Below are 72,089 nucleotides of genomic sequence, written 5' to 3' on the forward strand. Positions count from 1 at the left end.
TACAAGTACGTAGTGCTTTTGTTTTCAAAGTAATACATGTACGTGGTTATTTATAGAGAATATTAAAAAATAAAATAAAAAATTAAAAGATATAATGATTTGCTAAAAAAAATAGAGATAAAAATGATTGCAAATTCTATTAAAGATTGTTATTGTTATTTTTATTATTAATGAGGTTGGAATATTTTATGTCTTTATTTATTTTTGTAAAAATAAAAAAATTGAGAATAATTTTGTGTATCATCGTGAAAGAAAATGAGGTTTTAGTGAGATGGAAAGTGAGAGATGAGAAAAGAGGGGAAAAAAAAAGATAATTGTATGAATAGTGAAAAGTATTTTACAATAAAAATGTAACATTGACAACTACTTAATGAGGTTAAAAGACTAAAATGTAAAAATAAAAATTTAGATAAAATAAATGATTTGATTTTTTTATGAATGTTTTCAAGGGCAAATGTTTCATTAGAAATGAAAACTAAAAGTAATTAGGAGAGAAAATATCTCATATAAATTATTATTATTATTAAATTAAATATTTTAAAAATTTATCTTATGTTACTATTTGAACCAATTGATTAGCTCATATTTATGTTCATAATTCACTTGATTTTCAAGATATTGGACACACCATGGTTGATACACAACATTAGGTGTAATCAATTCCTTCAAAGTCATCTGACGATTATCCATATTTTTAATTTTATAATTTTCATAATTATGAGAATGAAAATCAAAAATAAAAGGATCAACAAAAGTAAGATTAACAATTATAGAACTAGTAACTACACTACTATTATCCCTAACTTTTAACCTATGAAGTATTCTTTTTATCTCTTGATCCAAATCATATGAAACTCCAGGATTAGATCTAGTCATACATTACGGAACACATACAAGGTATATAATAACTACACAACTACAGAATTGAAAAATCAACAAGAAGTCAAAGTCAATAGAAAAGTCAAATATACATCTGACAAGTCTTATAACATGCAAAATGCTACGAAATGAATTTTAAAAAATATTTTAACACCTGAACATCCTTTCATCTCATATTTCCTGTTTTTTTGTAATTTTTTTCATAATTTTTAAAAATGTCAAAAACACAAAATAATTGAAAAAGTGATCTAAACGAAGGAATTTGGCAAAAATGACCCACAATGCCCATATCACTTTGTGATATGACGCCTTGATGTATGAATTTTCTACACCTTCTGGCAAAATTTCAACCCAATCGGAGCTACTTCAACTAAATGACCAAAATACCCTTGTCAAAAGAATTTAGAAACTCCTAGAATATGAAGGGATTTGGCAATTCTAAGGCTAGCTTACCACCAAAAGAGGTAAGTTTGCTCATAATCACGCTTTACCTTAGAAGACCAAATTTCACCTTAATCTAACAAGAAATGAAAATTTTGGCTAGGGTCTAGAGACAAAAAATAGAAACAACTTTAATGTCTTCTACTCCTATGATTTTTACTACTCCTCTATTTTCCTTTGTTTCCATCCTTTGTTTTAGCAACCTACTTGTAATGTTAGAGACCAAAATAAGGGCAGAAAGAAAATAGAGATAAATATAAAGATGGATATATAAATAGAAGAAAAAAAATCAAATTATTAATACTCGACAGAAAGGTTAATAGATATAGAAACAATTAATAGGAGTGATAAAATCAAGACACAATGACTTGTGTCCCCGGCAACGATGCTATTTTGATAGCATTACTGAATCACTATAAAAATTACTAGATTTTCACTAAAGATTTATAATATAGAGAACAACTTAGGTCATTCTTCTCGAAGACACAAGCCAATAAGATCTAAAATTATCATGTAATTAGAAAGGGGATTTTTATGAACAACAAAGAGAATTTAGAATATTACAAATAGAAGAAAAAAATCAATCAAAAATTACATCGATTCAAGAGGTTGAAATTCCATCTTTAAGGGTATTAACGAAAGTCAAATTAGAAGAAGCAGAATGGGTCCAAACCCGTTTGGATCAATTAAATTTCATTGAGGAGAAAAGGTTGAATACAATTTGTCATGGGCAATTATACCAAAAAGATTGAAGAAGGCATTTGAAAAGAAAGTACACCCTAGGGAGTTTCGAGAAGGAGACTTAATGCTTAAGAAAATTCTACAAGTTCAGAAAGATCGTCTTAAACAACTTTTGTAGTTAAAAAGGTTTTCTCTGGGGGAGCCTTGATCCTCACAGATATGGATGGCAAAGATCTCCTACATCCTATAAATTCTGATACAGTGAAAAAAAAATATTATAAAAATAAATAAATAAATAAAAATGCTCGCTAGATTGAAAACCCGAAAAGGGAGATCTAGGCAAAAGTTAGAGCGACCCGCTAGGTTGAAAACTCGAAAGAGCAATCTAGGCAAAAAATAAGGGTACAAAAGAAAAATAAACGCTCGCTAGATTGAAAACCTAAAAAGGTGATCTAGGCAGAAGTTAGAGCGACTTGCTAGGTTGAAAACTCGAAAGAGCAATCTAGGCAAAAAAAAAAAAAAAAAAAAAAAAAGCTCGCTAGATTGAAAACCTGAAAGGGTGATCTAAGCAAATTCAGAGCGACATGCTAGGTTGAAAACTCGAAAAGGCAATCTAACATATAAGCATCATGCCAATTTTCAAGGTATCAATTGGGGCCAGACACGGCAGAGCAAAACAAACTGGGGCAAAAATACATTGAATTATCCTCTCAAACTTTTTCGCGAGCAATCAAGGTTATTGAAGCGTAGTACTAGTATTGTTCATCTGGAAAGTGTCACTCACATAACAACTACCTCCTATTGCTACCGTTGTATATATTTGTCATTCTTGTCATACAATGACTTCCTTTGTAAACACATTTTTACTCTCTTGAATAAGATTATCCTACCCCCTTGTTGCCAATTCTTTTTGTATTTTATGATAATATATTGAAAAGAAATGCATTTTACATCTAAAAAGAAAATTCAAGGCATTACAAATTATTTTTATGAGTTTTAAAAGCCATAATATGCTTGATAATTTCTTGATAAATGTTACAAAGCGCAACCAACAAGATAACGTTGTTTCAACTCATAAGTGCTTACAACAACTTAAGGGTAACCCAAGGGAATAACCAACTGTCATTCAAGTCAAAAGTGTTCAAAGGCCTCACTCATCAATGATCCTTGGCTGTGTGTCACGATGAGGAATTTCTGACCCTAAAAAAAAAAGCAAAAGCAAAAAGGAAAGGAAAGAGAAATAAAAGTTTAAGTCTTGAAAGTTGTGTCTCATAACATTTTACATCATATCACCATTGCATCACATTTCATTTTCATCTCTTGCTTCCTAGAACTTATGACGTAGAGCTTTTAGGCTAAGCACTTGCTTCACATATGACTTTCTATTTAAGTCCAGTACTTACCTGGCACAAGTTACATTTTCTTTTGTATAAGCCCAGTATCTACCTGGCGTGACCCATCGACCAACTTAGCACAAGCATTTGGTCGATCCAATATCAACATTAGATCGATCTTGCACCAGTATTCAGTCAATCTAGAATAAGCATTTAATCAATCCAGCACCAACATTTGATTCAATTGGCACCAACAATCAATCCATCTAGCACAAGCATTCAGCATTAGCATTTGGTCGATCCAACACAAGTATTCGACCACTCCAGCATAAGCATTCAGCTGATCAAGCACAAGCATTCGGTCGATCCAACATAAGCATTCGGTCGATCTAGCACAACCATTCGACCACTCCAGCACCAACATTCAGCATTAGCATTCAGTCGATCCAGCACAAGCATTCGACCACTCCAACATAAGCATTCGACCATTCAGCATTAGCATTCGATTGATCCAGCACAAGCATTTGACCACTCCAGTACAAGCATTCAACATTAGCATTCGGTCGATCCAGCACAATCATTCGACCACTCTAGTACAAGCATTCAACATTAGCATTTGGTCAATCCAGCACAAGCATTCGACCACCCCAATACAAGCATTCAACATTAGCATTCGATCGATCCAGCACAAGCAGTCGACTACTTTAATACAAGCATTCAACATTAGCATTCGGTCGATCTAGCACAAGCATTCGACCACTCCAGTACAAGCATTCAACATTAGCATTCAGTTGATCTAGCACTAGCACTTGACGATCCCAACACAAGGGCTATGTCTCGGGTAGCTGGATAAAATTAATTCACATCTTTATTCATTTCTTAACACAAATGATCTAAATTACCTTATTTAGATTATTTAATAATAAATAAATAAAGAGGGGCAACTGTGAATAACCAATTTTATCCGGACCCACAAAAGTAATGAAATGGACGTCTACTATGTAGAGGAGGAGCTCCCAAAGTATGGAGCCAATACCCTATGACAACAAGGAAGCTTGAAGCCCAAACAATTAGTTTTAGCAGCCCAGAACGGGCTGGTCCAAAACCGAAACGGGACGTTCCAACTTACTAAAAAAGACCTAAAATCCTAATTGTGAACAGGTCATTCCCAAACTGAAACGGACCGTTCAAAACCACCAAAAAGGTCTAAAACCCTAGTTTGGGACAGACGTTTCGAGTTTAGAACGGGTCCTTCCAGGTTCAAATTTAGCTCACAACTGAATGATCCAGAACGGGTCGTTCCAATTCTGGAATGGGCCCTTCTGGCCAGGTTTGACATCTATAAATAACAGACTCGAGCACAATTTTCGAGGATGGAAAAAATTGAAGAAAAAAAGGCGAAAAAAAATTCATCTAAGCTTCCTTACAGCTCGAAAATCCTTTCTCTTTCTTTCTCTTTGTAATTCTTGAGTTTTGTGAGGCATCTGTGTAGTGTGAAAGGTAGCCAAGAAGCACCTATTAGATCATCATATTTGAAGATTCAACACGATAAAAAGTTCAACAATTCATCCGCCTCACCTTTGGTATCATATTCTTTTCTTAACTTTTTTTTATTTTTTGAAAATAATTGTATGTACAAAGTGAATGTGATTTGTTGTCTTCAAGATCATTGTTTATAAAGTATTTAATATACAACAAATAACAACGTCAATTGAATAACATTTTTATCTTTGACGTTATTTGATTTTGAGGGTTTAATGATTAATCATTTGCTAACATAAATTCTTATACAAGTTTCCCTTTTTTTAAAAATAAATAAATAAATAAAAGAGGTTTATTTCACATATAAATTACCTTCTCGTATGTAACGATTTATGAAGTTAATTGAGTAGCGTTTCTACCTTTAATATCATATAAATCATATATTTTTAGGGGAAAATAAATATTTATGAATTTATATAATTTTGCGCAATTAATTATAGGTACTATTTTTACAAGCGTCGTAAGGTGCTAATACCTTCCTTACACGTAATTGACTTCCAAACCCAATTTTGATTTTAAAGATTATTTTTAATGAGTTTTCCAATGTTTTTCCCTTAAAATAAAATATTGGTGGCGACTCTATTGAAAAACAATGTTTTCGTCATCCCGTCGTGATCCCGGTTACGACAATGACCAACATGACTGATATGCAAACCTATACCATTACCAATATTGACAGAATCAGTTCTAGTGTAAGCACTCTTCATGGATAGATTGGATTCATCATGAGTAATATGATGAGATGCAACCGAGTCTACGTATTAGAGAGGATCAAGCACAGTTAAAGGAGTTGCAAGAGTAGTGGTCTCCAAAAGATCATATTCACTAGGTTGAAACTGAGTGTTATTGGCCTAAGGATTATTCTGATACTCTTGATTGTACCTATAATAATAGTTAAGAGCAATATGGCCAGTTTTACCATAAATCTGACATGTGGGTTTATTTTGATTCCAATTGTTTTGGCCAGTCTAATTCCAATTTGAGCGTCCATTGCCTCTACCAGTATTAAACCTGCCTCTATCGTTCCAATTACCACCTCTATTATGAAATCTTCTTCCACGAAATTCTCCTCGTGTATTGAAAGCAGATCTACCACGACCTTGATTGGAGTTCTGCCATTGATTTGGACTAGAAATAGTATTAGCATGAATAAGAGGGGTATTTGAACGCTTTCGCTTCTCAAATCTCTCTTCTTAAGCAAGTAGTAATGCCTCTATCTCATCAACAGTGTATGGATCAAGTCTAGACATGATGAAAGTAACAAACCCATCAAAATCATCTAGCAAACCATTCAGAATTGCATCAATATGATCTTCATCAGAAATGGGCGACCCAACCGCAACAAGAGAATCAACAATTTTCTTAATTTAAATTTCTAGGAGATATTCATTGATACCTTTATCTTTCTTGATCATTCAAAGCTACAATTTCAATTTCTTGATAACAGCTCGTGTGCGCGCAACATAATATACCTCTAATCTCTTCCAAATTTGATAAGAAAATTTCAATCCCACCATTTTTGTCAAGATTGGTGGGGACATCGATGCCAAGAGCCACACAACAAGCAATTGATCTTGTTGAACATAATTGGTGTATTCAAGATTCTCCGTCTTCGCTTCATGATTCTCCGTCTTTGCAGTTTCATTTTCTTTTGTAGCAAAACATGGTGGGATTGCATCTCCACGAACAAATTTCTCAAGTTTTAACCCTCGAATTGTCGCAAGAACCTATTGTTCCCAAATCAAGAAATTATCATCATCTAATTTGATAGCAATCGGAGTATTGAGCGTGTGTGGAACGAATTGAGATGCAAAAGCCATGATGTCACAGTGCTCTTGATACCATGTTAGAGTTCAGCCATAGAGGAGAGAAAACAGAGAGAAGTATTTTTATTTATTGATGCTCAATAGAATGTATTACAAGAGATGAATAAAGTGTCTTATATAAACACAATTACAATTGTTAAAAAGGAAAGCTAATAACTAATACAGTTGTACAGATTTTATGACTTTTTATTATTTCCCTTTACACTAATAGATGATAGATCGTGAGTTGCATGCATGAATTGTTGTATTGAATGAGAGAATTTGGAGTTGTTATGTTGTTTTTGTGTTACTGTGTTTGTTCTTTGATTCATGCAGGTTTTATGGACTTTCTTACTCAAAGCACCCATAGGGATCACTTAAGCGAGTAAGTGGATCGATTCAGGTAAGAGTCTTTAACTTGGGTCGCTTAGAATGAATTGTGGGTGCTCAAAGCAAATTTTGGTGGCTTAGAGCGAGAACTCACTCGCAAAGAGAGCTTAGCTCCCTTTCCATGGTGCTCTCTATTTAAGCTTGCTTCAAGCTAGCTGTTAGGCACTCAAAGCGAATTCTAGTCACTTCAAGCTAGATATTGGGAGCTCCGAGTGAATTTCATTCACTCTGAGCGAGCTGTTGGGGTGCTTCAAGTGAATTCCAGTTGCTCTAAGTAAGCTCTGGGGCATTTGAAGCACCTATTTCCTATTTGAACTTATAATTTTCTCAATGTATCTTATTGAGTTGGTTGTTTACATTATGTATGAAGAAGATTGAATTTAGTTTATTATATATTTATTTATGATGACATATGATGATGATTTAAGTTGTTTAATTTAAAAGTTTCCTATTGTTGGAAGTTGATTAAGTTGAAAGTTATATATTGGTTTAAGTTGCTAAAGTTGAAAGTTGTTTATAACCTTAAATTGCTTAAGTTGAAAGTTGCTTATTGTTGAAGTTGTATGATGATGAATTGTATAAACATGTCATGCTTGTTTACGTTGAGATACACAAAAACTAGAGGAGAATAAAGTTGTTTTAAAAATTAAAATATCTCATTGTGTGGATATAAGTTATGGTGCTCTAAGTGCCAAGAGTTGAAAACCTTCGGTGAGTAAGTTGACTCCTAAATGGACATTTATTTTTAAGTTTTCTTCTCAATGTTTTGTGTGGAATAGTATGAGGGCTATGTTGAACCATACAAATTATAAAATAACCAAATGTAAATCCGTACGGGGATCATGTCAAGTCATACATATGTAAAGTGGCCAACTGAGTAAGCTATGAAGTTGATGGGTAAAGTCCTTAATTGGTTGCTAGAAAGGTGCATAGTATTTGAAGGGTAGTTGGTAGGTCAATTTCATATAAGGCTTAAATTTTCATGTTAAGGTCATGGTAAGCTCACACTATAACATCCCATTTTTCATAAAATATAATATAAGTATTTTAATTAATAAAGGTTGTTTAATATTTGTTTTAATTATTTGATGTATTTTGGAATATAATATAAGGAGTTTTATTAAATGTTTTATTTAATTAATTAAAAGGAAAGGGTATTAGTAATTAAGATTAAGTGTTTTAACTATAGAAGGGTCAAAGGAAGGTTAAATTTTTAAGAGGAGATTTTTGATCAATTTTTATGCATTTTCTATTTTATGTATGCACTTTTCTTTTTATGCTTAGAGTTTAGAGATCAGGAGCAAGAAGGAAACCACCCCGAAGTCAATCATCCATCTTTTTCTATTCAATAAGGTAAAGGAGGAGTAAGAAACCTCGCTTTAGGTGTGGAGTTGCATGTTGAGTAGTGGGATACTACAAAAAAAAAGTCAATTTAGCCACCGAAATTAGCGACCGATTTTTTTCCGTCGCTAATAGTGACATAATTCGCGACCGAATCTGATTTGGTTGCAAATTTTATTTAGCGACCAATTTAGCGACTGAATTTTTAGTGGCAAATAATCTGTCGCTAAATCGGTCGCTAAAATTATAATTGTTGATTAAAATAGCGACGGAACGGTTTCGGTCGCTAAAAAAATAAAAATATTATTATTTATAATAATTTTAGCGACCAAAATAAAATCGGTCGCTAAAATTATTATAAATAATAATATTTTTATTTTTTTTAGTGACCAAATTAAAATCGGTCGCTAAAAAAATAAAATAAAAATATTATTTATACTAATTTTAGCGACCAAATTCAAATCGGTCGCTAAAAAAATAAAAGTATTATTATTTATAATAATTTTAGCTACCAAATTAAAATCGGTCGCTAAAAAAATAAAAAAAAATATTATTGTTTATAATAATTTTAGCGACCAAATAAAAATCGGTCGCTAAATGTAAATTTTTTAAAAAATTTAGAAATATATTTCTTTTAAATGAAAGCAAATATAAAAATATATAATATTATTTTTATAATGATAAAAATATTAATGATAAGAAATAAAAATTAATACCCTCCCAATAAAATTAATTAATTTTTTAAAATAATGCAAATTATATAATTTAAAATAGATAATTAATATATCATGATGTATTAAAAAAATGAGAAACATAATGCTATAAATGAAAATTAAATAATAATCTTTTTAATTGAATCTTTTTTAAAAAAAATAGACTAATTTAAATAATAATTTATCTAGAAAATTTATTTATTTTTCTCTTGAGAAATTTATTTCTCTTTTACCATGTGTTCCGGTATGCCTAAAAGTCCCATATCGCTTAGGATTCGATGCTAATGGTAGTTTATAAACACCCTTCCTCTTTAACCCATCGAGGCGCCTTTTCAAGGACAAAACCGTGACGGCCCAACGAGCGCCAAAGTGGACAATACCTCGGATGCGGTGACCTTAACGATGACAGCGGACTTACGGTAGGAACATTGACGCTAGAAGGAGGGCCCAGGCCACTCTTGCCCCTAAGCATCGACTGGGGGGCTTGTTCCGGTATGCCTAAAAGTCCCATATCGCTTAGGATTCGATGCTAAGGGTAGTTTATAAACACCCTTCCTCTTTAACCCATCGAGGCTCCTTTTCAAGGACAAAATCGTGACGGCCCAACGAGCGCCAAAGCGGACAATACCTCGGATGCGGTGACCCTAACGATGACAGCTGACTTACGGTAGGAACATTAGTGTACTAACCGTACTTCGCACCCGGGCTCTGAGCCTGGATTAGCAATACAAAACAACCCCGGGCACGCACTGCGCGACGTCAGCCCGGTATTTGAGCAAATCACACCCGAACCCGAGGATCTCGCCCCAGACCAGATCCGCCCTTCAACTATATCATATCATATTGCAATATATTATACTATAAAATATCTTATCTCAGGCCCAAGGCCCAAGGCAAACCTAAACCACCCTAAGGTACGTGCATTATATATATGAGACTATTATTCATGCAAACCCTAACTTTGGCATCGGAGTCTCTTTTGTAGGTACCTCCCCCATCTTGGAGCACCAATACATCAAGCAGAGGAGGCTCGCTGATCTTACTGGACGGATCACCCCTACGGTCAAATTCTGGTAAGAACATTTGGCGCCCACCGTGGGGCCAATCAAGACAACTCTTATTGGCCACCTGCATGGTTTCTACTAGAAGCCACATCAGACGAGCAGCAGATGATGCAAGCCACTCAACTACCATGGACAGCGACGCTGCAACCCTGAGGCGGCTGATCGACCAAGTCGAGCAGATGCGACAACAGCACGACGCCGACCTCCAGAACATGCGTGCCCAGCATGAGAATGACCTCGCAGCAATGCGAACCGCTAATGAAGCAGACCTCGCAGCGTTACGCGCCGAGAATGAGCGCATCCGTGCCCAGCTCCCTCGACATCACTCCAATCAACCTCCGCACGACAGTGACGATCATGAGGAGGAGACACATTCAGCCTCCCAATCCCGAGCGACGACTAAGGCATTGACTTCACGACCTGCCACGCACCAGTCTCATGCATCAACACACAGAACAGGGCAGGGTACCAGCAGGGCCCCCACCCACGTCTCCGAGGGCCAAGAACCCTTCCGCCGTCATCCCTTTGTGGATGGCATCATGGAGACCCCGCTACCCCGCGGGTGGAAGCCCCTCCACCTTGACCGCTACGACAGCACCACGGACCCCGACGAGCACATAGACTCGTACACAACTCAGGTAAACCTTTACACTAACAGCGACGCTATATTGTGTAGGGTTTTTCCGACCTCACTCAAGGGACCTGCGCTTCATTGGTACACCCAACTACCAGCCGGATCCATCGACAGCTTTGCCACCTTGGTGCGGCGATTCATGGCACAATACGCCACCAGCCGGCCTCACCACACAACCTCGGCCGCCTTGGCCAACCTCAAGCAGAACGACGATGAATCTCTGCGAGCTTTCATGGAGCGCTTCTCCAACATCTCGGTTCGGATCCAGAATCTAAACCTGGAGGTCGCCCTGCACGCCATGCTCATGGCACTGAAACCCGGATTGTTCGTCGACAGCCTATGCCGCGATGCCCCCCGCGACATGGATGAACTGCGTGCCTGCGCCGCCGGCTACATTCAGATGGAAGAGCACTCGGCCTTCCGCGACCAAGTTCGCGGGAAGGGCCCCGCAAAACCGGAACAGGGCCACAAAGATAAGGTAAAAGTCAATAATGACAGCCAATTCAAGAAGCCGGCCAAAGCCAACAGAAGCGGGAGGTATGACTTCTACACTCCCCTAAACGCCCCGAGAGTCCACATCCTGGAAGAAGCCAATAACAATAACCTACTAGCCCTTCCACCACCCGGCCACACCCCCAACAGCGCCGATAAGTCCAAACACTGCCGGTACCACAGGAACTACGGCCACACCACTAACGAGTGCCGCACGCTCCGGGACTGCATCGAAGAACTCATCCAGGCAGGCCACCTCGGCCACTACATCCAGCGACAGCCAGGTTCCCGAGGTGGCTCTGGAGGCCGGGGACGCGGGAGAGGCTGCGGGTCAGGAGCTCGCACAGACTTACCCACAGGGTCCCAGCAAAATGCTAATGGCGCGGTACAGGCCGAAATAAGTCAGGAGACAGACTCAGCCCCCTTGCGGGGAATAATCAACACAATCGCAGGCAACTTCGCTGGAGGAGGCGCCAGCAGCTCGGCCCGGAAAAGACACCTTCGAAGCATCAACTGCGCCCACTCCACCGCCTCGATCTCGCACAAGAGGTCGCCACCGATCTCCTTTTCCGATGAGGACTATGCGAGAATCAGCCCTAACCAAGATGACCCCATGGTCATCGTGGTAGAGATCGCCAACTAGGAAGTACAAAAGACACTCATCGACCAAGGGAGCTCGGGCGACGTCCTGTACTGGCCAACATTCCTCAAGCTTGACATCCCCCATTCTCTAATCCAGCCACACACAGAGCCCCTAGTTGGCTTTGCCGGCGAACGGGTCCACACCCGCGGATACGTGGACTTGCTGACAACCTTCGGAACACCTCCAAATACAAGGAGGATCATGGTTCGATACCTCCTCGTGGAGGCCAACACCTCCTACAACATCATCATCGGGAGGCCGACCCTAAACCACCTCGATGCGGTGGTATCCACATCGCACCTCACCATGAAGTTCCCAGGGAATGACGGAAAGATTATCTCCGTCAGAGCAAACCAAAAGACAGCTCGGCAATGCTACGCCGAAAGCCTGAGGATCTCCTCATCCGGCAAGGAAAGCAAGGGGAGTCCCTCCACCGCTCCCCATTAGATTTCGTTCCCCCATTAGTACAAACGAAATCGTGCACTCTTTTCCCGCCTCAGTCCCAAACTGAGAGGGTTTTTAATGAGGCACGCAGAATCATTTAATAACATTCTCCATTCTGCGCACCTATTGCTTTCTTAACTACTGCTTTCTTACCTACTGTAAAAATCGAAATTGAACCACCCTCATTCGCGTAAATTCGAGGTCAAGCACGAACCCCGGTATTCTCGTTGAAGGTCGAGTACGAACCTTAATCCAATCATTCGCGTAAATCCGAGGTCGAGCATGAACCCCGGTATTCTCGTTGAAGGTCAAGTACGAACCTTAATCCAATCATTCGCGCAAATTCGAGGTCGAGCACGAACCCCGGTATTCTCGTTGAAGGTCGAGTACGAACCTTAATCCAATCATTCGCGCAAATTCGAGGTCGAGCACGAACCCCGGTATTCTCGTTAAAGGTCGAGTACGAACCTTAACTCAATCATTCGCGTAAATCCGAGGTCGAGCACGAACCCCGGTATTCTCGTTGAAGGTCGAGTACGAACCTTAATCCAATCATTCGCGCAAATCCGAGGTCGAGCACGAACCCCAGTATTCTCGTTGAAGGTCGAGTACGAACCTTAATCCAATCATTCGCGTAAATCCGAGGTCGAGCACGAACCCCGGTATTCTCGTTGAAGGTCGACTACGAACCTTAATCCAATCATTCGCGCAAATCCGAGGTCGAGCACGAACCCCGGTACCCTCGTTAAAGGTCGAGTACGAACCTTAACTCAATCATTCGCGTAAATCTGAGGTCGTGTACGAACCCCGGTATTCTCATTCAAGGTCAAATATGAACCTTAAATCAAACACGTTAACCCGAGGTCGGACATGAACCCCGACACTCTCGTTAAGGACCAAGTACAAACCTCGACGCCTTCGTAAAAAGTCCAAACACGCAAATCCGAGGTCCAATACGAACCCCGGTATTCCCATTCAAGGACGAATGCGAACCTTAATCCAATCTCTCACAAACCCTAGTCAAATCAAACATGTAAAACCGGGGTCGAGTATGAACCTCAGTATTCTTACCTAAGGTCGAGTCCGAACCATAACCAAATCAGTTTACTTGAAGAACCCGAGGCCGAGGTCAACAACAAACCTCGACGCCTTCGTAAAAAGTCGAGTCCGCACTTTCACCCACCTTAGTTTGAGGTCGAGTACGAACCTCAATATCCCCACTTAAAGGATGGAGTCGAACCTCCGTTAACCAGTTCACCACAAAGTGAGGACAAATGCGAACCCCCAACACATAACCCGGAGCCGAGCACGAGCCTCAATATCCCCACCTAAAGGTCGAATTCGAACCTTCATTATATCGCTCACCTCACACCGAGGTCGAAGTACAAACCTCAAGCATGAAAATCCGAGGTTGGATATGGACCTCAAACATGTCACTCCGGGGTCGAATATGAACCCCAATATCATCACCTAAGGTCGAGTTCGAACCATAACTGAATCATCCACTCAAATCCAAGCCCAAGTTGCGATACGCCCCATTCCCAAGTCGAGCATAAACCAAAACCGAGGTCACGCACGGACCTCAGAACCTTCGTGAGCAGTCAAGTCCGTTTACACAAATACGAGGTCGAAGGCGAACCTCAAGCAAGTAAAGCAGAAATCAAGTGTGAACCCTGACGATCACGTCAAAGGTCGGATACGAACCTTAATGAAGTCGCCCCACTCAAATTTACAAAAGGAATATAAGCCATAAGTGCACCTAAGGCCAAGACTAGAGCCATCACCAACCCGCTTCACTTAAAGCCGAGGTCGATCTCTAACCCCGACCCGGCCAACGCAAGGCAAAGACACCACCATGCACAAAAAACACACAACAGACGCCAAGCGAAGGCCTAAAAACAAACAAACAAGTAAAACACAAGACAAGTCCAGAGCACACCAGATGCCTTAGAACACACAACTGTCGAAAAGTCAAACGTAGCCGCGAAGGAAGAAAAACACATACATATATAAATTCAAATTTACAACCAGTTCGGCACATGAAACAAAGAAAAAGGAAACAAAAATTACAAAGACAGCCTAGGCGGAGGCATTTTCACTAGAACTGTGGTTCACATCGTCCTCCTGAACTAGCCTCCCAAAGCGGACCACCTTCTCCACATGCATGGAAGAAAAGTCGAACCCGGGAGCAAGAAGCCGTGCCTGACGAGTAGCCTTCTGAAAGCCCCTTTTATGCTCCACCACGACAGAGCACTCCACCTCGACGAGCCGCCCTTCCGTGGCTGCCTTCCCCGCTGCCAGCTCTGCGAGCTCTACCCTCAGGGCAGCAATCTCGTCCTCCCGGCCGCCCAGAACGACCTCACTGCGGAGACGCTCCTCAGTCGTCGCCGCCAACTCCCCCTTGAGAGAGGTCACAACATCCTCCAGGGTCCGCACCTGGTCATGGGAGGACGTCACCTCATCCTCCAGAGAGCGGACCCGCACCCGGGAGAAAGCGGCGAGCTCCTGCAGCTCCCCCACCTGAGAAGCATAAGTCTCATTAGATCGCAACACAATCTCAAGAGACTTCTGCACCCGCGCAAGGTCACTACGCGTAGTCCGAAGCTCGGCCTCCCGCCGCTTCGCCTCATCAAGGGCCGCGCTAAGAGCCTTGTTATCCTCCCTCAGGATCTTATTCGCCTCTTTCCATGGCTGGAGTCGGCCTCTCACCTTAGCCAGCTCCTGCTGCTGTTTAGCTAGCTCCTGCTGCTGCTTGGCCAGGTCTTCTCGCTGCTGACCCCACTTGGGCTTCCAATGGCTCATTATGCCCATCACCCTCTACAGCATGACCTAGGCAGCATCGAAACTGTCCTAAGGACCGACCCTGTCAATCAATCCCCGGTCCTTGAAGCTCAGCGATTCTTGAGGGATGAACCTCTCCGCAGTCACCCCCGCGCTCCACAACGAATCCATGTCGGCGGAGGCACTCACGTGATCTAACCGCACCTTATCCATCCCCTTCCCAAAACGATGGGATAGGTATTGGGTTTGGGGAGGCCCATGCGACGAGCCCACCTGCGGCGCTGAATCCGCGGCAGAGGACGGGGCTCCCTGCTCAGTACCCAAAGAATCCACTTTAGGGACCCCCGGCCCCGCCTGCAAAAAACAAATCCCACGTCAAAAAATAAACAACGTGACATACGAAACCACAGAAACAAGAAGACAAAACTTACCTCAGCAGCATGGGCGACCAGCCCGGCAGCCTGCACCTCAGGCTTAGTGACATTTCTTGCCTGCAAAAAATCACCCAGGTCGGACAGCCAGACAACATAACAAAAAATAAAGGGAACGTTCGGGAAAGACGATACTCACCACCTTGGCAACTCGGGCAGCCTGCCCTGCAGCCCGAGACTCCACCTCGGCAATGCCAGCCCCGCCCTACAAGGGAATCCGTACCGTCTCAGCAAGCTAAAACGAAGCTAATACGGAAGATGCGGGTAAATAGACAGAATACTTACCTCGGCGTCCGGCGCAGCAGGCCCAACACTATGCGCCGCCTCCCCCATAACCACCGGTGTAGCCTCCGTAGCCGGAGGACTCTCGGTGAGATCCATCACATCCACAACCCTGGAAGTTGCCTCCTCGGCATCGCAAGGGGCGGAGGTCCCTCCGACTTCCTTCTCCCCCCTTTTCCTCTTCCGGTGGGTCTTCAGGGGGTGGCATCCTCCTCCGGAGGCTCGGGAACCTCGAGCTCAGCAACATTGTAGCGATGCTTAAGCTGACGCCACAAGTTTCTCCCCATAATGCCTGCAGAAAAGAAAGCAAAGCACATCAATAAGAAGCAACCACACAAGCCCCAATAACCTACCAGAACGCGTAATACTCACTCTCTAGGCCTCTCTCCCTGTAAGGCGAATTTGCAAGCGACAAAACAAGCTTGCAATCCAACAGATGAGGGAGCGCGACAAGATTTTTAATTGCAGCCGCCTCCGCGGCCGTCACCTTCAGATCCCCCAAACCGTGAAACCTAGACGGCTTGGGACACCAATAAAACGGAAACCTCGGCAAATCGCCGAAGTAGAACACCTCATCTTTCAAAGGGTCAACACCCACAAGGGCGACCCGGAAAAACTCGGACTTGAAATTTTTATACGATTGGGAGTAGGGAGTAAACAAACCCCCATCCCTACTCCCGCTCAAAGACAGAATACCGTAAGGCAGAGCGCCCATCTTCAACTGATAAAAATGAAGAAAGATGCGAAGGGACACCTCTATACCCAGAACTGTACACAGGACCTGAAAATCTCTCAAAAAACCCCAACTATTGGGATGTAACTGGAAAGGAGCCGAGTTGATAAAATTCAAAAAATCACACTCAAGCTGAGTGAAGGGAAGACAGATACCCAAATCCCTAAAAAAACATTGATACACATAGAAATGTGGGGGATCAGTAGACCTCCCCATGTACACGCCCTCATCGGCCTGACAGGGCTCCAGCCGAATCATATGGGAGATGGAAGAATCGCAAACCCTATGCGTTCTCCAAAACACATTTACTTCAAGGAAAGAGCGAAAAATGCTCTGAACCTCAGCCACCTCGCGTTTAATCCAGTCGTAACCAGGAACGCCTGGCTCCGGGCCTCTAGGCGGCGGCGGGTCTTTCTTCTCAACAGTGACCCTTCCGGCGGCCACCGCCTTGCCACGCGCCTTGCCCCCGACAGGCGCAGAAGATCTAGCACCACTTCCACCAGCCATAAAGAAAAAAGAGAGGAACACCCAGAAAGGTCCCGAGAAAAAGAGAGAAGAAACGAATAAAAAGGAAGTACTTGGTACTCCTCCTCAGAAAATAACCCTAACGAGAAAGGGGTCACCGGAAACAATGACGGAAGCACAAAGGAGAAGGGTGACGAAAGGAAGCAAGAAACCAAGAAAAACTCTCTCGTACTCGAGAAATCAGAAGGAAAGCAAAGAGTAAAGACGAAAAGGCGCGAGTAAAAGAAAAGAAAAAGCTTTCCCCCAAAATTCAAAACCGACGCGACACGTGTCGGTCGAAGGGCACACCTAACGACACATTTATTGCAAAACCATCATTACACAACCGTCACTGCCCTTAATGCGTCACTCAAACGTCTCCAGGACACAAACAGTTGCGACACGTGGCAGACCTTCAGTTAGTGTATGCGCAAAAGCCACTCCTCCCTTAGCGAGCCCGGTCTTAGCTACTCGGCCTACGGCCTTCAGAGCTCGGGGGGCTAGTGTACTAACCGTACTTCGCACCCGGGCTCCGAGCCCGGATTAGCAATACAAAACAACCCCGGGCACGCGCTGCGCGACGTCAGCCCGGTATTTGAGCAAATCACACCCGAACCCGAGGATCTCGCCCCAGACCAGATCCGCCCTTCAACTATATCATATCATATTGCAATATATTATACTATAACATATTTTATCTCAGGCCCAAGGCCCAAGGAAAACCTAAACCACCCTAAGGTACGTGCATTATATATATGAGACTATTATTCATGCAAACCCTAACTTTGGCATCAGAGTCTCTTTTTGCAGGTACCTCCCCCATCTTGGAGCACCAATACATCAAGCAGAGGAGGCTCGCTGATCTTACTGGACGGATCACCCCTACGGTCAAATTCCGGCACCATGCTTAATATTTTATTACATTATTAGATAATATGAAAATACATAATTTATTGTACTTTCCAATTTTGTTAAGATAAATAAACTTCTTTTCATAAATCTTATTTTATTTTTATTATTATTTTCAAAATTAACTTAAACGTCTAGTTCAATTGATATAAACACGTTAGTTCCATTAAATTAAAAATAATTGGCTTATATAAGGATTAATAAAAATTTATCAAACAAATATAAAATTGATAAAATATAATTAATGTTCCATTAGTTTAATAAATAAAAATTATAAAATAAATTATATATATAAATATATACACCAATAACACATGAGATCAATTATTGAAAATACGTTATACCATCTATCTTCGATTATGCTCGTACTACTATGGGTAGATATCGCTTATTTGAGGAGACATGATTCTATTATTATATATGAATATGATCCCACTATGAAAAACTGATTCAACAACAACCATATTTTGAAATATTTTTATTTTTTTAATGATAAATTAATTTTTAATATAAAAATATTTATTTAAAATATATCTAATTATACATATATATTTTAAAATTATGTTAATTAGATATGTATATAATAGTTTATCTTAAAAATCAATTCATTTAGATATTATAAAATATTTTATTTTAAACATCAATTAAATAATACCTTGCTACTTATAATTTATTTAAATATTTATAAATGAATATTATATTAACTCCATTGATTATTTTAATCCTTGTCTTTAATTTTATTATATATAAAAATTATTTACCTAATATATTTTGAAATTATTTTCATGAATCTTGTTTTATTTCAATTGATATTTTAAAAGTGAGGCTTAATCATTCGATTCAATTGATATAATCGTGCTAGTTTCATTGTTTAAAAGCAATTGACTTATACAAAAATTAGTAAGAATTTGTGAAACAATTATAAAATGAAATATTTTTTAGTAATTTAAAAAAATTATTATCCTTTGATTTTAATTTATTCATAGATGATCATAGTATTTAACTTATGATATATACACCTCCTTTTTATTACAATTACACCTACTTTGTTTAAAAAGGCTAAAATTGCTGATAATAGAGCTCAAATCCATACAAATACTTACGTGGAGAAAATCTTAAGTCTTCCCCCTTAACTAATTGGGCAAACCACCCGCTGGTTCTTTTTGATCAGTTTTTAATACATCACAATGCGTTTCCTTGCTTTTTTCTCTATCAAATAGAATACGTGACTGTTTTAACGGAGTTTTTTTTTATTCGCACATTTATTTTAAAGTTTCATGTTGAAATAAAATTCCAACACAAATTAACATATTTTATAACTAATATCTGGTTTTAAACTTGATATGAAAATATTATGATATAACTTGATAAGATTTTAAATTAGTATTTTATTAATGATTGATAATTAAAAAATAAAACAAGGATAAATACATTTTTTGAATTTTATATCTTAGATTTAAGATGAATAAATATATTAAGTTAATTAATAATTTATTTAAAATGTTAAATTTTAATTTATAAAAATAATATTTTAAAAGAAAAGTGTTATAATAACACAGGTGTAACTTTTACTAAATATTACATCGCTCAATAACTTTATATTAAATGTGAATTTTATAAATTCAACCGTTAGATTGAAAGTTTTTTACTCTTAGATCATATATACAAAATTTTACATGAATTCAAGATGATTTGATACTTCATTCTTGTAAAATAAAATTGACGTAACATATACATTTCAAAATATATTAAAATATGAGCACTTTGATTACCTTCAAGTTGTTGTTCAATTTTAACAAACTTGAAATAAACATATAAAGTGATATGAACTTTCAATTTAACGGTTGGATTTACAAAGTTCACATTTAATATAAAGTTATTAAACATGTAATAGTTAGTAAAAGTTATATCAGTGTTATTATAACCCTTCTCATTTTAAAATATAAAAATTATTATTTAAAATTTTAAATTTATAATAGATAATTTAAATTGTATCATTATATTAATTTTAAATAGAAATAAGTAGATTGTTAATTATAAAAGTAAGTATATATAAATAAAGATTAATTAAATATAATTATTAAATATATTATTATATTTTTATAACGGTTCGAATACACCGAAATGAGAGGGATCCAAAGATAGTATAAGTATGAGATTGTATATTTGAGGATGACTTAAATGAATTAATTTGTACTACCTATACTAACAATATACATATGCCTTTCTGTAGCTTATCTCATAAGAACTCCACAGTTAAGCGTGCTTGACTTGGAGTAATATAGGGATGGGTGACCTTCTGGGAAGTTTCCTAAAAATTGTGTAATTAAGGACAAAACATGCTGAAAAGTGAAGTATTGTGAAATAGAATCCTTGAGAGGCCAAATATGAGTATTTCGTAGTGACCGAATTTGCAACGTCTATAAAATTTAATAAAATAAAAAATAAATCTTTAGCGACCGATTTATTCGGTCACTATTTGGTCCCCATACACTTCAGCGACCAAAATCATTGCAACCATTTTGCGACCGAAATTTTCGGTCGCTAAACCAAAATTTTTCGGTCGCTAAATAACGACCGAAAATTTTTAGTCGCTATATAGCTTTGCGACTAGGGTTTTTGCGACTACTTAAATTCAGTCGCTAATTCGGTCGCTAAGGCAAATAGCGACCGATTTTAGCAATTTAGCGACCGATTTTGGTGGTCACTAAATCCAATTTTTTTTGTAGTGCGATTGGCCTCCAATTCTGTGTATGTTGTATGCCTATGTATGAGAGATTTTCCTCAAATATGTATGTTTTATATTGTAATTGTATGATTTGAGGTTCCTATTGGTTCCTGTGAAAAGTCCTAAGGGAACTTGTCGTGATAATTTGTGAAGATATTGATTGATGTGTAAATTGAGTGATTTGAAATATTAATTGCATGTTATAGAGCAATTTTATCAATTGTATATGTGTTTATACTTAAAATTGGATGTGGGTAACTTGTAGTCGCTGAAGAGGCGTGATTTCCAAGGAGGAAGATCACGTTCTTACTCAATGAGGCATGTTGGGTTGCTCAACAAGAAGCCTAGGAGGCTCAACTCGCTCAACTAAGTGTTGGTTACTTAGTGAGAAGCCCCAAAGTGCTCAACACACTCAGCTAGATGTTGGTTGCTCAGCCCGTGGTCAATGATTGTACTAGATGTTGGTGGCTCAACTAGATGTTATTCGCTCAATAAGAGGCTCCAAGGAGCTCAACTCGCTCAATAACTATCAGATGGTTATTTTACCCTTGTGATCTTGATACTACCCTGTTACTAATGACTAGTTGATATATTTTAGAATGTACATGGAATATGTGATACGTGAAGTGAGATCATGTGTATGTTATTGCATCGAATTTGTTTGACATGCATCATTCACATAAAAATATGTTTTAAGGGTACAATATGGAATACACTTCCAGGGAAGGCTCCCTTGTGTAAAAACTTGGGGATCATACCTTGGGATAACTTAGTTTAGATATCCTAGTCTTTCCCTCATGTGCATGAGATGTATCTTGGACGATTTAGTTATCCCGACCAAACCTTAGTAACATATATTTCTAGTGAGAATGAGTAGAGGGTGTGACTTGACATGTACTCATAGACTACTTACTCTATATGTATTGTTGGTGATAATGCACAAGATTGATTTTTTTAATAGCGCCACATGCATGATAACATGTAAATCATGTCCATTGGATGTTGCATTATAATGTAATTGTTATTGTTTAATATGATATGACTGAACGGTCGTGGTTATAATGTTTGTTTGTGTATGCTATATTTTTGTGTGCTTGTTTGCATTTGGCTATCTGGTTTACATTCTTACACCATAAGCTAGAGTGAGATGTTTCTCACTCCCTTTGCTTTGTGGTATTTTCCTTAATTGTTATGTAGGTGATCATCAACATGAGATTGAAGATGTTGGTGATGAGGCTTAGGCTTCAATGTTGGATTTTTCTCTAATAGGACATGTGACATGGAGTATAGCTAGCACTAGATTAGGATGTTATTTTGTTGATTTATTTTGGAAAACATTAGTTTTATTTTCTTGTAATTCAGTTGATTATGTTATTTTGTTAAGTAAGGAATGTGATATTTTCTACCTGAACATGTTTGGTTTTATTTATAAAGAATTATTTTATTCAATTTTTATCTTTTATGCATTATGGCATGCAAGGTAGAAGGTGTCACACACGCCTAAGTTGTTCTATATACCTTAACAGTGGTACTAAACTTCCATAAAGTAAATGGAAAAACCTGAGAAACCAAAATAAGTTGTTAAACATGTTTCCATTGCCTATACTTGATCTAAAGAAGACAAGTAAGATGTTGTCATTCGATAAGGCCAAACCACTTAGATTAGTCACCACTGTTGTAGGAGATCTTTATCAGTTGATATGCATGATGGTGTATTAATTGTTTAAAGTTGTTTATGTTGTGATTGAAGTTGTTTATATTGAGAATGTTATACATGTTGCAAGTTGTACTAGCAATTGAAAGTTGTGACTTAAGTTGCTCAATTGTGTTTTGAAGTTGATTTAGTTATTAAGTTGCTTAGTTGTTTTCAATTGATTATTGGAATATTGTTCTCGTTGATGTAATGCTTTAAAGTTTTAAAGCTAACTTGATGTTAAGTTGTTTATATTTTTCTTCGTTGCTTTTAAGTTGACATGTTGCTAAGTTCTATTGTGTTGAAAGTTGCTATCTTGCTATATGTTGTTTAGTTTAAAGGATTGTATTGCTATGTTGCCATGTTGTGGTGTTGTTTAAGTTATTGTGTTGTTAAGTGTTGAAAAGTTGTGTTGTCTATATAATAAGTTGTATATTGAAAAAGTTGTTAAGTTGTAAATTTATGTTGTATGTTGTTATGTGTTGCTAAACTAGACATTGGGTCATAGTTGTGTTGATCTGTTGATATGTTATTTTCTTTCACAAGCTTACCCTTTCTTTTTCTTATGGTTGGATTGCAATGACCCTACTTGATATGTGATTAGGGCAAGATTAAGCTAAATGACTTACTTGGTGAAGGGTCATGTTGAAGAAGAACTAGTTTGAGTTTACTACTTTGATATAATATGGTTGTGTATAGAGGCTTGATCGGTGATAGGTTATGTTTTCAATACTTGTATATTTTGATATAGATTGTATATATGCACATGGTATATATGTAAACCCTTAAGGAGCATTATGTTTTCCATTATATTGGCAATAATTGTTTTAAGTTTTTTGCACTCTATACATGTATATGTATTATGAATATTCGGGTAATTGTTAGATGAGAACACTAGTGTAATTAATTATTTTAAATTTTTCACTACGTAGAATCATGTTATACTAAGGATAATGACGTGGCAAATTATTACAACATTACAATAAGATAAAATTATATTGAATATAAAATAATACAATTTCATAATAAAAATAGTTATTTCTCAATAAAAGTAAAATAATAGTATAATAAACATTTAAGATATGATAAATATTTTTAAAATAATGATTAATATTTGTAAAAAATGATTATATAAATTATAATTTTCAACTAAATATAAAGAAAATAAAAATAAAACTAATAAATGTATATAAACATTATTAATAAGTTATAAAGAATAAAAACTTAATAATACACCAATCCTATAATTTCCAAAAAAAAATACTACTATGATAATATATTAATAATATTAATAAAAAAATAGTAGCGGATTAATACTATAAGTTAAAAAATAAAAAAAAAATTAGTAAAATGATAGTATATTAATAATCTAAAGTGAAAAACCATATTATAAAATAAATATATAATAAAAAATTATAAAAATAAAAGTATCTTTAATTATATATGTGCGAGTATTTAAAAATACGAAATTAAAATAAATTTAGAGATTTCTATTTTCATTGATATTTTAAAAATTAAAAAATAAAGATTTATTTAAAAATAATAAATTTTGAAACAATTATTTAATTTTTTCATGAATTTAAAAAGAGAAAAACAACATTTGTATTAAAAAAATATATTTGAATAAGAAAAAGTAAAAAAAAAATTAAATATTTAATAAATATTTTTTATGTTTATTTAATTAATATAATTGTGTTAATATTTATTTTAATTATTTGACATGTTTTAAAATATTATATAAGATATTTTAATTAACGATTTCTTTTAATTAATTAAAAAGAAAGGTAATTAGTAATTAAGATTAAGTGTTTTAACTAAAAGAGGGTTAAACAAAGGTTAAATTTTTTAAAAAGGAATTTTAATTTGTTTTTACACATTTTCTTCTTTTTACGTAAGCGATCTTCTTTTTACATTCAAAGCTTGGAGAATAAGAGTAAGAAGAGAATCACCCCAGAATCAATTATCCATCTTTTTCTACTCAACAAACTAAGGGGGAAAGTGAGAAATCTCATTCTAAGTATGAATTTGTGTGCTGGGTAGTGGGATTAATCCCTAATCGTATGTATGTTGTATGTTTATGTATGAGGAATTTTTCCCAAATGTGTCTTTATCTTCTCTATTTCTCCTTGTATGTTTTTTTTATGTGAATTATATCTGTGTTGGTAATTTTTTAAATTGGCTTTTTTTTAAATTGGCTTGAAACTGTAAGTTTTGATATTCTTGTGTGTTCCTATGGGAACCCCTAAGGAAACTATTATGATAGTTGTGTGAAGATATTGATTAACAAGTATATGAGTTTATGCATAGAATTGGATGTGGGTAACTCGTAGTCATTGAGGAGACGTGATTTTCAAAGAGGAAGATTGTGTTCTTGCTTAGAGAGACATATTGGGTCACTTAGCGAGAAGCTCTAGGGAGTTTAACTCACTTAGCTAGATGTTGGTTGCTCAACGAGAAGTCTAAGGGGCTCAATTCGCTCAACTAGATGTTAGTCACTCAATGAGAGGCTCCAAGGAGCTTAGCTCACTCAACAAGGTAACATTCGCTCAACGACTATTAGATGGTTGTTTTATCCTTGTGATCTTGATATTACCCTTTTTACTAATGACTAGGTAATGTATTTGAGAATGTACTTGGGATATATGAGATAATATGATGAATATGTGATATGTGAAGTAAGATTATACGTATGTTATTGCATTGAGTCTGTTTGACATGCATCACTTGCATAAAATGTGTTTTTAGGGTACAATATGGAATACACCACCAAAGAAGGTCCCTAATGCAAAAGCTTGGGAATAGCTTGGTTTAGGAAGTCCTAACCTTGTCCTTGTGTACATGATGTATCTTTCCCGACTTAGTTATCCCGATGATAGACTATGGCCAAGGCCAAGGAATCCAAGATGTGATATCTTAAAAGAACCAAGGGGAATGGGATGATCTTAAAGACCTTTTCATATGTTTGTACAAATAGTAGTCTCTTTGTATAGGCTTATTTTTGTCTTTGTATTTGCGAGGCACTTTACTTGCTTTTATTAGTGATTGTATATTGATTTTAGGGTAGGTTACTTGGAGAGTTTAACTCCATTTAACCTCCTTTGTTGATACATTCATTTTATATTTTTTCAGTAGGGAAAAAGGGGTGGCATTTAGCAATGCTTGAGGGTGTGACTAGTAATTGGACCAGAACTGGGCCTAGGCAAAATTTTACATATTGGACTCATTTTGCTCCTAATTTTTCATAGATTTGATTTAGCTAGGTCTCATCATCATATGATGAACCTAACTAAACCAAATCAAATATTTTTGAAATAAATCAATGAGCATTTTAGAGTCTTCGCCGCCTAGCTCTTCACCTTGTTCTTGGCCGAATTTTAGCCTTCTCCTTCAAGCTTTGAAGCTTGCCTTCCAAGCTTCTAAACCTTAGGAGGTTAGGCTGACCTTACCATGGTTCTTAAGTGAACCATGGTCAAGGTTAGCTTCTCCTACAAGTTTTAGAAATCATGGATGGTTAGGCTAAACCTTACCATGGTTCCTAATGAACCATGGTTAAGGTTAGCTTACACTACAAGCTACCTCTCCCTATATATTTGTAAATCTGACCTAAACCTTCACTTTTGATGAATGAATTCAGAAATTCTCTAAAAATTCTCTCTTCTCTTAAGTCCCTAAAACCGTGGAGCTTCTCCTCTAGGTTTTTCTTCAAAGGTTTTCAACCTTTGAACTAGGTTCCTCAAGCTTCTTGAAGCTTCTTGAAGTGGCCGAACCATCCAAGTTGCTTCTCCACCATTGAAGGTTCTTCAAAGTTGTTTCAAGCTTCTAATCCATCAACCTCAAGGTGCAAAGGTCGAATTAAGGTGGAGCTATGGAGATTCAACGACCGGTCTTCATCTAGCTTCCATCACCCGACCAAACCTTGGTAGTATATCTTTTTAGTGAGAGTGTGTAGAAGGTGTGACCTGACATATACTCATAGGCTATTCTACATGTATTGCTAGTGACAATGCACAAGTGTGATATTTTTATACTAGCACCACATGAATGATAATATGTCATTTCTGTTCATTGCATAAACAAGATAAAGATAAATATTTAAAAACAAGATGAAAGGAGAAAAAATATTTGAACTATTATTCTTATTTTTCTAATTTCATTATTTATTTAGGCACCCTCTTAAAGCATCCCTAGTGGAGTCGCCATCTGGTGTAACCCAAAAATTCTGATCTTACGACCAATGATTTGGATTACCTTTTGAAAAATCTCATTAATTAGGGAATATCTGGAAACCAGACTAATCCTTAATTAATGGTTTTGAAAAATGAGTTCATGGAGTCGTCACCAATGTTTTACTCAAAACATTGGAAAAAAAAGATTTTGAAATCAAAATAAAGGTCTTCATAGCCAAAATTGGGTTCAGAGGTCGATTACATGTAATGAAGGTATTAGTCACCCTTACAATGCCCTAAATTGGTACCCTATGATGAAATTAGCATAATAATAAATAATATTTTTAAATATCTTATCCCCTTTTATTATTTAATATTATTTACATGACGAAAAATACCTATCATCTACATAATTATTCATTAGTATATAAGAATTATAAATAAAATGATAAATAAAGAAATAAAATAATAAAAAGAATAATAAATGAAATAATAATAAATAAAATAATTAAAAAGAATAAATAAAGGAGAAGAATTTAGAACCTCTAAAGCAAGTCTTTTATAAGGAAATCTTCCCAAATGCGTGCGGGGCGCGTTTTGGGAGCCCTTCGTTCTACAAAATCCTCACTATCACTCAAAGGTTTATATAGAGAGGGGGAAGCTTTGCAGCCTCCTTTTTTTTTTAATCCATTGGCCAGAGGATTTCTTATATAGCCAACTAGGAGACAAAAGCATAAGAGAGCTATCCAATATTGGACTAAATTTTATAAAAATACAATCTTTTCCTAGGCTCCATACAAGACCTCTAAAGCATTCGTTAACCGTCGGTTTGTGCTGGGTATTTTATGGTATCTTCAAAATATATTGATCTTCAATTTCAACAGTTGGATCGTTGCAATTAGGTCTGTAGTGAGAGATACTATCATAATAAAAACATTATCTGGTACAAGATTCATATTTTCCAGTTGCAATGTGAGGCCTCTAGAGAAATAATTAATCGTTGGATCATGCTAAGTATTTGATGATATCTTCTTAATACATTGTTCTTTAATTACATCGGTCGGATCATGAAAATTAGGTCTTTAGAGGGAGATATTATCAGAACAAAAACGCTATTCAACACAAAATTTTCTGGAAAGCGGAACGAGCCGTTCCGGTTTTGGAATGGGCCGTTCCAACATTAGGAATGACCCGTTCCAATTTGGGAACGGTTGTTCCGTGCCCCAGATCCATTTTTTTTTATAGTTTTTGGGCCTTTCGGAGCCATCTTGGCCCGTTTAGATGCTTTATTGGGTCCTTAGGGGCTGTATGTACTTTTTTTTTTCCAGCTGCAATGCGAAACTTCTAGAGAACTCGTTAACCGTTGGATCATGTTGGAATTTTGATGATATCTTCTAAATACATTGATCTTTAATCGTAATGATTGGATCATCTAAATTAGTTCTGTAATGAGGGATATTATCATAACAATGCTGTTGTCAAACACGTTGGGCCCCTCAAGGATTGTTTGTCTCGCTCTAGTAGACCTTTGTCCTTAGTTTGGGTACCCCAGATGAAATTGAGTGTCTACACTACATAGTGAGATAGAGTGGGATGTTTCTCACTCCCTTTGCTTTTGCTTGTTGTTGCTTTTGTGGTTTCTGCAAGTGATGATCAACATAATGTTGAAGATATGGTTGATGAGATTTAAGATTCATGTTGGATTGCTCTGATAAGACATATGTATGATATCGAGGTGTAGTTAGAACTAATTTATGATGTTGTTTTGTTGATCTAATTTGGAGATACTAGTTTTATTTCCTAGTAATTTTAATTTGATTATGGTAGTTTGTTTAAGTTAACAATATGATACTTTTTACTTTGATTCGTTTTGGTTTAATTAAGAAAAGTATGTTATAAATTTTATATTTAAGTATACATTATGAGATATGGGATAAAGGTTATAACAAATTTTATCGTAGAGAATAGAATTAGCATGAAGGCAATTAAAATTCACCCATATTCATTTTTTTTTTAAATCTTCCCAATTTCTCACCTCAATTCAACCATGCAATGTCAATCATATTATGATTATAATTAACTACATCTATTAACATATTTACAATTCAATAAACCCATATGTACCAACCTGGCTAAGGCCGACCTTAACCGAGTTCACTAGATAATTCGGACCGAGATAACCATTTGTGTAAATTAGGATAAACATATGAAATACCGAGGTGTAACATCGGAGAAAGAAGACTGGTAATACACCTCGGCACACCGAGATGACATGGCTTAACCGCCAATAACCTTCAGACAATAACCAAACAACAGTTACACGGTTACACGAGGACAACAACAGGTAATAATATAAGCAGTACATGACATGGGAGAAGGAGAACTAACTTGATCGTCGGATTCCTTTTTGCAGGTACATCCGAGGACCTCAAGAAGAAGATTGGAGATCGCGAAGAGAATTGAACCTGGGGAAGAAGGCATCCCATACCAAAAGACGAGTTGATATCGGTGACATCGGTAAGAACATTTGGCGCTAGAAGGAGGGCCTGGTAAAATTCCCCCTCCGACCACCTTATGGTGTCAACTCGGAGCCAAACCCATAACATGGACGAAAACGCCACTTTGAGGCGATTACTTGAACAAATCGAGTTGATGCAACAGCAACATGCAGCAGCGATGGAAACCATGCGCAAACAACATGAAGATGTCTTGCAACAATTACGTGCAGAAAATGCAGCCTTTCGCGCCCATGCACAACATCATCATTCCCCTTCTCCTCCTCCTCGGTCTAGCCATGTTCCAACGGCAACCGAAGAGCACCATTCCACTTCAGATCCTACTTATATTTCAGAATCTTCCCGAACTCACCGTTCTACGCATACTCATACTAGTCGGGCAACGTATGACCATCATTCTTCTCGGCGCCACCCCTTCGTGGATGGCATCATGGAAGTTCCCCTACCACCGGCATGGAAGTCACTGAACATCGAACGGTATGATGGAACAACTGATCCTGACGAGCATATTGATGCATACGTCACTCAAGTCAATCTTTACACGAATGAAGACGCCATCATGTGTCGTGTCTTCCCAACCTCACTTAAAGGCGCAGCACTTAGTTGGTATACCCAACTTCCACCCCGTTCTGTGAACAACTTTGACACCCTGGTACGACTTTTCTCAGCATAATACGCTACAAGTCGGCCTCATCATATAACATTAGCGGCATTGTCCAACCTGAGGCAACGAGATGACGAATCCTTAAGATGTTTTATGGAAAGCTTTGCCAATGTCTCCATCAAGATCCGTCATCTTAACCCGGAAGTTGCCCTCCATTCCATGTTGATGGCTCTAAAACCTGGACCTTTTGTGGATAGTCTGTGCAGACATCAGCCAGCAAATATGGACGAACTTAGAGCCCATGCAGCAGGGTATATTCAGATGGAGGAACACGCCGAATTCCGCAACACCATCCGAGAAAGTCTCTCTAACAAAGGTGAAGCCAGCGGTAGCGGTAAAGAGAAATCTAAAAGTTATTTTACGGACCAAAAATCAAAAAAACCACGCCACGCGCGTGGTCCCAGATTTGACTTTTATACACCTCTTAACGCCCCTCGTGTTAATATTTTGGAAGAGGCTAACCATGCAGATTTGATATCTCTACCTCCCCCGGCACACAATCCGCCCAACGTTGATAAAAGCAAACATTGTCGTTTTCACCGAAATCACGGGCACACCACGGAAGAATGTTGGACTCTTAAAGACCGAATTGAAGAGCTTATTCAAGCAGGACAACTTGGACAATATATTCACCGAGGTCAAACTTCCCGCGGAGGCTTTCGCGGTCGGGTACGTGGTCGTGGACGATATCAAGGTGGACGATACCAGGATTACCAAGGTCGTTTCGAGAACAATCGTTACAACAATACAAATCCATGACAAGAGGGTAAACCGAGTTCCAACGGCACTGATCAACAACGTAATGAAAAACCCCCTGAGGAACACACCATACGTGGTGTGATCAACACCATAGCCGGAGGTTTTGCTGGAGGTGGAAGTTCCAATTCGGCTCGAAAACGCCATCTTCGTACTATCTACAGCATCAATAATTGTGACAATGCCGAGTCGAAGCCGACAACTCCAACTCTTCCTATCACTTTCACTAATGAAGATTATGAAGGCGTAAGCTTAAACCAAGATGATCCCATGGTCATCTCGGTCGAAGTTGCAAACTGGGAAGTTCATAAAACCTTGATTGATCAAGGAAGCTCTGCTGATGTGCTATACTGGCCGACCTTTCTGAAACTTGATCTCCCACGTAGTTTAATTCAACCATACTCGGAACCCCTTGTTGGTTTCGCAGGTGAGCGCGTCCATACTCGTGGTTTTATTGAACTATTAACCTCTTTTGGCACAACAACAAATTCCAGACGTATCTTAGTCAAATACTTGCTAGTGGATGCTGTCACTTCATATAATATACTCATTGGAAGACCCACCTGAAATCAACTTGGAGCGGTTGTGTCTACCCCTCATCTCTCCATGAAGTTTCCGGGGATGAATGGCCACATAGTGACTGTTAAAGCCAATCAACAAGTGGCATGAAAGTGTTATGCTGAGAGCTTGAAGATTCAACCTGTCACAGTCCCACCCAAAGTATCCAATTCCACCATGGTAGCTCATGTTAACCTGACAGCAACTACCGAGTTAGATCCTCGAGTTGACATGCATGATCATCGTCCAAATCCTACTGACAAGTTGATCAAATTCCAGATCGGCAACACAGCCACCCAATGTACTCGAATTGGCCAATGCATGGATCCAGACATTAAAGGTAAAATCATGGCACTTCTCACTCACAATGCTGACCTTTTCGCCTGGACTAGTGCAGATATGCCTGGGATTGATCCCAACTTCATTTGTCATAAATTGGCAATTTATAAGGAAGCAAAACCTGTATCACAAAGACAAAGGAAGCTCGGTGGTGAGAGGCGTGAAGCAGTGAAGCTTGAAATTCAAAAGCTTTTGGATGCAAGATTCATCAGGGAAATTAAATATACTACTTGGTTAGCCAATGTAGTTATGGTCAAGAAATCCAATGGGAACTGGCGTATGTGCGTTGACTACACAGATTTAAATAAAGCTTGTCCCAAAGATTCATATCCACTTCCCAGCATTGACAGGTTGGTTGATGGAGCCTCAAGTTACGGTATGCTCAGTTTTCTTGATGCATATTCAGGTTACAATCAAATCCTTATGTATCCTCCAAATAAGGACCATACTGCCTTTATTACTAAGCGTGACAATTACCGTTACCGTGTTATGCCTTTTGGACTCAAAAATGCAGGAGCAACTTACCAACGCCTAATGGATAAGGTGTTTGCTAAGCAAATCGGACGCAACCTTGAAGTCTACGTGGATGATATGGTAATCAAAACCAAATCACCTGCTGAGCATGTTCAAGACATAGCTGAGATTTTCCAGCAAGTCCGACAACATAACATGAGATTAAATCCCGAGAAATATGTTTTCGGGGTCCAAGGTGGAAAGTTCTTGGGATTTATGATAACATGCAGGGGAATTGAGGCGAATCCTGACAAATGCCACGCTCTGATTAACATGCGCAGTCCACAAAATTACAAGGAGGTGCAGAGGTTAGCAGGCCGACTAGCTTCACTATCTCGATTCATTCCCAAGATGGCAGAGAAAGCCAAACCTATTTTCTCCCTCCTTAAAAAGCCAAAAGATTTCCAATGGGACGACCGATGTGAACAAGCTTTCGCCGATTTCAAGGAATTCTTATCTGCTCCTCCCATCTTGTCTAAGCCGCGCAGCCAAGCTCAACTTTTGTTATACCTTGTTGTAGCTGATAATGCCCTTAGCACAACCCTTGTACAAGAGGATGGTAAAACACAGATTCCCATTTATTTCATCAGTCGTGTTTTGCAGGACACCGAGAAACGATATCAAACAATCAAGAAGTTGGTGTTGGCATTGGTAACCTCGGCTCGCCGACTTCGTCCTTATTTCCAGAGTCACCAAATTGTGGTTAAGACCGACTATCCCATCAAGCAGATACTCAGAAAGCTCGATCTAGCAGAGCGAATGACAGCTTGGTCAATTGAATTGTCCGAGTATGATATCAGATATGAAAGTCGGGGACTTCTTAAGGCTCAATGTCTCGCTGACTTTATAGCCGAGCTCACACCCGCAGTCCAAACAGAAAGTCCAACTTGGATTTTGCATGTAGATGGATCGTCCAATGTTAAAGGAAGTGGTGCAGGCATAATTCTTGAAGGACCTAACAACATGATGCTGGAATTAGCCATCAAATTCGATTTTCAAGCCACCAACAACCAAGCTGAATACGAAGCACTTCTGGCAGGTTTGAGGTTAGCCAAAGATGTCGGTGTTAAAAGGTTGATATGCTGTAGTGATTCAAAGCTAATTGTAGAGCAAGTAGGAGGAAGTTACCAAACAAAGGAACCACAACTCCAAAGATACAATTTAATGGTAACTCATTTAACGTCTTCCTTTGATGATTTCCAGATCAAACATATTCCTAGAGAGCAAAATGCCTGAGCTGATCTGTTATCCAAGCTTGTGTCCACCAAACGCCCTGGGCAACACAAAACAATCATACAAGAAACCATCAGTGCCCCGAGTCAAGATTTTCTGGCGATATCCACTGATGACCAAGGACAATCAACTTGGATGTCGGATATCTGGAAATAACTCACAGATGGAATTTTACCAGACAACAAAGTTGAGGCATCCAAGATCAAAATCAAGTCCGCTCACTTCACAATTGAGGCTGGTGACTTATTCAAAAAAGGTTTCTCAACCCCTCTTCTCAAATGCCTAAACCCAGACCAAGCTCAATATGTAATGGACGAGATACATCGTGGTATTTGCGGAATGCATTCTGGTGCTCGCCCCATGGCAACTCGGGTTATTAGAGCTGGTTATTATTGGCCCACGATGAGAGCAGACTGTAAAGTGTATGTGCAGAAATGTAAAGCTTGTCAAGAATTTGGCAACTTACACCAACTACCTGCAACAGCATTGCATTCCATGCAATCAGCTTGGCCATTCGCATGGCGGGGAATGGACATACTTGGTCCTTTCCCAATTGCTAAGAATCAATTGAAATTTCTACTTGTAGGTATTGATTACTTTACAAAGTGGATTGAAGCAGAGCCTCTTGCAAAAATCACAGCAGCCAATGTCCAGAAGTTTACATGGAAGAAGATCATCTGTAGATATGGCCTACCTCAAGCAATTACCACCGACAATAGCAAGCAGTTTATAGACAAAAACTTTGAACAGTTCTTGAAACAACTGGGAATCAACCACAAAGTAACTTCAGTCGAACATCCACAAACAAATGGACAAGCTGAAGCGGCCAATAAGATTATTCTCAGGGAACTTCGGAAAAGGTTGGGCATAACAAAAGGAGAATGGGTGGAGGAATTGACCAGCATCTTATGGGCATACCATTGTACTCCACAAACCACCACTCAGGAGACCCATACAAATTAACTTACGGATCCGATGCTATGATCCCAGTTGAAGTCGGTGAACCAAGTCACAGACGATTAACTTTTGACGAAACTCAGAATGTGGAACAGCTCAGATTGGATCTGGATTTGCTTGCTGAAACTCGGGAATGTGCCAAGATACATGAAGAAGCTTGTAAGCTCCGCGCTGCAAGACGATACAATTCAAGATTGAAGCCGAGGTCATTCCGTGAGGGCGATCTCGTATGGCGAGCCACCAGAGATGCCCGAAAAGACACATCGGCAGGAAAGTTTGCAGCAAATTGGGAAGGCCCCTTTCGAATCTCGGAATATTTACAAAATGGGGCATATCGGTTAATTGAGCTGAGTGGTAAAGTTCTTCCTAGAACTTGGAATGCCACTCACTTGAAATTTTATTACAGCTGAAGTATTTGAATCCAAGCATTGTACTCTTTTTCCTACTCTGGTCTTTTTTCCCAGTTCGAAAACATTGAAGGGTTTTGGCCAGAGAGGTTTTAACGAGGCATGCTTGTTGAACCTTAAGGGATGTAATCAAATGACAAGATATATCAAAGTTCCCTTTTCTTAATATGTGCATCTATTATTCTTTATTTAACAATATATTTTCAAGATTGGCCAAGTTTGAGCCTAGCTATGAAAGTCTTTTACATTGGCCAAATTCGAAGCCAACCTCACAAAATTTTGTCTATCAAGTTGGCCGAATTCGAAGCCAACCTCACGAAACTCTGTCTATCAAGTTGGCCGAATTCGAAGCCAACCTCACGAAATTTTGTCTATCAAGTTGGCCGAATTCGAAGCCAACCTCACGAAACTCTGTCTATCAAGTTGGCCGAATTCGAAGCCAACCTCACGAAATTCTGTCTATCAAGTTGGCCGAATTCGAAGCCAACCTCACAAAATTCTGTCTATCAAGTTGGCCGAATTCGAAGCCAACCTTACGAAACTTTATTAGATTGGCCGAGTGCGAAGCCAACCTTATGCAATTTTATTGAATTAGCCAACCTTGAAGTACGTAAATTACTCAGATTGACTAAATTTGAGCCAAACCGTGAAATCCTTGGCCGAGTCCGAGTCCGAGCCAATTATATCCTTTATCATTCAAGTTAGCCGAGTTCGAAATTACAGGTTAGTAAATTTGTTTAAATTTGGAATCAAGACGCCAATATTTATGATCAGGGAATTAACTCAACATTTAACATAAGTCAAATTTATGTAAGCAATGTAATTAATTCAACATTTAAAACATCATCACATAGTTCAAAATTACATATTTAGCCTATGAAGGCCAGACAAAGCAGTAGTAAACATAAACCCTAAATGCCAAATATTTTAGTAGCAGTTACATTAGCAAAGTTACTCATTATTTTCCTCGCCGCTCACATCGTCAAGGATGTCATCTTCATTGACAAGCTTCCCTTTGAAAACATCTTTCGTGATGTGAACTTCTCCCAAATCGACATTTGGGGCAACAATTTGCACTTGTCTCAATGCCTTGGCAAAACCCCTCTTATGTTCTACTACTACCTGGTACTCGGTAGCCTCCATCTCACTTTTCATCTTTTTGTTCTCATTATCTAAGTCCCCAATCTTTTTCACATTGATTGCAATAACTTCTTGGCAGGCCTTGTTTTTCTTGTACAGCTCTACCATCTCCTCCTTCAGGTTGTGGATATTGCCCTCGTACTCCTTTGTTTTCTTTTCCAATACTTTCATGTTTTGTGTTTGAGCTTCCTTCTCCTTTTCCAACGAATTTACCTTCTTCAAAAGATCCTCAACTTTTGCTGCATAAGATTTGTTTGATCTCACCGAGATTTCAAAGGCCTTGGAATTCTCCTCCAATTTTCTTTTCAAATCACCAACCTCCTTAACCAAGGGCCCGACCTGCGCATTTTCGGTTTTTAGTTTGGACATCAGTGTAGCATTCTTGTCCCATTTTTTCTTCCAATGATCCATCACAGCAATGGATCTTTGAAGAAATACTTGTACCGAGTCCAAACCTTGAACAGCCCCAACCTTCTCAATTAAGGCTTTATCAGCAATATAGGCTGGATCCTCCTTGTAGAATGAACTTGCAGTCAACTCGGCATTCCAAAAGGAAATCACGTAGGGTGACATGCTTACATGATCCAACCTTGATAAAGGGTTCTCTGTGTCATATCGTTGATGCAACGATCTCGGCCGGTTTTTAGACGACCTTCCATGCGAGGTCGGCGAACTCACCCCAAGCTGAGCAATTGAGGCTTCCAAATTAGTTACTTGCTGTTCCGAGAACTCAGAAACTGGTATACTTGAAGGCTTCAAAAGAGAAATTTACAATCAGAGCAATTTATATAATAATATACCAGTTTCAAATTTCTAAATAACAATGAGAAACATACCTTTTCTTTCTCCAAGTCAATAACAGGAATGGTCACCTCTTTGGCTACATCTTCCTCTGGAGCACTTGAATTCACAATATGAGCAACACTTTCATGCTCCTCACTAGCAGCATTATCAAAAATCCTATGCTCATCAGCTTTCGACTCAACACCTCCTATCTTTTGCTTTTTCACTTTCGGCTTAGAAGGGGCCAAATCTGGAATTTCCTCGATGTTGAATTTCCCCTTCAACTCGCGCCATTTACTTCTCCCCATGATACCTACATCAAGCAACATAATATTGCGTAAGAATCAATTCAAGACATACTCAATCGTCATCAACATTATAATTATAACTTACTTTCTAGGTCATCTTGGGGACTCTTTGATCCAGCAAGCATTAAAATCGACTTGCTTTCTAAAGGCTAAGGTAGCTTTTGCAATTTACCTATATCTTCCACCTCGGAGGGTGTTAATTCCAAACCTTCCGAGCCAGAAAATTTCATAGGCTGAGATTGCCAGTAGAAGGGGAATCTCGGCTTTCCATTTAAGAAGAACACACAGTCTAATCTCGGATCACTACACGTAGACCGAATTTTGACGTATTCTTGTTTGAAGTTCTTATACGACTGTGTGAATATTTGGAACAATCCTCCTCCCTTTGAACTCCCGCTCAACGAAACCCAACCAAAGGGTGGTTCTCCTAGCTTTATTCGATGAAAATGCATAAACTTAGGCACACTCACTTCCATCCCTAATACTGCACACAATACTTGAAATGCACGTAAAAAGCCCCAACTATTAGGGTGTAGTTGACTGGGCGCTATGTTCACCTTTTTCAAGAACACACACTCAAACGGTGTAAACGGCATTAGCACACCTAAATCCTTAAACACACATTTATACATGTATATACTGGGCGATACGTTTGACCCTTCAAAATACACACGTTCTTCAGATGAACAAGGTTCTATTATGATTTGTTCTAGCATAGGAGGCACACAAAACTTCAGGTGATGTTGCAAGACACTCACCCCCATTAAATCTCCAAACCTGCTGCTATACTGACCAACATCACCTCTCACCCATTCATACCCAGATGTTACAATTTTGGGATGAGAGTCTCTTCGGTTGTTTCCTCCTCTTTTCTGTACTTTCGTCTCCTCTATTTCAACCATTTTACCCTTTCCTTTGTCGCCTTTCATTTCCCCTTTACCTCTCAACCTAAACCTATGAGATTCGTATACAACGTGATTACAACTTAAACGCGAAGCAGCAGGGCTAAGAAAATACCTGGAAATACAAATGCTTCACACTTGTGGACGCTAATCTTGCACTTCACCTTCTAGCACTTCTTCAACAGAACATACGAATGATGAGCAAATACTCAAGAGTGTGCGCACAATCCCTTTTTAATGACTATTTTTACATCCCTCCAGAACCCAAGCGTTTTCTTTACAAATCACACATCCCCAGGGCATCTGTCGTTTCGTATGTGACACTCATTTATTACATCCCATAACTCTTCAGCACGCGCACTGAAACGCCGCGCCCTTTGGGGTACCAGCTGTCATTTTCCCTATCACTGTGACTCCTCATGTCACCTCAAGTGCGCACTTATTTTTTACGCTTTGACCCTTCATTATCTAATCTCGGTCATCTCCACATTTGGGCCACTTCGGCCTCATTAACCTCTTTCGCTCCTATCTCGCTTAGAGCTTGGGGGGCTTATGTACCAACCTGGCTAAGGCCGACCTTAACCGAGTTCACTAGATAATTCGGACCGAGATAACCATTTGTGTAAATTAGGATAAACATATGAAATACCGAGGTGTAACATCGGAGAAAGAAGACTGGTAATACACCTCGACACACCGAGATGACGTGGCTTAACCGCCAATAACCTTCAGACAATAACCAAACAACAGTTACACGGTTACACGAGGACAACAACAGGTAATAATATAAGCAGTACATGACATGGGAGAAGGAGAACTAACTTGATCGTCGGAGTCCTTTTTGCAGGTACATCCGAGGATCTCAAGAAGAAGATTGGAGATCGCGAAGAGAATTGAACTTGGGGAAGAAGGCATCCCATACCAAAAGACGAGTTGATATCGGTGACATCGGTAAGAACACCATATAATATTAAAATAAAAATTAGGTGTATCAACATCAAGTTCTAAATCATATAAAATTGGCCTTAATACTAAATTTGTGCACCGGAGTTCACATACACATGTCTTCAAATTTATATGAAATTATCCATTTTGAACATAAACTTTTGTGATTTTGCTTTTAAACATCATTCAAAAGATCTTTTCCTAATGAAGACATTTGTGTATTATAAATTTATGTTTATTATCTTATTTTAATAATGTGAAATTTTGATTATATTCCAACCAAAATTTGAGTTTGGACACACATTCTTTCACTTGGCTGTCGCACACCCCATACATTAGCAAACATAGAAAGATTGAAAGAATGGGGTCTTGATTTTCTCGAGAAAAATGAAGAAACAAAAAGAATAAAAAAAATTTCTAAGACGAGTAGAATACCATATTAGAAAACTTGGATCCAAAGAAGAGAAAAAGAGAGAAACTAATATAGAAACAAAAAATACTGTTGACTTGAATCTGAAAAGAATATTTATAATATGCCAACTATCGAATACAAATTACATCTTTTATATGTGTGTGATGGAGAGAGAGGCTGGAGAATGATGGTAGTCAAAAATATGAAAATTTCTAAAAGCTCTGAAACAATCCTCCGATTCTTATTTCGAATTTTTAAAATAATAATTTAAATTAAATAATATTTTATAATAAATTTATTTAAAAATATGAATATTTTAAATATTCGGACGATGTTTCGGCAGCTTTTTCGGACTGTATAGCAGCTCTCCAAAAATATTGGTCTTCACGTCTTTCCTTCACATAACATGTAAATTTATATATCAAATATCTTCCCTTAATTAATCCCTTGACAAATCATTAGTGAAAAGTGAAACTATTAATAAGTACTTTAGGAAACCCAATAAATTCCGGATCCATGTTATATGCCAAAGACAAATATACACCATGAAAATATTTTCACTAAACACACATACAAGTATCCCAATGTTAACTAAAACATGAATTAGCACCACCGAACTTAAACAGAAGTTCTCGAATCATTCTTAATCTGTCACCTTCAAACGAAAATACAAAGAAAAGTAAATACACGAATCTATGTCCTCCTAACATACAATTTAATTAAAATTAAAAGATCCAAATTTGTTTCCTACCAAAGAAACAAAGAAATTATAGTACATCATCTCACTCTCACTCACTCTCACCTTTCCTTCCATTCACACACCACAACCTTTCGTTTTTCTAATTCATCTCTACCTTAACTAGAAGTCTATCCTAATTGAAGAAAATAATTATACATCCTTATAGATAATTAGTGACCATAGCCACATACATCACAAATGCAATCGTAATTTAAATCTATTTTAAACTCAAGCTTATTTGTCCACTGTCTCATGGCATGTCTCATATAATTAGTGTTTTCCATTTTGAGTATTAAGTTTTATCGTTCTACTTGAATCAAACAGAACTATTTTCATATAATCAATACGGAGAAAATATCAAACCCTCACGAAAAATATACTGAGTTCAGGCCCCTTGTTGTTCCCCTCAGGCATCGACATGTAATAAGTCTCCGAATCTTTGGACCCAACAACACGTTCAAAATGTGCCCTCATGTACGAGAGTTCACCATCATGAGGATCAGCCATGTCATGGGGAAGAACACCAACAGCCACAGACACCGCATGCAACAACTGCATCACGTTCAAGTCATCATCTGTAGGCTCTCTCTTCACCCCATAACCCATTTTCTTCCCATTGCAAAACAGTGCCCAAATGGGTTCATCAACCACTTTAATCTTCTCATTGTTGGAGTGCTTTTCGCACTCCAATGCTATCCTGTTGAGCCCCGTTCCTATGTCCTGGAGCAGCTTTCCTGTGGGAATTGCTAGCTCCAGGAGTAGGAACGGTCGGCAATTAGGGTTTTCTTGGAATGCAAGGTTTATCCTTGCTTTCCGGTATCCAAATAAGGTTCCAGTAATCCTTGTGCCGCCATGGATGTGCATATCATTGCTGCGGATTCTGTTTACCGTCGGCATCTTGCATGGCGGCACGATGATGGGAAATGACCGGAACGCCGACCGGAACTTCCGGTAGAATTTGTTGGGCTTGGAATCACGTTTGCTCTTGGTGTTTGCTGGTTGGAGGGAAATGGGCACACGAGGGGATGTAGAGGGTTTTTTCACGATAGTAGTGGCAATAGTAGTGACTAATAAATCTTTTTTAGGTAATATGAGTGGTGGTAACAACTGTGATGGTGGTAACGATGATGATAACAACGATGTCATTGATGTTTTGATTTTGGAAGAAGAAATATTAGGAATACACTTTTGTGAGATAGTTTTGGTTTTGGAAGAAGAAGTATTAGGAATAAACTTTTGTGGGATAGTTTTGGTTTTGGAAGAAGTATTAGGAATAAGCTTTTGTGGGATAGTTTGAGGCAAATTAATTGAGGTATGAATGGTTTGGTGGGGTTGGGGAGTTATGTATAGGGTGTGTTGAATTATATGAAGAAAACTAGATTGAGGGGTGCACGTAGGGGTTTGGTGGCTTTTCATTTCCATCAAGGTTTGAAAATGAAAATATGGCTGTATTTATTTTTCTTCTTTCATTGTACTGACTTTTGGTTTGGTGTTATTGTTTAATTAGTTTAGGTTTTGTTCATTTTTTTTTTGTGTATAGTTAAGAAACTTGAGAGCGATTAATTAATTGGTTTTGGTCAGTTGAAAATGGGCTAAATAAGGTAATTATGGATTTTTCAGAAGTTTTATTGGCTTCTTAGGTAATGGATAATTTGATTTTCTAGTTTTTATCCAACCCGAATTGCTAGCTGGACGCTTAGCAGATTAATTAGTTAATAGATCGTGCATTCAAGTTGTCAAAGTAATTTGTGAATAAAAAAATAGGATATTAAAATTGATTACGACACTAAACGACGCTATCATATAAACCGTGCTTGCTTAGTGTGCCATAGATTTAGTAACATATTTGAATGTCTCATATAGGTTAGAATTATATATATATATATATATATATATATATATATATATATTGTTCCGGGTGAAGAACACTTGTCTCCTTACTCCTTTCTTAGCTGTCTTCGAGTCTTTCCGAGTCTTCCGAGCCGACCAAATTACTAACTCCGAATGGTGGGGAGGGTACCTGCAAAGGCACTCCGACGATCAAGTCAGTGTTCGGTTTAGAGCAATAAATGCGCTAGTTGGAATAATAACGTACCTCATTTATGTCATACCACCTGTATATTTATAGTGACACGTTTGGGCCTGGTGGGCCTTCATTCTTGGGATGCGGGTAATACATGAATTAACCTTAATCCTGTCTTAATCTGGCTTGGTAATTAACGCATAATAAGTATCTAACTGGCCACGTGTTGTTTGTGATCTGCTCTTTGTCGAAGTCCTCGGCTAGGCGTAAGGCCGAAAGGGGGTTCGGCCTTCTCCAAGGCCGAAGAGGGTGTTCGGCCTAGGTCAATGCCGAGGAGGTGTTCGGCCTAGGCCTAGGCCGAGGAGGTGTTTGACTCGTCGCTGATGGCAGTGGCTTGATTTGTTGAAGTCCTTGGCTAGGCATGAGGCCGAAAGGGGGTTCGGCCTTCTCCGAGGCCGAAGAGGGTGTTCGGCCTAGGTCAATGCCGAGGAGGTGTTCGACTCGTCGCTGATGTCAGTGGCTTGATTTGTTGAAGTCCTTGGCTAGGCATGAGGCCGAAAGGGGGTTCGGCCTTCTCCGAGGCCGAAGAGGGTGTTCGGCCTAGGTCAATGCCGAGGAGGTGTTCGGCCTAGGTCAATGCCGAGGAGGTGTTCGGCCTAGGCCTAGGCCGAGGAGGTGTTAGACCTGGCTCTCCTTTGGCCGAGAGGGTGTGTTCGGCCCGTGCTCCAGCCGAAGTGGGGGTGTGCTTTCGTCGGCTCGGGCACCCCTTTCGGCCTATTGCCTGACCGAAGGGGTGCCTCCTAGTACACTACCCCCCCAAGCCCCAGGATAAAAGACGTAGGGGTTTGATTTTGGGGAGACGTGTTCTTCGGGAGGTGTGGATAGTGACCGTTGCATGCCATGGCCGCCTTTGGGTTTCGCGCCCTAGGGTTATGTCTCTTCGCGTTCAGGCGCATTTATTACGAGGCTTTTGGGTTGCTTCGCGTGGTCTATATAAGGTATGGGGATGGGACTCCCTTCCTCATGCCTTGTTTGTAGTTATACTGCCTCAATATCCTTTCGTGTGAGCCGAGTACTCCTAAAGGTTCGTTTTTTGTGTTTTTAGATTTGTTTTTTGTTGATAATGGCCACCGAAGGTGTGACATTATCGTCAGGGTCGTCGGCTAGTGATAGGGTGTCGGCGCAAGATGGCGACGCCGAGATGTTGGCCTTCAACGCCGAGGTGGAAATGATTGGGGGTCATGCGGGGTCGGGCCCTGAGCGTAGTGGTGAGTCTAGTTCTTCATCCGGGTCGGATTTGCCTGACGCCGAGATGAGCCCCAGGGATTATAGGCAGAAGTACCCTCCGTGTGAAATCCCTGGGTATGATTGGGTCGATGGTGAGGTGGCGGCGTACTTCTCTCGTTTTCATGAGAGGGCTGCCGTGATTCGTCTTCTTGGTCGTTGCACGTTAGGCCGATGGGAAGGTTGGGATCCTTATCCCATTCTGCTGCGTCGATGCCGGGCCGAAGGCCCCGGGGAGCTTGATCTGGTTTTTCTTGCGAAGCGGGAAGGAACCGGGGATTTTTTCTACATGTACGAGTGTTTCTTCCGGGAGCTCGGGATGTCGCTCCCCTTCGACGATTTTCAGATGGGGGTCCTTCGTGTGTTGAATGTGGCCCCGACGCAGTTGCACCCGAACGCGTGGGCTTATATGCAAGCGTTCCGGGTGCTTTGTAAATACCACTACATAGAGCCGTCCGTAGGTTTATTTTTACATTTTTTTTGTACTCGTCCTTCGAATAAGACTGTTAAGTGGCTTTCGTTGGTTCGGAACGCCGACCGCCCGTTGCTGACACCCTTCACGTCGTCTTTCAAGGGGTTCAAGTCGGGGTTTGTGAAGGTGATCATTGACCCCGTCGCCGGCCGAAATTACTTTTATGATGTCGAGCAGAAACCCCTTTTCCCTTTTTATTGGACTCGGCAGCCTCAGAAATACGATGATTTTCCGGAGGACATGATGACCGAAGCCGAGTTGTCGGCTTTAGATATCCTGAAAGGACTGCCGAGGTGTATCCCCTCTCGGTTTCTAGTGCTGCTGCCCAAGTCGTCTCGGCCTCGTTTTGATTTAGAGGGTATGTTTTTATATTTCTGATTGGTCGTTCTTGTTAGGTTGATGTGTGACTGTTTGATTTTTGCAGGCTGGATGGCGCAACAAGGATTGGGACTGTCGTACCGCCAACTGATGAGGAGCAAGGCCCCGGCCGGGACCTCCGCCGAAGATCATCGAAGTGTTGCCATTGATCGCCAACCTCAAACCACAGATGCTGCTCGGCCCACGTCACCTGTTATTGCCCTTCCCGATCCTAGGGGCAGGAAGAGAAAGGACAAGGGGAAAAGGAGGACCGATGTCGAGGGTATGGAAACCTCTCGGCCCAAGCAACGAAGAGTGGAGGGTTCTTCCACGGATTTGGCCGTACCTTCGGCCATCGTTGCCAAGGACTTTTTATCGGAGGAGATCAGGCCGGCCCGAATGATGTCTTCTGATCTGTTATCGGCCCAAGGGCATGTTATGCTCGATGCGGCCACTCCTTCGGCTCGATGGGCGATGGCATGTGAGTTGCACATGAGGGCCACCGCCATATTTCGGAAGATGGCCTTGGAACCGATGGGGGATATGCATAATCTACAAAAGAGCCTGGAGGACACTAAGTCGGCTCTGCAACAATCCCTCTCGGTGCAAGAGGCTTTAGCTGGGGAAAAAGCGGCGTTGGAGGCCGAGGTGGCCCACTGGAAGGAGGCCTATGAAGGGATGGAAGGTCGAGTTCAGGCGGCGGAGGATGCCGAGCGGATGCGGGTTGAGGAGGTGAAGGATCTCCAGGCTGAAGTGGAAAGGACGAAGGCCGAAGGTGATGCGGCGATGGCGACCTTCCGGGCTGAATGCGAGGGCAAGATTGTGAAGGAGCACGAGGAAGGATTTTGGCATGTCGTTCGGCAAGCCAATCATTTCGGCACTTTTCCTCCCGAGTTCTCCTTCGCGCTAAGCAAGGACTTCTTCCAGGGGGTGTTTATGGACTATGCTGAGGCCGACCCCGATGCCGAACCTGATCAAGCCGCTCCGCCTCGCTTAGCGGCCCCTGAAGACCCCGGCACCACCTTCAATGATGACGACGAAGAGACCGATCAGACCGGCAATGCCGATTGAGGGATGGCACGACCTTTTGTTTTTTGAGGATGCATCTGTTTTGTTGATGATGTATAGGGATAGGATATACTTTGTTTTTCTTTTGATTCCTTAGGCCGAAAGAGCCGAATTTGATTGTACTCCCCCGGCCGTTAGTGCCGTTCTTAACTTGAATGAAATTTTAGTTCCTGTTCAGGCTTTCCTTTTACTCTTGCTTATTTACATAGATATTTTACCTTCATACGGACCTGTTGCCATTTTAACAATAACAGAATTTTCTTTAGCCGAGTGAGGTGTACCTTGGAGTGAGAGTGCTTGAAAGCCAGTTAAGATTTCAACCTTGGCCGGACCAGGTTGCTTGGGAGGGAATTGGTGTTCAACCTTTGCCGAGCGGGTAGCTCGGGAGGGCATTGATTTTTCAACCTTGGCCGAGCAAGTGGCTCGGGAGGGAATTGATTTTTCAACTTTGGCCGAGCAAGTGGCTCGGGAGGGAATTGATTTTTCAACCTTGGCCGAGCAAGTGGCTCGGGAGGGAATTGATTTTTCAACCTTGGCCGAGCAAGTGGCTCGGGAGGGAATTGATTTTTCAACCTTGGCCGAGCAAGTGGCTCGGGAGGGAATTGATTTTTCAACCTTGGCCGAGCAAGTGGCTCGGGATGGAATTGATTTTTCAACCTTGGCCGAGCAAGTGGCTCGGGAGGGAATTGATTTTTCAACCTTGGCCGAGCAAGTGGCTCGGGAGGGAATTGATTTTTCAACCTTGGCCGAGCAAGTGGCTCGGGAGGGAATTGATTTTTCAACCTTGGCCGAGCAAGTGGCTCGGGAGGGAATTGATTTTTCACTTGTAATTAAATTGGACGGATAAATGATTCAAAAGGGGCTTGATTCATTTGATATGGTGCCTCGTTAAAAACCTTTCCCAGAAAAACCTCCTTCACATTTTTATAAGAGGGAAAAACCTGAGGAAGGAAAAGAGTGCACCGAAACAATTACAATTTTGTTAACTAAAATAATGCTTTAGGTGCGTTGCGTTCCATGTTCGGGGAATAGCCTTTCCCGAGAGCTCTTCTAACTTGTAAGCATCGTTCTTTAAGTTATGCATTATGCGAAAAGGGCCGTCCCAGTTAGGTGCGAGTTTGCCCTGAGCTTTGTCCTTCCTTGCTTCACCGGTAACTCGCCACACGAGGTCCCCGGCTTGAAACTCCCTCGGTTTCACCTTGGTTCGAATTTTCTTTGCCAACCTGGTTCTACAGGCCTCCATGTTCACTAATGCTTGCTCTCGAGTTTCGTCTACCAAGTCCATCTCAATATTGAGGGTTTCCCGGTTGCTATCCTCGTCAAATTGTGTTCGCATGAGAGAAGGCTCTCCCACCTCAACTGGTATCATTGCATCTGTGCCGTAGGTTAGCCGAAAGGGGGTCTCCTTGGTTGAACTCTAAGGCGTGCATCGGTATGCCCACAAGATTTCCGGTAGCTGGTCCGGCCATGTTCCTTTAGCCTGTCCGAGACGTCGTTTCAACTCTTTAAGGATAACCTTATTCGCTGCCTCGGCCTGACCATTGGACTGGGGGTGCTCCACCGAGGTCATTCTGTGCTTGATTCCTAATCCGTTCAAAAATTCATTGAAACGTCGATCGGTGAATTGCAGTCCGTTGTCCGTGATCAAGGCGTACGGGATCCCAAACCGGGTAATAATGCTTTTCCAAAAGAATTTTTGTATGTTGCTGGCTGTGATGGTGGCCAATGCTTCCGCTTCGATCCATTTTGTGAAGTGGTCGACGGCTACAACGAGGAACTCTTTTGCAGGTGGAAATGGTCCCAGAATGTCCATACCCCAGATGGAGAACGGCCAAGGAGTGGAGATGGAGTGTAACCCCTCGGGGGGTTGGTGATTTAAGGGTCCGTGCTGTTGACAGGGCTTGCATTGTTGAATGAAATTCGAACAGTCCGCTACCAAGGTTGGCCAATAGTACCCTGCTCGGAGAACCTTGGCTGCTAGGGTTCGGCCTCCCGAATGAGTTCCACACACGCCTTCATGGATTTCTCGCAGCACGTAGTGCGCCTGGTCCGGTGCTAAACATTTCAACAGGGGGGTCGAGAACCCTCTTTTGTATAAGTCCCCCGCGATCAGGGTATATCGCGCCGCCGTAATCCTCATCTTTTTTGCCTCCAATGGGTCATCAGGTAATGTTCCGGCTGTCAAGTACCCCTTTATTCCTGTCATCCAGTCGGGGCTTTCAGGCTGGACCTGTAAGCACTCTGGTTTGGCGATGCTGGGCTTCGGCAAATCCTGTTGTATCACACTTCGCAAATGGCTGACTTTCTTGCTGCTGGCTAGCCTGGCCAATTGATCAGCTCTTACATTGAGTTCCCGAGGCGTATGCTTGACTTGGACATCCTCGAAATCGGCCTTTAGCTTATTGAACGCATGAAAGTATAACAATAGGGTCGGCTCTTTGATTTGGAAGGCGCTGCTGACCTGCCCTATTACTACTTGTGAGTCGCTCCAACATTGTAATTTTGAGATACCCAAGTCTTTTGCCAGTCGTAGTCCTGCCAGAAGGGCTTCATACTCAGCCTGGTTATTGGATGCTTTGAAACCGAAACGAAGTGACTGCTCGACAACTACGTGGCCTGGTCCTTCCAAGATGATACCCGCTCCACTGCCTTGTTGGTTCGACGATCCATCTACATGTAAGGTCCAAAGGTGTGCGTCGGGTGTCGCCGTCAACGTGAATTCGTTCAAGAAATCAGCCAAGCTTTGCGCTTTTATGGGCCCTCGCGGTTCGAATCGGATGTCGAACTGTGACAATTCGACGGACCAGGAAACCATTCGTCCTGCCAATTCGGGTTTTCGCAGAACCTTGGTTATGGGAGTGTCAGTTCGGACGATCATACGGTGACTTTGAAAGTAGTGTCTGAGGCGTCGAGAGGTGTGGACGAGGGCGAGGACCGTTTTCTCAAGGTGTTGGTATCTGGCTTCGGTATCTTGCAGTACTCGGCTGATGAAGTAAATCGGCATCTGCTCCGATTTTTCTTGCACCAAAACGGTGCTGATGGCCTTGTCGGACACTGATATGTACATGATCATGTCCAGCTGGGGGTCGGGCTTAACCAACAACGGTGGGGTAGCGAGTATTGCCTTGAAGCTGTTGAAGGCTGACTCGCACTCGTCGGTCCATTTGAACTTGGTGGCTTTCTTTAGAAGGGACATAATGGGTCGTGATTTGTCTGCCATGCAAGGCAGGAACCGAGCCAATGAAGCTATTCGTCCGGCCAAGCGTTGTACTTCTTTGACATTAATCGGACTCCTCATGCTGATGATAGCCTGACACTTGTCGGGGTTCGCCTCTATCCCCCTTGTGACAACATAAAGCCTAAAAACTTTCCCCCCGCTACTCCGAATGTGCACTTAGCCGGATTCAGTCGCATGTGATGGCGTCGTACTTCGTCAAAGATGGAACGTAGGTCTCGGATGTGGTCGGGTCCTGAGGCAGATTTGATCACCATATCGTCTACGTACACTTCCAGACTTGTCCCAATCTGGTTACGGAAAATCTTGTCCATGAGCCTTTGATATGTTGCCCCCGCGTTTTTCAAGCCGAATGGCATTACCTTGTAACAATAGTTCGCCGAATCAGTGATGAACGCGGTTTTGGCTTCATCCGGGGGGTACATGGGTATCTGATTATACCCGGAATAAGCGTCCAGGAAGCTTAGTCTAAAGTGGCCGGCCGCGCCATCGACTAGTGCGTCGATGTGAGGGAGAGGGTACGCGTCCTTAGGGCATGCCTTATTGAGGTCGGTGTAGTCAGTGCACATCCGCCACTTGCCGTTCGACTTCTTGACCATTACTACGTTGGCCAGCCAGGTGGAGTACCTGACCTCCCGGATGAAACCTGCTTGTAATAACTTGGTTGTCTCCTCTTTGACTGCTTGGGCCCTTTCTCCACCCACTTTCCTCTTCTTCTGGGCAATGGGCTTGGCGTCCTTACACACGGAGAGCCGATGGCAATGGAAACTGGGATCAATTCCCGGCATATCGGCGGCAGTCCAAGCGAACAAATCGGCGTACTGTACCAGGACTTGTTTGATCTTACACGCATCCGTTTCGGACAGTTGGGAGCTCAGGAATGTGACCTGCCCCTCTTTCGTCCCGAGTTGAAAAGGAACTGTTGTTTCAATCGGCTCGACCCTGCCCTCGTCTGCCACTCTCGGGTCCAACTCCAAATCATCGACTGGGTCTCGTTGGCTGGTGTCTCCGATGACATTAACATCTCGGGAAGGCCTCGGCGTCGGTGGAACTTTTAAACTTGCAAAGTAACACTCTCGAGCCGTTTTCTGGTCCGCGTGGAGGGTGATGATCGCTCCTTCTTCCGAGGGAAATTTCATGGCTAAGTGAGGTGTGGAAACGATGGCCCGGAGTTTGTTTAAGGATGGCCGACCTAACAAAATATTGTATGAAGTGTTGGCGTGCACAACCACATATCGGACTTTGATTCTCCGCCTATGGTGGTCGTCCCCAAAGTAGGTGTACAGGTCGATTGTCCCCCTGGTATCCACTCGTTCACCAGAAAATCCGACTAAGGGCTCACCATAAGGCATTAGCTCTTGTTCGGGGATGCCGAGCTGTTCGAATGTTTTCCAATATAGGATGTCTGCCGAGCTTCCTTTATCAACCAACGTCTTCTTAACCACGCAATTGTTGATTTCGACACTGATGACCATTGGGTCGTCCTGTATCGGGTCTACCCCTTTGAAGTCTCGGTCGGTAAACGTGATAGGAGGCATGTGAATGGTTGCTCTTCCCACGGCATTTACCAACTTGATTGCTCTTAAGTGCCTTTTTCGGGCGGAGGACGTGCTTCCTCCTCCCGCGAATCCTCCGGCAATTGTATTTATCACCCTCCTGGGTTGACTTCGTTCAGGCTGCCGGTCACTTCTTTCGGGGGTCCTGCTTCTTTCCCTAGATCAATGCCTTGGGGGTGCTCTGTCACTGTTTCCTCTCCTTTCCCGAGAGTTGTCATATCTCCTCCTTCCCGACGGCTGGGTGAAGTTCTGGAGATGGCCAGACTTGACAAGGTCCTCAATGCGGTCTCGGAGAGCCGTGCATTCCTCGGTGGTGTGTCCCCTGTTCCTGTGGAAATGGCATGTCTTGGTTTTATCCGCGTGGGGCGGAGTCATGGCTCGACGTGGGACTGCTAGGATTTCTGTGGCCAGCGCCTGCTCTAACACCTTAGCTCTGGTGGCGTTGAGCGGTGTGTACTGCGTATACCGGGGCCCCCTGTGTGCTATTTCCCTGTCGGGGACATCCTTCGGGCGCAGTTTTGGGTTGTGTTCCTTCTCATCCTCCTTCCTTCCTAGAAAGGAGTCGGGCCGGTTCTGGTTTCGGAACTCGGCCAACTCTTCCATCTGCATGTACTTCGTGGCTCTTTGTCTCAGGTCGTCTAGGTCTCGGGGTGGTTTCTTACACAAGCTATTGACGAATGGGCCAGGTCGTAATGCTGTGGTTAAGTGATGCATGGCAACGGCTGGGTCCAAATCGCGAATAGATAGTGTCATTTTTCCAAACCTCTCCATGAAAGTTCTAAGAGGTTCCTTCTTCTCTTGGCGAATGTTGACCAACGCGATCGAGGTGAGTTGGTGTGGACGGCTCGTAGCGAATTGTATCACAAAGCGGGAAGACAAGGACGTGAAAGAGTCCACGGTCCCGGGTGGAAGCCTGGTAAACCAGTTGAGTGCCGGCCCCTTTAAGGATGTGGGGAAGACTTTGCAAAGAATAGCGTCCTCGTCTGTGTACAAGCCGACCTGAGTGACGAAAACATCCAAATGCTCTTCAGGGTCGGTGGTTCCGTCGTATTTTTCCAAGGTCAGGTTTTTCCAGTTGTCGGGCAAACGAGCCCCGGCAATTTCTGGCGTGAATGGAGTCTTTCCATGTCTTCGTTGTTGGTCTTGCGTTGTCGCTGGTCCACCTGATGGGCGAGGAACATTGACTTCCTTATACCACCCAGACGATTCACCTTGGTCCCGGGTTGACTGGTTGCGTGTATCGTGCGATGGGTGCCATGTCCGATCATCGCTCCTGAGCTCGGCATTTTCTCTTCTCAGGGCCGATAATTCGTGAGCATCTTTTTCTCGAAGCCTCCTGAGTTCCATCATTTCGGCCTTCAGTTGCTCGATGGCCGATGACGGATTAGGCTGTTGAGATCGGTCCACGTATGACTCTTCCATTCCATCCTCGTTCTGATTAGCTTGTTGCCTAGGATTGTCCCGGGGCATCCCGTAGGGGTATTCTGTGGCAACGTTCTCTTGCTGACTTCTCGTAAGTACCATCTTGCTCCGGGGTCGAAGACCGTTCTAACTTCGGGGTCGAAAACCGTTCTAGCTTCGGCCCCACGGTGGGCGCCAAAATGTTCCGGGTGAAGAACACTTGTCTCCTTACTCCTTTCTTAGCTGTCTTCGAGTCTTTCCGAGTCTTCCGAGCCGAACAAATTACTAACTCCGAATGGTGGGGAGGGTACCTGCAAAGGCACTCCGACGATCAAGTCAGTGTTCGGTTTAGAGCAATAAATGCGCTAGTTGGAATAATAACGTACCTCATTTATGTCATACCACCTGTATATTTATAGTGACACGTTTGGGCCTGGTGGGCCTTCATTCTTGGGATGCGGGTAATACACGAATTAACCTTAATCCTGTCTTAATCTGGCTTGGTAATTAACACATAATAAGTATCTAACTGGCCACGTGTTGTTTGTGATCTGCTCTTTGTCGAAGTCCTCGGCTAGGCGTAAGGCCGAAAGGGGGTTCGGCCTTCTCCAAGGCCGAAGAGGGTGTTCGGCCTAGGTCAATGCCGAGGAGGTGTTCGGCCTAGGCCTAGGCCGAGGAGGTGTTTGACTCGTCGCTGATGGCAGTGGCTTGATTTGTTGAAGTCCTTGGCTAGGCATGAGGCCGAAAGGGGGTTCGGCCTTCTCCGAGGCCGAAGAGGGTGTTCGGCCTAGGTCAATGCCGAGGAGGTGTTCGACTCGTCGCTGATGTCAGTGGCTTGATTTGTTGAAGTCCTTGGCTAGGCATGAGGCCGAAAGGAGGTTCGGCCTTCTCCGAGGCCGAAGAGGGTGTTCGGCCTAGGTCAATGCCGAGGAGGTGTTCGGCCTAGGCCTAGGCCGAGGAGGTGTTAGACCTGGCTCTCCTTTGGCCGAGAGGGTGTGTTCGGCCCGTGCTCCAGCCGAAGTGGGGGTGTGCTTTTGTCGGCTCAGGCACCCCTTTCGGCCTATTGCCTGACCGAAGGGGTGCCTCCTAGTACATATATATATATATATATTGTTGGAGAGAATTTTGTTTGATTTGAATTGGACTATTATGAATGGAAAAACTTTTCCTCAAAATATTTAAACAATGATATATCCAAGACTTTGAATGTAAGTTTACTCATTATACTGAAATAACTTCTCATTTGATTTATGTTTGTTTGTGACATTTTTTTTTATAAAAAATAAATTAAAGTAAGACATCACTCACTAGAATCAACCATCAATCTCTTTAAATAATTTTAGTGAAATTATACCAATCACCATATATTTCAAATTTTTAATTTTAAAAATAATATTTTATTACATGAAAAGACTAACTAATTTTTCAATCTACACCACTCTTTTGAATCAATTAATTATTAATATTTTGAGTTTCAATGACAATTTAAAATTGAATAAATTAAACAGCAAATTAATAAATTAAATAAATAGACTGAAAGCATTTTAATTTGTTTCGATCCTCCAAGGAATCATAAATCAGAAATCAAAGTCTGAGATGTACAAAAGTCAACTTTTGGAAGTTTATTAAAAAAAGGGGGATAAAATTGAGTCTTTAAAAGTATATGTTTTTGACATTTTAATATCTGAAAGTATAAAAACTTTAAAAAAAAAATCTTAAAAGAGTAAAATATTATTCACTTTAATTCAAAATTCAAAAAGCATGGGACTTAAATGATAATATTAATGTATATTTAGAGACTAAAATTAATTATAATAATTATTTTTCAAGATTTAAACAAAACAAATAATTTTTTTAAAAAACTTATTCATAATTTTCTTATTTTAAGATTAAAGTGCTAATGTGATGCATTTTCAAGAATCAAAATAAATTTTTGAAACAAAAAGGTTGATAAGACTTTTTCACCCTTTTTTTTTTCTCTTTTCTTTTCCCCACAGACTTTAGTATGCAAGAATTTTGTCCCCACAAAAAAAAAGTATAGGAAAGATATTTCTTAAAGTCAGTGCAAAAAATATATAATTAAAAAAAAGTAAACCCTACTTATTTTAAATTGTGAAAGTCACTTAATGGACACCCACAAATGCAAAATTAAGATGTTAGCTACTAACTGCTTCTTCCATTTCCTTTCCAAGATTTCTTGTGCCTTTCTCCCACTGTCACAGTAAAACCAATTGCCAATTAAGCAGAAGAAAACATTCACAGCATCAGATGCCAATACTGTCTCAGGTCATTGCTATTACAATTTCGTTGCATGCCCTTCAGTAATAATGGATGTATTTGTCGTCACAAAATAATACATAAAAGAGCAATGGATTCATTTGATGCCAGAGAAAAAAATATATAAAAGAGCAAAGAATGCATTTGTTGTCACACAATTATTGTTTCTTTTAAATTACATATAATTTTTAGAAGTAACGTTAATTCAAGTTTATAATATTTATATAATACAAAAATCATAAAAAAATTTTAAGATTTTAAAATTTAATTAATATTCAATTTTTTATTTATTAAAATATTTGAATTATAATTATTTTATGTTTTAATTAATAATATCTTAAATTTAGATGTCTAAATTAATTAATATATATATATATATATATATATATATATATAGACACACACACATACACACACAGAGAGGAGAGAACAAATTACTCTATGAGTAGCTCTTGATAAAGTTAATTCACTTAATAACTTATAGTGTATATTGAATTTTAATTAATGATTCAATCCTTAAATTAAAATTTTTTAATGCATAGATCAAGTTTACAAAATTTTAAAAAATTTGAAAAGTATTTGATATTTCATTTTATTAATTCAAATTGACAGAGAAATATAAAAATATTTTATATGTTGATTATTCAAATAACGAAGTATTATATGATTTAAATTTTTCTAAAAATTTGTAAATTTGATTTATACATTAAAAACTTTTAATTTAACGGTTGGACTGTTAAAATTTAACATACACCATAAATTATTGAGTGGAGTAACTTTATCAAAAGTTATTTTTGAGTAATTTGATCCCTCCTTATATACATAGTTTTAAAAACCGGACCGGTCATCGAACCGGTTAAGGTACTGGGTCAGTGGGTCAAAGGTTGAACCGGTGGGTCACTAGTTGAATCGCATGACTCGATTTTTATTTATTTATATTAAAAAGTATTCATACTAAATATATTTTATACTTATAAATTTTAATAAATTCATATCTTATTTTAAATTTCAATTTTTCTATCTTATTTAAATTTATTTTTATTTTTATTTTTATTTTGTAAAAAAATACATAAAAAAATTATATGTTAAACGGTATATTAATACAAATTAAAAATATAAATAATATGTACATATATAATATGCTTGCAATTAATATCAGAAAATAATATATGTAATATTTACATAAATATTGCATTATTAAATATATAATTTAAAATTAATAATATACTATAAAAGTTATTTAAGTTGTATATATTGCAAACAAATATATTAGAACAAGTAGTCATTGTTATATTTAATAAGACTCCTTGCTTTTTCATTAAGAGATTCAATTTTCATTATTATTTTTGTGATTTATGGTCCCTTAAAAAAATTAAAAAAAAGAAAAAAAAGTGGTTGAACCGGTTTGACCCACCGGTTCACCGGTTGAACCGAAAAATTGACCGGTTCAATCCAGTTTGAAACAGGTCGACTGCATAACCGATCCAACTTCAGATTCAGACCGGCTGGACCACCGGTTCCCGGTCCGACCGGCCGGGTCGGTCCGGGTTTTAAAACACTGCTTATATATTTACTCCACTCAATAACTCATATTCTACATTAAATTTCAACGATCCAACCATTGAATTAAAAACTCTTAATGTATAAATCAAGTCTACTAATTTTTAAAAAATTTAATAACAACCATGTGATACTTTGTTAGATTTAAATCAACATATAAAATATTTTTATGATTATCTGTCAATTTGAATTTATGAAATGAAATATCATATAATTTTCAAAATTTAATTTTTTTTGCAGATTTAATCTATGTATTAAAAAATTTTATTTTAAAAATTAGATTACTCCACTGCACTTCACACTAACCTCAATCTCTTTTTAAAAAAAATTCTATATTCATATTTAAAATTTGTATAAATATATATTAAATTAAAATTAGTAACTAATAAAAAATAATTAACTTTTATATATAAAGCAAAAATGATGTTTTTCTTGTGTCATTGCATTTTTAGAGACTTTTCTTTGACTATAAGAATTTTAAATATTTTTTAACTTCGTATCTAATTTAGTTTTTATTTATCATAATTACTTATGAATTAATTTTATTATTTTTAAAATAAATTATTAATAAAAAATTTATCCACATATATATCCGTCGATAATTACCCACGATACATCCGTCGGTAATTCCATGTGTATTGTTGATAATATTTTTAAAAAATTATTTCAAAATTGTATTAAATAACAATTTTATTTAGTGTAACACCCTCATATTTGACCTTTCAACGACTTCACTCCACAACACTTCACACTAACCTTAATTTTTTTTTTAAAAAATCTATATTCATATATTTTGTTATTGGATCAATTCAATAATTTTTTACACTACAAATATTGTTTTATTAAAAATAATATAGTTCAAAATTGGTAAAATTATAAATATTAAGAAATTACCTTTTAATTTTAGACTATCACGCATCAATGTCATTTCACTAATTATATATTTCTCAATTTAAACAAAATTAACTATATATAATATTAAAATATATTAATAGTAAATTATTATTTTATATTATCATTTAATTATAAATTATATATATAATAGTTAGTATGGAAAATTAATTAGCATGACAAAATTAGTTAAGTATTTAAGAATTTAATTTGCTAATCTTTTATCATTATATTTTTTAAAGTTACTGACGAATTTTTTTACATTTTCAACGAACAACGTTTTAGACAGATAATTCGTGAGAAATATATGTCTGAAACACTATAATTTTCCCACGAAAAAAATTCATAGGTAAAATCCATCTGAAATTTTAGACGGAAAAAATTTGTGGGTAATATCTATTGGAATTGTTTGTGTTTCAAACGGACACATATTCGTCAAAAAAATCCGTCGATAATGTCATTTTTTAGACAAATATTTATTTGTGGAAAAAAGTTCGTCGGTAATGAGTGTTTTTTTGTAGTGCACACACACACACACTTGGGCAGATAGGGTTAACTCTATTGAACCCCTTTCTTAAAATAATCAATTGGACCAAGTCAATCCAACCTGCTCCTCTTCTCGACCCACTTCTCTTTTTCCCAAAATAGTTAAATAAATAAATAAATAAAATAATATTTTCCTATAATAATAAAAATAATTCTGACCAAATACCATATAATAATATTATTAGTATTTTTGAAAACCGGGGTGTTAAAAAAGTCATTTTAGTCTCATATCCAAGTTTTCCTATTCCCGAAAATAGTAATGAAATTTCCTAATTTAAGTGACAAAACCTGATAAACCAATTTTAGTCACCATGTTTGTTATTATTTCTAGTTTTATACTATTTTAATAAATAAAATAAGGAGTCATCATTTTTTATATTAAAAATCAAGTTTATCATTGATTCAAATTAATACAAATACATAAAAAAAATATTAATTAAAATTTCAAATAAAAATTACATAAAACATAAACATAAACATAAAATATATATATATATTATTTTATTTTTTAATAGCGGGTTAAATAAATTAACTCGATTCAATTAGACTCAAACCTATTTTGACTTATAGATTAAGTGAGCAATTTAAAATTTAGCTAAATTCGATATAGTTTTTTTTTTCTAACTCGACTTGACCCAAATCCGTTTGTGAGACAGTTGAACCCTAGTTTAGCTCATTTTGAGAGCTCTGACATATTGATTCAAATTTATTCATGTGAGAAATTATATAATTTTGTTGGTCCATATCTTATTAAGTACTTCCATTCTTAAAATTTTGTAGTTTCTAATAATTGGTGTCAAAAAGAAATAAACATTAATAAATAAAAAATAATTATTGTTACTAAAAGTCTGATAGAAAATTCATCGTTATCATTTCCTCCTAGCGATATATACTGGATTTATATATATATATATATATATATATATATATATATATATATATATATATATATATATATATATGAAAGTTATAATAACATAGGTATAATTTTTATTAAGTATTACACTGTTTAATAACTTTATATTAAATATGAATTTTGTAAATTTAATCATTAGATTAAAAGTTCTTTACTCTTAGATTATATATACAAAATTTTATATTAATTCAAGATGATTTGATGCTTCATTTTTATAAAACAAATTTGACGTAATATATACATTTCAAAATATACTAAAATATTAACACTTTGATTACCTTCAAGTTCTTGTTCAATTTCAACAAAATATAAAGTGATATGAACTTTCAATCTAACGGTTAGATTTACAAAATTCACATTAAATATAAAATTATTAAATAGCATAATACTTAGTAAAAGTTACACTGATGTATATATATATATATATATATATATATATATATATATATATATATATATATGGAGCATATCAAGTGAGAGGGAATTTATTATGAGAGATGAGAGGGTTAAAATATAACCTTTAGATTAATTTCCTCTCACTTGATTAAACTCCAAATTTTCTCTCACTTATATATATATATATATAGGGAGCATATAAAGTGAGATGGAATTTATTATGAGAGATGAGAGGTTAAAATATAACATTTAAATTAATTTTCTCTCACTTGATTAAACTCCAAATTTTCTCTCACTTAATTAATCTAAGGGTTATATTTTAATTCTCTCGTCTCTCATAATAAATTTCCTTTCAGTTGATACGCTCCCTATATATATATATATATATATATATATATATATATATATATTTTTTTTTTTTTAAGTGTAGGTAGTAGTAGGTACCACTTGACACTTGTGACCAGGGACGGATGCACGAGAGCAAACAATCTGTGACACCCTTACTACCCCAACACATATCTTGTAATAATGTAAATAAAACTAACGAATAAATCTTTTCAACGTTGGTAAAAAGGGTTCACATAAAATCTTCATAATTGTTCTTCAATATCCAAAATAATTGAAAATAAAACTTATAAAATAAAACATAAGAGTTTACAAATTGTTTTCAAAATAATAAATACAACTTCAAATCCATATAAAAATTCATGTCCTAAAAAATTCATCTGCCCCGATGTCACAATATTAGAGCATACCCATAATTCAAATGTTGGCATTCTAGATGCCACTCATAGCTGGATCTTCCTCACCTAAAACATCCACAATTTGTACGGTGAGAAAAGAAAACATCTATATGTAAAGCACACAAGGAAAATCTATAACATAATTTTATCATAACTCATTACGTAATGAAATATTCACAAACATTTCTATATATCATAATTTTATCAATCATGCATCATCTTCACATCACAATTCACAATCACACCAATCCATCACAAATCTTGCAATTAACACTATGCCAAGGCCACGCCACATCTGACATAAGTGATACATGTTAATTGCCTCACACATCCCACACTATGCCAAGGTCACGCCATCCCTATAGCATCACTTACCCAAGGGTCGTGCCATCCCTGGTCATAAGTGTGAGGAACCACAATCATATTTTATTCATAATCAACACCAATCTTACAATTAACAATATGCCAAGGCCACGCCACATATGACATAAGTGATACGTGTTAATTGCCTCACGCATCCCACACTATGCCAAGGTCACGCCATCCTTGTAGCATCACTTACCCAAGGGTCGTGCCATCCATGGTCATAAGTGTGAGGAACCACAATCACATCACATTCACATTTAATACAAATCTTACAATTGACACTATGCCAAGGCCACGCCACATCTGACATAAGTGATACATGTTAATTGCCTCACACATCCCACACTATGCCAAGGTCACGTCGTCCTTGTAGCATCACTTACCCCAAGGGTCGTGTCATCCCTGGTCATAAGTGTGAGGAACCACAATCATATTCACATTCATAATCCACACAAATCTTACAATTAACACTATGTCAAGGCCACGCCACATCTGACATAAGTCATAAGTGTTAATTGCCTCACACATCCCACACTATGCCAAGGTCACGCCGTCCTTGTAAAATCACTCACCCAAGGGTCGTGCCATCCCTGGTCATAAGTGTGAGGAACCACAATCATATCACAATCACATTCAACACAACATCTCATTTCATGTCAACATACTCACATCATAATTAATTGAACAATAATATACCATTCACCACATCATGTTATCAATTCAATACTAAAACGGTAGATATAATGTATACATTTGTGCGAAGGCATCACACCACATTCCATAACTCCATTCCACATCACATACACAAAATAGATAAGTCCACACAAAATAGTGGTTCACATACCCCTCACGCAATTCACCATGAATCCACATCTAGATCATCAATTTTTATTATATAATATAACAATAACATTTATAAATTATATAAATACTCAACTGAATCACCAATTTAATAGAATCTTAACTTAAACAGTAAAACCCCCAATTTCGTTCTCTCTCCCAGATCATCATTTTTACAAATTATTTACATATTCTTAATCTTAAAGACATACAAAATCTCATAATACTAATAATTCTCCAAACAGAAACAATTATAAAATTATTAAAAGTTTCACAGGAACTCTTCTCCACCCATTCCCTCATGTAACTCTACACATAAATCTCCCATTTTCCCCCGTACCTCGATAAGCAGTAGCTGAAACTAGAGCAAAATCTGGTTAGTCTCCTCCTATGGGTTCCCCTCGATCTTTAGAGAGTGTAGAAGAAAAGAAGTTAGAAGTGAAAAGTGTGCTTTTGGAGTGCCAGAGCGTGCTATTTATAGGCATCAGGCGTGGCCAGAACTGCCCGTTTCGAATCCGGAACGGCCCATTCTAGACTCATTCGTCATGTGTAAAATTTCACATCCAGAACGGCCCGTTTTGGGGTTACATTTTAACCCATAACGGCCATGTTTGGAACGGCTCGTTCTTAAACCAGAACGGCCCGTTCTTAAACTAGAACGACCCGTTCCCAACTAGAGTTTATAAGCCTTTTTAGTAGTTTGGAACGGCTCGTTCTAGGCTACTAAATCACCCTTATTGAGCTTTTGGGACTTCATATAATTTTTTAAAATTGGAGTGTTACAATTCTTCCCTCCTTTTAGAAATTTCGTCCTCAAAATTTTCCTGAAAACAGATATGGCTAGGCTCCTTGCATGTTGCTTTCTAATTCCCATGTAACCTCACTACCTTATTGATGTACAACTCTATTAATTTCTCCAAGGAATATATATTATCAATAAGGGCAAGACATGTAAACTTGGTGAGTCTATCCATTATAACCCAAAAAGAATTGAATTTCTTAAGAAAATCAAGCAAAACTACAACCAAGGTTTACCTACACACCATCTGACTTCTAAAATGAATCGTCTAAAGGCTGCAAAATTCTTAAAGACTTCTAGCATACTAAACACGAGTACACAAATTCCTTTACTCCTCTCTTCACCTTAGACCTCCACGCTTCCATCGCGCCACTCTGATACATCTTAGTAGCTCCTAAATGAATGTTAAGAGTACTCTTATGTCCTTCATCTAAGATCATCTTCCTTAATTCGGGATTACTAGGCACATAGATTCTATCCTTGAACCCCAAAACACCATCAACTTCCACTCGTAAAAGGTTATCTATACCCCTACCAATCCTAACTCCCGGGCTTCTCTAATCTCATCCATTAATTCACTAGTTACTTTCAACATAATCAATTCAATGCTCCTAAGGGTAGTCTCACACACCAAGCTTAAGTCTATAAACTCTTCAATCAAATCCAACCTTTAAATCATAAAAATGATAGATGAATAATAATAGCTTTACTTCTATGACCCTCTCCAAAGATCAAGCACCTGAGCGTAAGTTCACTAGGTACACATACTCGGTCTCAAAGTCTTACCACTCCATCTATACTTAAGGTAACTCTTACCCATTACCTTGTCCTATAGCCTCATATCTTGACACCAAAATGAATCAACTAATTATGTTTCTCCAATTTCTTTCAACGATCCACTTGTTACCCGAGTCATACCTAGTTTCACACTACTAGGGGTAATCTCACCAGTCAAACTTAAATCCCTAATTTGAGCCAAAAAATCCATCTCTCTAATCACAAGGGAAGATAAATGTAAAGGTTTCCTACTCAAAACACAGGTCACCACATTGGCTTTGCCCAAATAACAAATAAGATCAAAATCTTATTCCTTAAGAAATTCCAACTATCTTCTTTGTCTCATATTCAACTCCTTTGGTCAAAAGATATTTAAGGCTCTTATGATCACTAAATACCTCTAGCTTAGAATCATATAGGTAACGCCTCCAAATCTTAGTATAGATATTACAACCACTAACTTAAAGTCATGGATAAGGTATTTCCTCTCAAGTCCAACTTAGAAGCATCACAAAAGACTTGCCAAAATCTGGTAATATTAACATTGACACACTAGTCAATCTTTTCAAAGGTAATGTTATCTTAGAAATTTCCTCAATAACCTCCTATAATAATAAGCTAATCTAAGAAAACTCTTAACCTCACCAATTGACTTAAGTATCTCCCACTTAATCACAACTTCTACCATAGATAGATATACATTATACCTCTATTAAAATTTAAAAGACCTAGAAAACTCACTTCATATAACCAAAAATCATACTTAGATAACTTAGGTAAAACTGTCTTGGATACATCTTCACTCTCATGTTCCAATATGATTATATCATACCCTAAGGTCAATTTTACTAAACACACAAAAATTCACTGATTGATCCCTAAGGTCATCTATCCACATATCAACATACGCACATATCAAATCATATTAGAATGCCTACTTTAAACATTTGACATATACCATCCCTAAGCATGTACAAATCAATCACCATTTACTCCATATAACATGTACATGAACCAACTTTACCACATAGCATCATACAACCTTAAATAACTTTTCAATCCATATGAAAATGCCTCAGAACATCATAACCAAATCAGTTTTTATCCATGCATTGCCTAACAACTCAAAACATCATCACACAGTATATATCCCTTCAACAACTATCAAAGAAAATTATACCTAGAGAGTTATACTCATCTAAATGATCTCAAACCTATCTCAAAAGAAAGCTAAGAGAATAAGCTACAACTCTTATGAAGAAATGAGATTCTAAAAGATCATCTTCTTAGCTAATAATTCAAAAACCACAACAGATATATTCAGCGTTTATAGCTAGACCTCTGATCACTAAAACAGCTATAATTGGAGTTCTAAACATTCGTTTTACCTGATTCCGGTGCCATTGAAAAGATAACATCCAAGGCTACAATTTTCATGAAGACCACAAAATATAACTCTATCAATACGGTACTCATACTGGCACAACAAAACTGCAGCGAAAACATCCCCTACACCATACTGCAGTAGTGTACTAACATCCCACAAAAATACCTCAACCATTCCAAACTCACTCCTTTCCACCTTAAACTCATATCCAAACTTCCCACTACAATCCTAAACTCAAGCAACTCATATATTCAACAAAAGACTTAGAAAATAAGACTCACATGCTACCTAAATCATAAAAGGTTAACATGCAAGCACCAACACTCAAGGAAATTACCAACATTTCAATCTCTCATCAAGAATACCAAAACTCTTATTCTCAACATAGAACCTCCTTGGATTCAATCGCTACAACTATAGATTTCAGAAACTCCATCAACCATAAACTCTCAATACACTTGACAATTCAATGTCTCACCCACACCCAAGGTTCCAATAGTTTCTAGTTTATTAGGACGATGCTTCCTCGACTACTGCTTTCACATATGATCACAACACAAGCGATACCATCCAACCACTACTTATTACGTAAGCAAGAAGTATCAAAATAAATAAGAAATCATAATAATGAAGAAAAGTAATAGAAATAGCATCATCTAAGCTATATCATGTCTATCAGCCAAATTATGAGAAAACGATACACACAATTAAATAAACAACAAACATAATCAATCATCACACTAGCATATCAATAAGTTCCACAATCAATTCAATCCATCATTCATCTACCAAACAAGCATAGTAGACTCATAACTCACAGTCGATTGGATCAACCTGCTTTGATACCACTTAATGTGACACCCTTACTACCCCCAACACATATCTTGTAATAATGTAAATAAAACTAACGAATAAATTTTTTCAACATTGGTAAAAGGGGTTCACATAAAATCTTCATAACTATTCTTCAATATCCAAAATAATTGAAAATAAAACTTATAAAATAAAACATAAGAGTTTACAAATTATTTTCAAAATAATAAATACAACTCCAAATCCATATAAAAATTCATGTGCTAAAAAAATCCTCTGCCCTAATGTCACAATATCAGAGCATACCCATAATTCAACTATTGGCATTCTAGATGTCACTCATAGCTGGATCTTCCTCACCTAAAACATCCACAATTTGTACGGTGAGAAAAGAAAACATCTATATGTAAAGCACACAAGGAAAATCCATAACATAATTTCATCATAACTCATTACTTAATGAAATATTCACAAGAATTTCTATATATCATAATTTTATCAATCATGCATCATCTTCACATCACAATTCACAATCACATCAATCCATCAAAAATCTTGCAATTAACACTATGTCAAGGCCACGCCATATCTGACCTAAGTGATATGTATTAATTGCCTCACACATCCCACACTATGCCAAGGTCACGATGTAACATCCCGAATTTTCTACTAGTATAATGATTATTTATTATTTATTTTATATTTATGGAGATTATTTTCTTATAGCTATTTTAATGGGTTTTATAGAATGTTTTCAAGGTTTTTAATAATTATGACTATTTTAACAATAAATATTTATGAAAATTATTTTGTAATATTTTGATTTTTAGTAGCCCAGAACGAGTCGTTCTCAAACTAGAATGGGCCGTTCCAGACTACTAAAATGGCCTAGAAAGATTAGGTTGGAAAGGGTCGTTCCAACATATGATTCACTGAGTAAACTTCGAACCCAGAACGGGTCGTTCTGATTTGGGAACGGGTCATTCCAAATATGGTCGTTGTGAGTTCAAACTCATATCCAGAATGACCGTTCTGATTCTGGAACGAGCCGTTCCAAATGTGAATTTTGGACATGAAGTATGAGTCTAGAACGGGCTGTTCCAGATTTGAAACGGGCCGTTCTGGCGACTACTGATGCCTATAAATAGAACGCTCTATCACTCCAAAAGCACATTTTTCACTTTTCACCTCTTTTTCTTCTACATTCTCTAAAGACCAAGGGGAAACCAGAGGAGGAGACCAACAAGATCTAGCTTTAGTTTCATCTCTTGCTTATCGAGGTAAGGGCGGAGTGAGAAACCTCGCTTTGGGTGTGGGAATATCTGTTGGGTAGTGGGATTGGCCTCCAATCCTGTGTTTGTTGTATTTTTTTGTATGCTCATGTATGAGGGGTTTTTTCCCAATTGTATCTATTTTGCCTATTGTTTTTCTTATATGTAATTAATTGTATGATCTGAGATCTCTATGGGTTCCTATGGTAAACCCTAAGGGAATGCATTGCTGATTGTAAGAGGAGATGGTTTGAAGAGGTAATTGTATGAGTTAATTGTATTGTTTTAAATGTTTATTGTATGAATTAGAGTGTTCTGTGGGTTCTTGTGGGAAACATATGAGAAACAGGAAAAATATGAATGTTTTCTGTTTTACCTTTTGAGTTTTCTGTTGTGTTCCTTAATGTTTGCAGAGTGTAAATATGTGTTTAATTTCGCAAATAGATGAGTTTTAATATGGATTAAAGTGCTCTGTGAGAATTGTGAATATAATGTGATAATGTGATAATGTGAATATGATGATGAGATATGATGATGAAATATGATGATGGAATATGATGATGAAATGTGATGATGAAATGTAATGATGATATGTGATGATAATAATGTGATATGAGAATGCATAGAGTCTTGATTGACATGCATCATGTGCATAAATTTTTTTAAGGGTACGATATGGAATACACCACCAGAGAAGGCCCTCTAGTGTAAAAGCTTTGAGGATTAGTCCTTGGGGATAGCTCGGTTTGGAAGTCCCAGTCTCTCCCATTATGTGCATGGGATGTATCTTGCGCGCTTAGCTATCTCGACGAGACTCTGGTAGTATGTCCTTCTAGTGAGAGTGCGCAGAGGGTGTGACCCGGCATGTACTCCTAGACTACTCTTCGTGTATTGCTAGCGGCAATATGCCATGTGATGTTTTACTGGCGCCACATGTATGATAAAATGTAGTCCGTGTCCATATACATGTACATTTTAATGTTATATGAAAAATTGATATGTCTTGGATGAGTGAGATGTGATGTTATTATTAATTTATTTATGTTATACCTGTCTTGTTTGTGTTTGGCTATCCGGCGTATATTTCTACACTGTGAGCTAGAGAGAAATGTTTCTCACTCCCTTTTTTCTTGTGTTGTTTTCTTTGACTGTCATACAGGTGATTATCAGCATGAGGTTGAGGATGTTGATGATAAAGTTTAGGCTTCTATGTTAGGATTTGCTCTGATAGGACATGTGACATCGGGACGTAGATAGGATTAAATTAGGATGTTGTTTCTGTTAAATTATTTTGAAAACCTTAACCTTATTTCTTTTATAATTACCACTGATTATGTTATTTGTTTAAGTTATGAATGTGGTGCTCTCTATCTAAACATGTTTGGTATTTTAAAAATGAAAGACTTGGTATTCCAAATTTTATTATTTGTATTATGATATGCGGGATAGAGGGTGTCACACACGCCATCCCTGTAGCATCACTTACCCAAGGGTCGTGCCATCCTTGGTCATAAGTGTAAGGAACCACAATCATATTTTATTCATAATTAACACAAATCTTACAATTAACACTATGCCAAGGCCAATCACATCTGACATAAGTGATACGTGTTAATTGCCTCACACATCCCATACTATGACAAGGTCACGCCATCCTTGTAGCATCACTTACCCAAGGGTCGTCCCATCCCTGGTCATAAGTGTGAGGAACCACAATCACATAACATTCACATTCAATAAAAATCTTACAATTAACACTATGCCAAGGCCACGCCACATCTGACAGAAGTGATACGTGTTAATTACCTCACACACCCCACTTTATGCCAAGGTTACGTTGTCCTTATAGCATCACTTACCCAAGGGTCGTGCCATCCCTGGTCATAAGTGTGAGGAACCACAATCATATTCACATTCATAATCCAGACAAATCTTACAATTAACATTATGCCAAGACCATGCCACATCTGACATAAGTGATACGTGTTAATTGCCTCACACATCCCACATTATGCCAAGGTCACGCCGTCCTTGTAGCATCACTTACCCAAGGGTTGTGTCATCCCTGGTCATAAGTGTGACACCCTTTACCCCACATACATAATACACAATAAATATAAAGTACATTCCTGAGTAAATAAAACTTTCTTAAAAATAAGGTTTCAAAACACATAGATAGAGAGTTCACATTAATATTTTGCAAATCGTAGTCCAATCCGGAAATGATGACAAAATAAAACATCAATCTTTCCAAAACACAATAACAGTAATGAAACTCCAATGCTAAACCTAGTTAAGCCCCGATGTCACAAATCCTATCAGAGCATGTCCAACTGAAGCCTAAGCCTCATCACCAACATCCTCATGTTAATGATCACCTGCAACACAATTTAAACACATACAAAGAACAACAAGGGAGTGAGAAATATCTCACTCGTTTCCAGGTGTAGAAATAAAGGTTAGATAGCACACACACAAAAAAAACATAAGTCACATGTAAATAATACACATACACAATCAATATCACATGCAAACTCATTTATCATGTAATGATGTCATGGACTCGACTCATAAATGCATGCATGTGCTGCCATACGGAAGTTTCACATTTCTCATCATTTCATCACATAGCTTGTTACATCATTGGTATGCGGCTTAAGCGGAACACCTAGAATAAGTCATTTCATCACATAGCTTGTTACATCACTGGTGACCCTAAGGTACACCTTGTTAGCTTGTTACATCACTGGTATGCAGCCTAAGCGGCACACTTGGAATAGATCATATATGCACATGATGCATGTCACACATTCACTATTTCATTAACTCAACATTTCACTTGTCATGGAATTTCATGTCTCATATCATCACATTTCACATTCTCATAGTCATAGCTTATCTAATTTCATCACATTTCACATTCTCATAATCATAGCTTATCTCATTTCATCACGTTTCACATTCTCATTCACATCATGTCTCATGTCATTTGTTCATATTTTACATAGTTATATTCATAATTGTTCCTCATAGAGTTCCGTACAGGAACCCATAGAGCACTTTAATTCATATCAAAACTTATCTAATTTTGAAATCAAATACATATTTACACTCTACATCACACAAGGAACACAACAGAACAATTAGAAGGCAAAACAGAAAACATTTATATTTGGCCTATTTCTCATAAGGTTCTCTCAAGAACCCATAGAGCACTCTAATTCATATCAAAACTTGTTTACTTTTAAAATTAATCACATATTCATACATCACATCCAACAAGGAACACAATAGAACAATTAGAAGGCAAAACAAAAAACATTCATATTGTGCCTGTTCCTAGAAGCATGCATCAAGCAAAAGATTGGGGACCAATCCAACTACCCAACAATTATTCCCACACCCCGAGCGAGGTTTCTCACTCCCCCCTTACCTGGATAAGCAGAAGGCGAAGCTAGAGCGGAATCTGGTTGATCTCCTTCTCTTGGTTCTCCTTGATCTCTAGAGAGTGTGTCCAGAAATAGTGTCAGAGTGCTCTATTAATTTATAGATTTCAGGAGTGGCTAGAACGACCCGTTTCAGATCCAGAACGGCCCATTCTGGCTCCTTTCATCATGTGGAAAATTCACATCTGGAACGGCCCGTTCTCAAACCAAAACGGCCCGTTCCGGAGATGAGTTTTAACTCACAACGTCCATATTTGGAACGACCCGTTCCCAACTCTGGAACGACCCATTCACAATTATGGTTATAGGCTATTTTGGGGGTTTGGAACGACCCGTTCTAGATTGGGAATGACCCGTTCCAGATTGAGAACGACCCGTTCCATATTGGGAACGAGCCATTTTGGGCTACCAGAAATAGGTCTTTTTTAGTAGTTTAGAACGGTCAGTTCCAGTTTGGGAACGGCCCGTTCTGAGCTACTAAATCACCCTTAATAAAAAGTATGAAAACTGGGGTGTTACAATAAGTGTAAGGTACCACAATCATGTCACATTCACATTCAACACAAAATCTCATTTCATGTCAACATACTTTCATCATAATTAATTGAACAATAATATACCATTCGCCACATCATGTTATCAATTCAATACTAAAACGGTAGATATAATGTATACATTTGTGCGAAGGCATCACACCACATTCCATAACTCCATTCCACATCACATACACAAAATAAATAAGTCCATACAAAATAGTGGTTCACATACCCCTCAAGCAATTCACCATGAATCCACATCTAGATCATCAATTTTTATTATATAATATAACAATAACATTTATAAATTAATATAATACTCAAATGAATCACCAATTTAATAAAAACTTAACTTAAACAGTAAAACCCCCAATTTTTCCAAAACCTAACTCACAAACACTTTTCTACAATTTCGTTCTCTCTCCCAGATCATCATTTTTATAAATTATTTATATATTCCTAATCTTAAACACATACAGAATCTCATAATACCAATAATTCTCCAAACAGAAACAATTATAAAATTATTAAAAATTCCACAAGAACTCTTCTCCACCCATTCCCTCATGTAACTCTACACATAAATCTCCCATTTTCCCCCGTACCTCGACAAGTAGTAGCTAAAACTAGAGCAGGATCTGGTTGGTCTCCTCCTCTGTGTTCCTCTCGGTCTTTAGAGAGTGTAGAAGAAAAGAAGTCAGAAGTGAAAAGTGTGCTTTTGGAGTGCCAGAGCGTGCTATTTATAAGCATCAAGCATTGCCGAAACGTCCCGTTTCGAATCCAGAACAGCTCGTTCTGGACTCATTTGTCATGTGTAAAATTTCACATCCAGAATGTCCCGTTCTGGGGTTACATTTTAACCCATAATGGCCATGTTTGGAATGGCCTGTTCTTAAACCAGAACGACCCGTTCTCAACTAGAGTTTATAAGCATTTTTAGTAGTTTGGAATGGCCCGTTCGAGTTTGGGCATGGTCTGTTCTAGGCTACTAAATCACCCTTATTGGGCTTTTGGACCTTCATATACTTTTTGAAAATTGGGGTGTTACACAACCTCTTCCCTTATGCTTCTTTATATACATGTAAAATTATTGTTTTATTATTTTGTGAAATTAATTTTTTATAAAGTTAAAAAAAAAAAGTTAGTATAAATCGTATCCAACTTGAATAGGGTTTTATATATCAAAGAGTTTGTTGTAAGAGAAATATCTATATTATATATATTTATGATCCCAGATTCGAGATTAATCATTATTTTTAACTGCAGATATTTTGTATAAATAATATGATTATCCAAAAAATTTATAATATGTGAAATTTCAATAATATCTTTTTGTAATTAACAAATTAATACATTTTTTTAATCATTGAAAATAAAATATTTAAATATATTTTTAATCTTTTAAATTTAGGGTAAATTTATTCGACTCCTCAAATTTATAATGGTTGTTTTTAATCCCTATAATTTTTATAAAAAAAATCTTATTTTAGTCTCTCAAATCATATATAGCATATCTAAAAAATGATAGATTAAAATAGTTATATAGTATCAATTGAGTTTATAATATGATATTTTTACTAATAAGGACACCACTAAATAGATTTTATATAATAATATTTGACAAATTTATTAACAAAATTTGAATATAAGAACTAAAACAAGAGTTTTTGAAATTACAAGGATTAAAAATATTAATTTTAAATTTGAGGGATTAAAAATAAATTTATCTTAAATTTAAGGTACTTAATTTTATATGCAAAAAAATAGTAAGTATTTATAAAAATCATTATTTATCAAATAATCATTATTAACAAATAAATATTCAAATAGTGGAGAGATCAAATTTCACTAGTGTAATTTAACAATTATTATATCATTCAATATCTTTCAATTCGATGATGTCTTTTCAAAATTCATGAAACTTCATTTTACTTAGATTATATATACAAAATTTTATATTGATAAAAAAATATTAAATATCTCATTTATATATATTGAAATTGACACAACACATGTTTTTAAAAAATATACTAAAATATGAATAGTTTGGTCACCTTTTCAATTTTAACAAAATTTGACATACATGTTTAAAGTAATACTAAATTTCAATCCAGGGACGGGTTTTGATAAAACATAATCGAATTAAAAATTATTGTACGGTGTGATAATTGTTAAAGTTACACCAATATAATTTAATCTTTTCCTCATTCAAATAATTACAGAACAAATAAATAAATAAAAATTGGCCCCCTTCTTTAAGTGTCTTGAATAACAATAAATGTTTTTTCTTCTCGTAAAAAAGGTACAATTTTACTTTCTTTGATGCCTTTGTAAATTTATTTCACATCGTTCTTCTGTCCTATTCTCTTTAGATGTACTACTTCTTTTCTTATCCCAGCATAGAAGATCACCACTTCAGATTTTTTGGTGGTTGGCCTTCTCTTAAATGCTACCTAAAATCAAGTGATCTATTATGCTCAGATAAAGGATACTCTTCACTTGATTGCTAAGCTAGATGAGGTTCCAAAAGGTATCTTGAAACAAAGTGATAAAGTAGAGAAATTCAATTGCAACTCTAGAACAATGTTTGTTACAATTTTAAGAACAATGAACATAACAAAAATCACGCAACTTTGAACGATCCTCACGACGTACGAACGAAACTCCTTTATTTGAGTCTACCTGAATAGAGAGAAGAAGGCAAAAAGAAATGAACAATAGAGGAGGAAGAAAGCCAGAGAAGAAAGAATGACGAAATATACAAAAGGAAGGTTCAAATCATCAACATGCATTCATCCACGATCATAATCCTTCAAATACACGTTCTCCTTACGCTCACGTGTGCTTCTCCTAACCGTTTCCTTACTTTTCGGGTCTTGTGCCACGCATCCTAAAAGACCATCCAGTAATTTTGACGTCAATTCTCCATCTTGCCCTTTTATGCATGTTACATTACCCTTTTCATCAAAAACAATCTTGTCCTCAAGGTTGAACTGAGGATAGGAATTCTTCTCTCGGCAACATTCTCCCATGTAGCATCATTAGGTTTTGAAATTTCCCACTGAATTAAAACTTGAGACACCTTCTTATTGTTTCTTGTTATCACTCTACATTGCAAAACTGCCCATGGATCAATTGTAAGGCCAAATTCTGAAGTAGTGAGAGGTAATGGTACATACTGTTGTGGTAATTTACCATGAAACCTCTTGAGCAAAGAAATGTGAAAAATAAGATGTATTTTAACTATCTCTGGTAACTTCAATTTATATGCTATAGAACCAATCTTTTGAATCACCTCAAAAGGTCCAAAAAACCTGAGACCCAATT

At 38.2% G+C, this 72,089-nt stretch overlaps 6 protein-coding genes across 9 annotated transcripts in view; 2 read left to right on the plus strand and 4 right to left on the minus strand.

The window, feature by feature from the left end:
- LOC109818887 (copper ion binding / methyltransferase) overlaps positions 1 to 11 on the minus strand; it is a 10,832-nt gene extending 10,821 nt beyond the window's left edge. For 2 of the 4 annotated variants that reach the window (XM_083062276.1, XM_020384424.3), the window contains exon 1: positions 1 to 11. This exon is cut by the window's left edge and continues 125 nt beyond it. The gene's annotated coding sequence lies outside the window, so the exon portion shown is untranslated. The other 2 variants (XM_083062277.1, XM_083062275.1) reach the window with 1 other exon arrangement.
- A 10,307-nt stretch (positions 12 to 10,318) lies between these two features.
- On the plus strand, positions 10,319 to 11,959 carry LOC145950511 (uncharacterized). Its single transcript, XM_083061601.1, has one exon. The coding sequence runs from the start codon at positions 10,319 to 10,321 to the stop codon at positions 11,957 to 11,959; it is 1,641 nt and encodes a 546-aa protein (XP_082917727.1).
- A 17,944-nt stretch (positions 11,960 to 29,903) lies between these two features.
- On the plus strand, positions 29,904 to 31,133 carry LOC145950512 (uncharacterized). The gene is made up of 2 exons (XM_083061602.1): positions 29,904 to 30,528; positions 30,574 to 31,133. The coding sequence occupies exons 1-2, from the start codon at positions 29,904 to 29,906 to the stop codon at positions 31,131 to 31,133; spliced, it is 1,185 nt and encodes a 394-aa protein (XP_082917728.1).
- An 8,231-nt stretch (positions 31,134 to 39,364) lies between these two features.
- Positions 39,365 to 41,065, minus strand: LOC109818893 (protein MIZU-KUSSEI 1). Its single transcript, XM_020384430.3, has one exon. The coding sequence runs from the start codon at positions 40,946 to 40,948 to the stop codon at positions 40,160 to 40,162; it is 789 nt and encodes a 262-aa protein (XP_020240019.2). The 5' UTR covers positions 40,949 to 41,065; the 3' UTR covers positions 39,365 to 40,159.
- Positions 41,066 to 45,988: 4,923 nt separating this feature from the next.
- On the minus strand, positions 45,989 to 46,375 carry LOC145950513 (uncharacterized). Its single transcript, XM_083061603.1, has one exon. It carries the CDS (start codon positions 46,373 to 46,375, stop codon positions 45,989 to 45,991), a length of 387 nt encoding a protein of 128 aa, XP_082917729.1.
- Positions 46,376 to 46,423: 48 nt separating this feature from the next.
- On the minus strand, positions 46,424 to 48,304 carry LOC109790187 (transposon Tf1-107 polyprotein). The gene has a single exon (XM_020349304.2). The coding sequence runs from the start codon at positions 48,302 to 48,304 to the stop codon at positions 46,424 to 46,426; it is 1,881 nt and encodes a 626-aa protein (XP_020204893.2).
- Positions 48,305 to 72,089: the final 23,785 nt, after the last annotated feature.

The sequence above is a fragment of the Cajanus cajan genome, chromosome 8, assembly GCF_000230855.2.
Source record: "Cajanus cajan strain Asha chromosome 8, NIPB_CcT2T_4, whole genome shotgun sequence".
NCBI classification, from domain to species: domain Eukaryota; kingdom Viridiplantae; phylum Streptophyta; class Magnoliopsida; order Fabales; family Fabaceae; genus Cajanus; species Cajanus cajan.

Coding starts and splice junctions, on each gene's coding strand:
- LOC145950511 (XM_083061601.1), top strand. CDS start 10,319: ATGGACAGCGACGCTGCAACCCTGAGGCGGCTGATCGACCAAGTCGAG.
- LOC145950512 (XM_083061602.1), top strand. CDS start 29,904: ATGGAAAGCTTTGCCAATGTCTCCATCAAGATCCGTCATCTTAACCCG. Junction 30,529..30,573: donor ACGATACCAGGATTACCAAG/GTCGTTTCGAGA, acceptor ATCCATGACAAG/AGGGTAAACCGAGTTCCAAC.
- LOC109818893 (XM_020384430.3), bottom strand. CDS start 40,948: ATGACATCGTTGTTATCATCATCGTTACCACCATCACAGTTGTTACCA.
- LOC145950513 (XM_083061603.1), bottom strand. CDS start 46,375: ATGATACCAGTTGAGGTGGGAGAGCCTTCTCTCATGCGAACACAATTT.
- LOC109790187 (XM_020349304.2), bottom strand. CDS start 48,304: ATGAGGAGTCCGATTAATGTCAAAGAAGTACAACGCTTGGCCGGACGA.